The sequence below is a fragment of the Papio anubis genome, chromosome 9 (assembly GCF_008728515.1).
Source record: "Papio anubis isolate 15944 chromosome 9, Panubis1.0, whole genome shotgun sequence".
Lineage (NCBI taxonomy): Eukaryota > Metazoa > Chordata > Mammalia > Primates > Cercopithecidae > Papio > Papio anubis.
The window spans coordinates 7,845,800-7,916,873 of NC_044984.1; the positions used below are offsets into that span (position 1 = coordinate 7,845,800).

The 71,074-nt window shown below is 45.9% G+C and overlaps 2 protein-coding genes and 1 long non-coding RNA gene across 4 annotated transcripts; 2 read left to right on the plus strand and 1 right to left on the minus strand.

Moving 5' to 3' along the window:
• Nucleotides 1–4,969: 4,969 nt before the first annotated feature.
• Nucleotides 4,970–13,197, plus strand: LOC110740638. Its single transcript, XR_002515514.2, has 2 exons — nt 4,970–5,309; nt 12,984–13,197. It is a non-coding gene; the product is annotated as an uncharacterized LOC110740638 (long non-coding RNA).
• On the minus strand, nt 10,347–29,673 carry CLEC4C (C-type lectin domain family 4 member C). 2 transcript variants are annotated; one of them, XM_017945625.3, is made up of 7 exons: nt 29,416–29,673; nt 27,615–27,773; nt 26,925–27,017; nt 21,981–22,091; nt 17,951–18,096; nt 11,946–12,061; nt 10,347–10,686 (listed from the first exon to the last, which is right to left on the minus strand). In XM_017945625.3, the coding sequence occupies exons 2-7, from the start codon at nt 27,643–27,645 to the stop codon at nt 10,545–10,547; spliced, it is 639 nt and encodes a 212-aa protein (XP_017801114.1). In that variant the 5' UTR covers nt 27,646–27,773; nt 29,416–29,673; the 3' UTR covers nt 10,347–10,544. The 2 variants fall into 2 exon arrangements, with proteins under 2 accessions (XP_017801114.1, XP_021777684.1); XM_021921992.2 differs by lacking the exon at nt 29,416–29,673 and having other exon boundaries at nt 27,615–27,993.
• Nucleotides 29,674–56,784: 27,111 nt separating this feature from the next.
• On the plus strand, nt 56,785–57,735 carry NANOGNB (NANOG neighbor homeobox). The gene has a single exon (XM_031650236.1). It carries the CDS (start codon nt 57,041–57,043, stop codon nt 57,368–57,370), a length of 330 nt encoding a protein of 109 aa, XP_031506096.1. The 5' UTR covers nt 56,785–57,040; the 3' UTR covers nt 57,371–57,735.
• Nucleotides 57,736–71,074: the final 13,339 nt, after the last annotated feature.

Here is a 71,074-nt window from a genome sequence, read left to right on the forward strand (position 1 = left end):
GACTCCCAAGTAGCTGGGACTACAGGTGTGTGCCACCATGCCCCGCTAATTTTTGTATTTTTCGTAGAGACAGGGTTTCACCATGTTAGCCAGACTGGTCTCGAACTCCTGACCTCAGGCAATCTGCCTGCCTTGGCTCCCACAGTACTGGGATTATAGGTGTGAGACACCGCGCCCAGCTAGTATTCTTTAGGTATATTTTTAAACCTTTCTATAGTAATACCTTCCTTTCATGTATTTGCTACCCAGAGCATCAATTCACGTTGCCCTGAATCTTTATGCTCCCAGTGTACATTTATTGAGTGCTAGGCATTATTCTAAGGACTTTACGTGCGTTCGCTTATTTAAACCTCAAAACTTCTGAGGTATGTCACTTTTGGTGTCTTCACTTTACAGAAAAAAAAAACAACACAGAAGTAATGAACTCTCTCAAAGTGACATAAGAAGTGGCTTATCTGAGATGGAAGTCAGCTAAGCCAAGTCGGTACTTTCTTCTTTTTTTGAGACGGACTTTTCCTCTTGTAGCCCAGGCTGTAATGCAATGGCATGAACTTGGCTCACTGCAACCTCCACCTCTTGTGTTCAAGCAATTCTCCTGCCTCAGCCTCCCGAGTAGCTGGGATTACAGGTGCCCGCTGCCATCATGCTCAGCTAATTTTTGTATTTTTAGTAGAGACGGGGTTTCACCACATTGGCCAGGCTGGTCTCGAACTCCTGACCTCAGGTAATCCACCCATGTCGGCTTCCTAAAGTGCTGAGATTAGAGGCGTAAGCCACTGCGCCCGGCCCAAGTCAGTACTTTCTTTTTTTTTTTTTTTTTTTTTTTTTTGAGACGGAGTCTCGCTCTGTCGCCCAGGCTGGAGTGCAGTGGCCGGATCTCAGCTCACTGCAAGCTCCGCCTCCCGGGTTCACGCCATTCTCCAGCCTCAGCCTCCCGAGTAGCTGGGACTACAGGCGCCCGCCACCTCGCCCGGCTAGTTTTTTGTATTTCTTAATAGAGACGGGGTTTCACCGTGTTAGCCAGGATGGTCTCGATCTCCTGACCTCGTGATCCGCCCGTCTCGGCCTCCCAAAGTGCTGGGATTACAGGCTTGAGCCACCGCGCCCGGCCCCAAGTCAGTACTTTCTAAAGACATCTTCCTCTTCAGATTCTTTTATGGTGTGTTAAAATATCTCCATTATATTTTTCAGCTGGTTGTAATATATGAAAGTTGTTTTTTTTTCTATATTTATTTATTTGAGCCAGGATCTCGCTCAGTCTCCCAGGCTGAGAGTGTAGTGAGGCCTGGCTGACTGCAAACTCCACCTCCCAGGCTGAAGCAATCCTCCCACCTCAGCCTCCCGAGTAGCTAGAACTACAGGCATGAGCCACAATGCTCGGCTAATTTTTTGTATTGTTTGTAGAGACAGAGTTTCACCATATTACCCAGGCTAACGCGGTTGATTTCTATATTTGCTGTTCACTCAGCAGTGTTCGTTTTACTTTAACCTTTTTAAAAATAATTTCTTTTTTTTTTTTGAGACGGAGTCTCGCTCTGTCGCCCAGGCTGGAGTGCAGTGGCCAGATCTCAGCTCACTGCAAGCTCCGCCTCCCGGGTTCCCGCCATTCTCCTGCCTCAGCCTCCCGAGTAGCTGGGACCACAGGCGCCGCCACCTCGCCCGGCTAATTTTTTGTGTTTTTAGTAGAGACGGGGTTTCGCCGTGTTAGCCAGGATGGTCTCGATCTCCTGACCTTGTGATCCGCCCGTCTCGGCCTCCCAAAGTGCTGGGATTACAGGCTTGAGCCACCACGCCCGGCCTAAAAATAATTTCAAACTACATAAAGTTGCAAGCTTAAGCCCATAAACCTGTGTGTACATTTTACCTAGATACAACAATTGTTAGCATTAGCCACATTTCATTTAACATTCTGTTTTTTCTCTTTTTAAACAGATATTTGAGAGTAAATTTCAGATACTGTAACACTTCCTCCCAAAATACTTGTTTATGTTTTCTTAGAACAAGAATATTGACTTACACAACCACAGTAGAAGGATAAAATTCAAGAAATTTATGGCCAGATGTGGTGACTCATGCCTGTAATCTCAGCACTTTTGTTGGCCAAGGCCAGAAGTTTGCTTAAGGCCAGGAGTTCGAGACTAACTTGGGCAACATAGTAAGCTCCTAGTCTCCACAAACAATAAAAAATTAAATAGCCAGGTGTAGTGTCGGGCTGGGGGAAGATGTGGAAGGGATAGGAAGCGGGGAAGGGGTAGGAAGAGATAGGAAGGTAGGAAATGGGCTAGAGGAGCCCAGGGATTCAAAAGCCAACTTATTTATTTATTTATTTATTTATTTTGAGGCAGAGTTTCACTCTTGTTGCCCAGGCTGTAGTGCAACGGTGCAATCTCGGCCCACTGCAACCTCTGCCTCCTGGGTTCAAGCGATTCTCCTGCCTCAACCTCCTGAGGAGCTGGGATTACAGGCGCCCGCCACCACGCCTGGCTAATTTTATATTTTTAGTAGAGATGGTGTTTCACCACATTGGCCAGGCTGGTCTGGAACTCCTGACTTCAGGTAATCCGCCTGCCTTGGCCTCCCAAAGTGCTGGGATTACAGGTGTGTGCCAGCGTGGCCACCGTGCCCAGCCCAGAGTTTTTGTTATTTCTACTGGGCCCACACACGCCAGCCCGAAGGGCCTATGACCCAAGGCCTTGGAATCAGGCCCCAGCAGTCACTAGCTCTGGTCTTGGGCCAGCCCTTGGTGCCTACCTGTACCCCCACCTCACCCATTTGGTCACGTGCAGTGGTCGTCACTTAGCTGCAGCTCATTCCTTTCCAATAAAAGTTTCTGTGACTTAAAAAATATACATTTTTTTATATGATTTTAGATAGGGGTCCTACTTAATTCTTTTGCATATGGTTATCTAGTCGTCCAAGCAACATGTGTTGAAAAGACCATTCTTTCCCTATTGAGTTGTTAATAATCAATTGACTATTAATGTGAATGTTTATTTTTGAATTCGCTTATTACATTGATCTATACGTTTATTTGATTGTTTGTTTATTTATTTATTTATTGAGGTGAAGTCTTGCTCTGTCGCCCAGGCTGGATTGCAGTGGTGTGATCTTGGCTCACTGCAACCTCTGTCTCCTGAGTTCAAGCGATCTCCTGCCTCAGCCTCCCGAGTAGCTGGGACTACAGGTGTGTGCCACCACACCCGGCTAATTTTTGTATTTTTAGTAGAGACTGGGTTTCACCATGCTGGCCAGGCTGGTCTTGAGCTCCTGATCTCAGGCCATCCGCTCACCTTGACATCCCAAAGTGCTGGGATTACAGGCGTGATCCACCTCGCCCGGCCTGATCTATATGTTTATTTTTATGCCAATATCACACTGTCTTGGTTACTCTTTCTCTGTGGTACATTTTGAAATCAGGAAGTGTGAGTCCTCCAACTTTGTTCTTCTTTTTCAAGTTTTTGAGACTTTATTAATTTAAAATATTATTAGGCCAGGCAAGGTGACATAAACCTGTAGTCCCAGCTACTCCTGAACTGAGGAGGGAGGATCATTTGAGGCCAGGAGTTCGAGGCTGTAGTGTCCTATGATCACACTGTGAATAGCTGCTGCACTGCAGCCTGGGCAACATAGTGAGGCCCCTTCTCTAGAAATAAATTAAAAATAGGCTGGGCACAGTGTCTTACGTCTGCAGTCCCAGCACTTTGGGAGGCTGAGGCGAGAGGATCACTTGAGCCCAGGAGTTTAAGGCCAGCCTGGGCAACATGGCTAGACCTCATCTTTACAAATAGTAAAAAAATTATCTGGGTGTGGAGGTGTGCACCTGTGGTCCCAGGTACTTGAGAGGCTGAGTTTGGAGGATCACTTGAGCCTGGGAAGTTGAGGCTGCAGTGAGCTGAGATCACGGCCCTGTACTTCAGCTTGGGCAACAGAGTGAGACCTTGTCTCAAAAAAAAAAAATTGTGATAAGGATACTTTGGTTTGATGTATCACTTATCAAATTTGTACTGTGCTATGAGATTTCTCATATGCTTGTGGGCTTTTCTCTATTCTTTTGAATTCCTGATGAGATGGAGGCCAGGCACGGTGGCTCACGCCTGTAACTCCAGCACTTTGGGAGACCAAGGCGGGTGGATTACCTGAGGTCAGGAGTTCAAGACCAGCCTAGCCAACATGGTGAAATCGCATCTCTACTAAAAATACAAAAATTAGCTGGGCGTGGTGGCAGATGCCTGTAATCCCAGCTACTCAGGAGGCTGAGGCAGGAGAATCGCTTGAACATGGGAGGTGGAGATTGTAGTGAGCTGAGATCGCGCCACTGCACTGCAGCCTGGGCGACAGAGCAAGACTCTGTCTCAGAAAAAAAAAAAAAAAAAGAGATTGAAAATTAAGTTTATCTTAAGATCCATTGTTTTTCAAAATAGTGAGAGTCTTGGCCAGGTGCAGTGGCTCACACCTGTTAGCCCAGCACTTTGGGAGGCAGAGGCAAGGCAGGTGGATCACCTGAGGTCAGGAGTTCGAGAACAGCCCGGTCAACATGGTGAAACTCCGTCTCTACTAATAATACAAAAATTAGCTGGGCGTGGTGGTGCGTGCCTGTAATCCCAGCTACTCGGGAGTGGGAGGCAGGAGAATCACTTGAACCCGGGAGACGGAGGTTGCAGTGAGGCGAGATCACGCCATTGCATTCCAGCCTGGGTAATAAGAGTGAAACTCCATCTCAAAAAAAAAAAAAATTTTGTGAGAATCTAGTAATAAATAACAGGAAGAAATGGTGTGTATAACTTGCTAAATGAGAGGTGGTAGATGAGATCTTTTGCATTTCCTGGTTACCAGGACCCACAGTCACATTTTAGTTTCAGAGTAACTCCAGCTCAGTTTCCTTCCTGCAGGGTTTGCTAAGGGACACGGTTTTATAAGATCAGACACAAGAACATCTTCCACTATCAAAAGTAGGCTAGTGATAGGACAAGAGAGTACATTTGGGAGAATGCCGACCTTATGTTACTGATTCCTATCTGCTTTATCTTTTTTTGGGAAAAGAGCAGGGCATTTTATATATACTCCCTTCTTCTTGCAGGATCAGATGTGACCAAAGTATCTTTGCCCGCAAGTAAAACTGGAGCTGGTGATTACATCTAATCTAATTGCTGAGCCATTGAACCAGCAGAGAGCCTGACAGCCAGGCCTTATGCTGCTGGTTGGTGAGAAAGGAGTGCAGGGTGATGCTAGAGTGTCTGCAGACAGCTGGCATTCCCACCATTTGGTGAAGCAAGTACAGTTCAGAAAGTGGCTGGAACCCAAACCATCTTGTAAGTAACCACCCATGACCTTCCCCCAGTAAGGGACTCCTGGATGAGAATTCCCCAAAAGCAAGAGGTTGTGGGGATGGAGTAAAAGTTTGAGCCTCAGCTCTATCTTTATGACAAAGGACTGGGCAGAGACCAACACCCATAGAGCTCTCTTAAATCCAATAAATGCAACCCCATGAAACAGCCAAGTTTTAGGCTATTGCCACAGAGAGGAAACTGATGGCTGGTCAGTGTTGAAACCTGAATCTGTCAGAATTGAAAACCACCCCTGACTATCACTGGAATGGGAGAGCTTTGAATCAAACGTTTAAAGTGGACATTTACATGTTGAGTATATATTTTATTATAAACTACTTTTTCATTATAGAGTATTATATTTCTAAATTCTAAACTTAATAACTGAAAGGTTTAAAAAAAAATTTTTTTCTTTTTATTCATCATATCCAACCCCAAGAAAGTGGGTTTTTTTTGTTTGTTCATTTGTTTTTGAGGCGGAGTCTCGCTCTGTCGCCCAGGCTGGAGGGCAGTGGTGCCATCTCGGCTCACTGCAAGCTCCGCCTCCCGGGTTCACACCATTCTCCTGCCTCAGCCTCCCGCGTAGCTGGGACTACAGGCGCCCGCCACCATGCCTGGCTAATTTTTTGTATTTTTAGTAGAGACGGGGTTTCACTGTGTTAGCCAGGATGGTCTCAATCTCCTGACCTTGTGATCCGCCTGCCTCGATCTCCCAAAGTGCTGGGATTACAGGCATGAGCCACCGCACCCAGCCAGAAAGTGGTTTTTTAAACATTTTTTATTTTTTTGAGGCAAGATCTTGCTCTATTGCACAGGCTAGAGTGCAGTGACATGGTCATATCTCACTGCAGCCTCAACCTCCCAGGCTCAACTGATCCTCCCACTTCAGCCTCCTGCGTAGGTGGAACCAAAGGCACACACCACAACACATAGCTAATTTTTAAATTTTTTGTAGACATGGGGGTCTTGCTATGCTGCCCAGGCTGGTATGAAACTCCTAGGCTCAAGCGATCTTCCTGCCTTGGCCTCCCAAAGTCCTGGGATTACAGACATGAGCCACCATGCCTGGTCAAAAGTGTTTCAGTAACTGAAAATGACACAAATATCGTGGAACTGGACTAATATTTCATTAATGAAGACCCTGCTACCCTGGAGAAAAAGGGTTTCACAGAATTCGACGGTAGCAGGTATTGAAATCAACAAAACCATTTCACATTTATATCTTAGTTGAGGTTCCTCAATCAAACAAGCTTTATGTATATAACTTTGGGTTTCATGCTTCAATATTACATTATAAGTTAGGTATCTTGAAATAAATGAAATAGAATTCAATGAAATTCTGATTAATCTTTCTACTCTTATATACTTTCTGTCAAAAGTTACTATAAGGGCTGGGCATAGTGACTCATGCCTGTAATCCTAGCACTTTGGAAGGCCAAGGAGGGTGGATCACTTGAAGCCAGGAGTTCGAGAACAGCCTGGCTAACATGGTGAAACACCGTCTCTACTAAAAATACAAAAATTAGTTGGGCATGGTGGCATGTGCCTGTAGTCCCAGCTACTCGGGAAGCTGAGGCACGAGAACTGCTTGAACCCGGGAGGCAGAGGTTACAGTGAGCTGAGATGGCGCCACTGTATTCTAGCCTGTGTGACAGAGCGAGACTGTCTCAAAAAAAAAAAAAGTTACTGTAATATGCTGAATAATGGACCTCAGACATGCCCACACTGTAATCCCCGGAGGCTGCAAATGTTACCTTATATGGCAAAAAGGACTTTGCAAATGTGATTATTTTAAAGATCTTGAGTCCAGGAGATTGTCCGGATTGTTCAAGAGGGCCCAGTGTGATTACGCTCAGTGTAATCTTATGATCCTTATGAGAGGGACACAGGAGAAGTCAGAGTTAGAGGAGAAGACAGTGTGATGGCAGAGGCAGAGATTGGAGAGGCGCTCTTTGAAGGCAGAGGAAGTGACCACAAGCCAAGGAATATAGGTGGCCACTAGAAGCTGGAAAAATCAAGCAAGCAGATTTTTCTCACTGCCTGCAGAAGGAACTAGCCCTGCTGCCTCCCCGACTTCAGAGCACTGGGTCTCATTTTGGACTTCTGACCTCCAGAACTATAAACAAATTAACTTGTGGCCAGGCACAGTGGCTCACACTGTAATCCCAGCACTTTGGGGGGTGGAGGCAGGTAGATGGCTTGAGCCCAGGAGTTCAAACCAGCTTGGGCAACATGGCGAAACCCCATCTCTGCAAAAAATACAAAAAAGTTATCTGGGCATGTTAGTGCATGCCAGTCCCAGCTACTTGGGAGGCTGAGGTTGCAGTGAGCCAAGATCGTGCCACTACACTCCAGCCTGGGTGACAGAGTGAGTTCCTGTCTCAAAGAAAAAAAATAAATAATTTGTGTTGTTCTAAGCCATTTTGCGTTGATTTGTTACAGCAGGAACAGGAAACTAATGTGGCTATCAAATGTAATTTTCCCATCTGCTCGGGAGGTGTCCACCTCATAGTGCTGAGTTTGTGTATGAAATGATATTGCACAACAGCAAATGTAGATCAGAGGTTCTCAATTCCAGAAACTTAAATATGGGGATGTCTGGGGTGAGGCATTTTTTAAAAAGCTCTCTAGGATTGTGATTATATTCCGCAAGCAAGGCTTAAAACTACTCATATGGATGGGCAAATGAGAGGAACTGGTTAAGTTGATCTCTAAGAGTTAAACTGATAAATTCTACATACAGTGGTTAAGGTGAGGTCAGATCTTTCTGGTTTTGTTTTTGTTTTTTTTTTTTTTTTGAGATGGAGTTTCGCTCTGTTGCCTGGACTGGAGAGCAGTGGCGTGATCTCGGCTCACTGCAACCTCTGCCTCCCAGGTTCAAGTGATTCTCCCGCTTCAGCCTCCTGAGTAGCTGGGATTACAGGTGCCCGTCACCATGCCTGGCTAATTTTTTTGTATTTTTAGTAGAGAGGGGGTTTCACTGTGTTGACCAGGCTGGTTCTGAACTCCTGACCTCAAGTGGTCTGCCCGCCTCAGCCTCCCAAAATGCTGGGATTACAAGCATGAGCCACCGTACCCGGCCAAGGTCAGATCTTTTAAAATAGCCCATCCTAAAGAGTGAAGAAATCAGTGGCTGAAAAAATGAAATGATTCTGTTGCATCAGGATGATCAGGGCACAATCTCAGGAAGTTGGAAGTCACACTGGGAAAATCTACAAAAGTAGTCATGGATGGAACCAGCTTTATTGTCATTCTAATCACTATACCAGGGCAGTGAATTACTCTGATGTAAATATGATGTATTTTTACTACACTAGAAATAAAGTGACCTGTAGGAACCTTAGTAAAAAGAAGAATAAGAACAAATTAGGGAACATTTGAGGTGGCAATCCATACACAGAAACTCTGAACCAAAGAAAAACTTATTGGGATATCTGAGGACAAGGAAGATAGTTCTGTATGCCAGCTAACCAGGAGAATAATCATCTCTAATCCCCCTCTCTGTGCACCTTGAGATGAGATGCCAGCCCAAGACTGAACAAATATTAAGAAGCCCAAGTAATTTACCGGACCTAAGCAAGAACACTGCCTTCTTTGGATATCTTGTTTTCTTGTGTACCTTGCTGCATAGTCTGCTTTCAGCTAAAATTAATAAATCAGAGCGAAATGGAAAACCTTTTGACCAAACACAGAAAGTACATCAAATACTGACATCAGTACTGCATGATTGGCTTGCTAGGGCTGTAATAAAATAGCACAGACTGGGTTACTTAAACAGCAAATACTTATTTCCTCTCAATTGTGGAGGCTGGAAGTCCAATATCGAGGTGCCGGCAGGGTTGGTATCCTCTGAGGACTCTCTCCTTGGCTTGCAGATGGCTACACTCTTGCTGTGTCTTCACATGGTCGGCCCACTGTGTACGTACACTCCTGGTGTCTTTGGGTGTGTTCAAATATCCTCTTCTTTTACTTATTTCTTTAATTTTTTTTGAGACAAGGTCTTATTCTGTCACCCAGGCTGGAGCACAGTGGCATGATCATAGCTCACTGCAACCTCAAACTCCTAGGTTCAAGCGATCCTCCCACCTCAGCCTCCCAAGTAGCTGGGACTATAAGCACGTGCCACCACACCTGGCTAATTTTTTTTTTCTTTTTTGAGATGGAGTTTTGCTTTTGTTGCCCAGGCTGGAGCGCAATGGCGTGATCTCCGCTCACTGCAACCCCCACCTCCCAGGTTCAAGCGATTCTCCTGCCTCAGCCTCCCAAGTAGCTGGGATTACAGGCGCCTGCTACCATGCCTGGCTAATTTTTGTATTTTTTAGTAGAGATGGAGTTCCACCATGTTGGCCAGGCTGGTCTTGAGCTCCTGACCTCGTGATCCACCCAACCTCAGCCTCCCAAAGTGCTGGGATTACAGGCATGAGCCACATTACCTGCCTGAATTTCCTCACAGGACATCAGTCAGATTGAATTAAGGCTCCTAATGTCCTCATTTCAACTTAATTTCCTCTGATAAGGTTCTGTCTCTAAATAGACTCCCATTCTGAAGTACTGTAGGTTACGGCTTCAACATGAATTTGAGGCAACACAATTCAGCCCATAACAGGCACCTCATCCCTCAGCTGTCAGAAAATAAGAGCAGATGCTCATGCTCCCTCTGTTTTTCTGCAAAAGCATTCTCCAGTAGTCTCTGGCATATAGAAAAATGTTCACTAAACACTAACTGTATGAATGAATAAATGAGTAAATGAATGTGTGAATGGATTATATCATAAGTGTAATAGGTAGCCGGGCGCAGTGGCTCACGCCTGTAATCCCAGCACTTTGGGAGGCGGAGGCGGGTGGATCACCTGAGGTTGGGAGTTCGAGACCAGCCTGACCAACATGGAGAAACCCCGTCTCCACTAAAAATACAAAATTGGCCGGGCGTGGTGGCACATGCCTATAATCCCAGCTACTAGGGAGGCTGAGGCAGGAGAATCGCTTGAACCTGGGAGGTGGAGGTTGCGGTGAGCCGTGATCGTGCCATTGCACTCCAGCCTGGACAAATAAGAGTGAAACTCCGCCTAAAAAAAAAAAAAAAAGGTGTCATAGGTGACAGCCTACTAAAAAATTTTAGGGTCATTCCTTGTACAAAACTTACACAGAAATTAAAAAATCAAGTTAGCTTTCTACAATGGTGGATGCCAACAAAACACATTTCCATGGAGAATATTTCATTTATATGTAGATCTTCTTCATCTTGCAAATTGACTTCTGAGGTACATGACAGTGAACGTCGTTCCAGCCCCATTCTTCTGAACGGAAATTTATTATCGCACAACGCTCATCAGGGCTATTGGGTTCACCTGAGTGCCAGAATCTGAAAGGCAGATAAAGGACAGTGGTGTTTTGAAGCAGTGTTTTGGGGCTGGGAACGGTGGCTCATGCCTGTAATCCCAGCACTTTGGGAGGCCGAGGCGGGCGGATCACCTGAGGTCAGGAGTTCGAGACCAGTCTGACCAATATAGAGAAACCCCATCTCTACTAAAAGTACAAAAAAAATTAACTAGGTGTGGTGGCACGTGCCTGTAATCTCAGCTACTAGGGAGGCTGAGGCAAGAGAATCGCTTGAACCCGGGAGGCAGAGGTTGCGGTGAGCCGAGATCGTGCCATTGCACTCCAGCCTGGGTGACAAGAGTGAAACTCCGTCTCAAAAAACAAGAAACAGTGTTTTGGAAAAAGTGAGAGACTGGGAGAGAGCTAGCGTTAAACAGTGTGAAAGTCAAAGTCACGCATACCCAAACCACCTTCCCACTTCTGCTGCCACGTTTTGTAAAACCTCATGTTCAGGCAGTTTCCTCTCCACCTATGTCTCTGGTATTTCCCTTGAAAACTGTTACCACATGACCTAGCGGCCTGTCATCTTAATCAACTCGGCATACATTGAACACTCCCCAGCAGATATCCCAGAGGATTCCTTCATTTTGGCCATCCCTATGTCCAATTGCCATAGAACTTCCAACTCACAGAGTTAAATGATTCCAAGATTTTTTTTCCCCTGGTCCCAAGTATTAATCAGGTTCTATGCACTGCTTTTGGAGTCTGAAGAACTAGGGAAATTCCCTGGATCTGCTATTTAGTCTCTGTTATTTAGTGCAAGTAATTTAATTTCCCTGATTCTCAGTTCTTCTATCTGAAAAAATGGGAACTAGAACAATGTCCCTACGTATTTGACATAATTGATATGTCAACAGTGGTAATCTGTACTAAAGTGCTTTAAAATTTGTAAAGAAATCATAAATGGCTGGGCATGGTGGCTCACACCTATAATCTGAGCACTCTGGGAGGCCAAGGCAGGCAAATCACTTGAGGTCAGGAGTTCGAGACCAGCCTGGTCAACATGGTGAAATTCATCTCTGCCAAAATTACAAAAATTAGCCGGGCGTGGTGCCACGTGCCTGTAATCCCAGCTACTCAGGAGGCTGAGGCAGGAGAATCACTTGAACCTGGGAGGCAGAGGTTGCAGTGAACCAATCACACCACTGCACTCCAGCCTGGGTGATGGAGTGAGAGTCTTGTCTTAAAAAAAAAAAAAAAAGCACAACCCTTGATGTCAAAGAGACCTAGTTCTATACTCACGTGACATTTTTATTGTATGGTGTCTGATCAACCCATTGCCAATGTCGCCAACCCTTTGGATCTGACAGCCCCAGAAAATAAGCAGAATTTATTTTCAGATTCTGAGTGATGAAATCCTGAGGGAAGAAAACGGAAGAGTCATAGTTGATAGAGCAGGAGCACCCTCATCTGGGACAAACACCGCCATTTTAAGTTCCAGCTCCCTTTCTTGCCTCATGCATTTCAAGGAAATCACTTCCCTTCTGACCACAAGCAGACAGAAAGAGCAGACAGTAAAACACAGATAAGACAGCTCAGGCACAGAGGGAGGTGGGGGGAAAGTCTCTTGGGTAACTGCCAAGCTTCACCCTCATACAATGGGTCCCAATAAAACAGTGGGCCTTAATAAGAACATTTCTTTCCCTTCAGGTGCACTAAGATAGGAAAGCTAAAAGCAGACTCGGCGGGGGGGCTATGCCTGCAGCTGCAGAAAGATGTATGGGAGCAGACACACGACTCTGCCTCCCCGATAAGCGCAACAAAGAGACACAGAAGCAGTCCCCCAAGCCTCTGATAAACTCTCCCACTCCGAATCCTTAAAAACTCTTTGTCTGGGCCGGCACAGTGGCTCATGCGTGTAATTCCAGCACTTTGGGAGGCCTAGGCGGGCGGCCTACATCAGGAGGTCAGGAGATGTAGACCATCTTGGCTAACACTGCGAAACACTGTCTCTACTTAAAAAAAAAAAAAAAATTGCGCGGTGGCGAGCGCCTGTAGTCCCAGCTCCCCCGGAGGCTGAGGCAGGAGAATGGCGTGAACCCGGGAGGCGGAGCTTGCAGTGAGCGGAGATCTCGTCACTGCACTCCAGCCTGGGCGACAGAGTGAGACTCTGCCTCAGAAAAAAAAAACAAAAAACAAAACTCTTAGTCTGTAAGAGAGTGTGCCCCTGACCTAACTCAGCCAGAAGCTCCTCTCAGGTTTATTTTCTCTAAAAAAACCTGTCTTGACCGGCAAGCCGCCTTTCATATTTCTTTCCTCTTTCTTTAATTCTTACAATAGCCTTTAGCGGGGACTCAAGTTGAACAGAGTTCTTATGGCCATAGGAAGAAAAGAAGAAAAGGAGATGACCCAGGAGTCGCCACAAAGGGCCCCTGCCCAGGAGCAGAGGCCTCTGGCTGAGCAGGGCTGGATCAAAGACATCACTTGTGAGCATGATGTTTGGCGTGTACAGGAGCATGCTCTACCCATGGTCATCATAAATCCTCATGTCACACTTGCTTTCCTATTTCTTTGCTAAGTGACAGCATTCTTCAAGGCTCTGCGTATTGTGAGGAAATTTCTCCCTCGCTCCTAATACAGTCTTCTTGTAAAGGGAGTTGAATTAGTATATCTTTAGGTTTCTCTCTGCGCCCCACCCCACTAGTTATTTATTTATTTATTTTTTGAGACAAGGTCTTACTGTCACCCAGGCTGGAGTGAAGTGGCGTGATCTCAGCTCACTGCAGCCTCAACCTTTCAGGCTCAAGCAATCCTCCTACCTCAGCCTCCCGTAGCTGGGATTACAGGCATCCACCACCATGCCCTGCTAAGTTTTGTATTTTTAGTAGAGACGGGGTTTCGGCCATGTTGCCCAGGCTGGTCTCGAACTCCTGGGCTAAAGCCACCCTCCTGCCTTGGCCTCTCAAACTGCTGGGATTACAGGCTTGATCCACCACACCCAGCCAGGAAAGCGTATTTTTATTTTTATTTTTGAGACAGAGTCTCATTCTGTTGCCCACATTGAAGTGCAGTGATGCAATCTCAGCTCACTACAACCTCCACCTCCTAGGTTCAAGTTATTCTCATGCCTCAGCCCCCCGAGTGGCTGGGATTACAGGTGCCCACAACCACACCTGGCTGATCTTTGTATTTTTAGTAGAGGCAGGGTTTTGTCATGTTGGCCAGGCTTGTCTTGGCCTCATGTGATCCACCAGGCTCGGCCTCCCAAAGTACTGGGATTACAGGCGTGAGGCACCGAACCTAGCCCCATATCAGTTCTTGATTGTCAGTTCTTGCAATTTAATTTTTTTTCGCAAGTCCTCATAATATTTCTTCTCTGTGAGGCAATTAATTGTTTCTAAGTATTTCTATATAACTGCATGTTATATAAATGATTGATAACAATGCTAGTATCAACACTGAATGTAGTGGGACTTCTACTTTACTTTCAATAATGGTGGACTAAGTAATTTGGACCAAACTTCTTGGCAAAATCAACTACATAAGCTGGATGAAACATGAAAAACTTTAATGTCTCAAAAGGTCACAAAATAGTAAAAATTACCAGGTCAAGAAGCCAGAGAGAATGAAAAGCAAGGAAGATGTGCCTGGAAATCATGGCCCCTTTCTCTCTAGGGAAAGTTTGCTGATCCAGAAAAGGCAGTAGAAGGGCTGAACAGCACATTCCTCCCCCGCCCCCGCAACCTCAGGATGCTAAAGTTTAAAAATTTAAAAGTTTTGTGTTGTGGTGGTTTATGCCTGTAATCCCAGCACTTTGGAAGGCTAAGGTGGGAAGATTGCTGAGGCCAGAAGTTTGAGACCAGCCTGGGAAATATAGTGAGACCTCATCTCTACCAAAAAATAATTAGGCCAGGCACGGTGGCTCACACCTGTAATCCCAGCACTTTGGGAGGCTGAGGCAGGTGGATCACCTAAAGTCAAGAGTTTGAGACCATGGGGAAATCCAGTGTCTACTAAAAATACAAAAATTAGCCAGACGAGGTGGTGGGCGCCTATAATCCCAGCTACTTGGGAGGCTGTCGCAGGAGAATCGCTTGAATCCAGGAGGCGGGGGTTGCAGAGAGCCAAGATTGCGCCACTGCACTCCAGCCTGGGCGATAAAGACTCCGTCTCAAAAGAAAAAGAATAATAATAATAATAATAATAACTCTGGGCTGGGCACGGTGGCTCACACCTATAATCCCAGCACTTTGGGAGGCTGAGGCAGGTGGATCACTTAAGGCCAGGAGTTCGAGACCAGCCTGGACAACATGGTGAAACCCTGTCACTACTAAAAATACAAAAGTTAGCCAGGCATAGTGGTGCATGTCTATAATCCCAACTACTCGAGTGGCTGAGACATGAGAATCACCCGAACCTGGGAAGTAGAAGCTGCAGTGAGCCGAGCTCATGCCATTGCACTCCAGCATGGGCGACAGAATGAGACTGTGTCCAAAAAATGCAAACCCACCCCCTGCCCAAAAATAAAAAACAACTTCGCACGCACACTCCAAATGCTTCAGGTCACTTTTTTTTTTCTTTTTTTGACAGAGTCTTACTCGATCTCGTGTCACTGCAACCTCTGCCTTCCAGATTCAAGCAATTCTCCTGCCTCAATCACCTGAGTATCTGGGACTACAGACATGAGCCACCTTGCCAGGCCTCAAATAATGTTGTACAAATAAGAAAATATATTTTGACATAGGTTTGCAGATTATTTTGAATGTACATGAACGTATATGAGACATTGTTAGTGGTTTGTGTAATTCCTTCCCTCTCCACCATATCAATTTATCTATTCATTCTTTCACTGAACATTTAAGCAGTCTATTGTCTGCTCAGACTCTGTGCTAAGTGTGGCATAGGAAGTCAAAACAAATAAAAGTTTACAACATGGCTGGGGAGACAGGATGAACAGCACTTTTGAAAACTTTGTAGGGTTAGGCAAAAATTAGAGTCCAGAGCCAAGAAAGAGGTAAGGGTAAATAGGCAGTAAATCAGACCTCATATAGATTATGATCTGGCTCTGAATCATTTGGATATTGTAGAAATTTCAGGCCCTGAAATTGCCATAATGTACTGTAGGACTTGTGCCAAGGCATGTGGCAAAAGCAAATGAAAATACTCTTTGGGGCCAGGCGCGGTGGCTCAAGCCTGTAATCCCAGCACTTTGGGAGGCCGAGACGGGCGGATCACGAGGTCAGGAGATCAAGACCATCCTGGCTAACACGGTGAAACCCCGTCTCTCCTAAAAAATACAAAAAACTAGCTGGGCGAGGTGGCGGGCGCCTGTAGTCCCAGCTACTCGGGAGGCTGAGGCAGGAGAATGGTGTGAACCTGGGAGGCAGAGCTTGCAGTGAGCTGAGATCTGACCACTGCACTCCAGCCTGGGTGACAGAGCAAGACTCCATCTCAAAAAAAAAAAAAAAAAAAAAATACTCTTTGGAAGTGAATAATATCTTAGGCTTCCAATTTTTTTTTGTTGTTGTTGTTGTTGTTTTTGAGACAGAGTTTTGCTTTTTCGCGGAGGCTGAACTGGCATGATCTTAGCTCACCGCAACCTCCACACCCTGCGTTCAAGCGATTCTCTTGCCTCAGCCTCCTGAGTAGCTGGGATTACAGGCATGCGCCACCATGGCCAGCTAATCTTTGTATTTTTAGTAGAGAGGGGCTTTCACCATGTTGGCCAGGCTGGTCTCGAACTCCTGACCTCAGGTGATCCACCCGCCTCAGCCTCCCAAAGTGCTAGAATTACAAGCATGAGCCACCGTGCCTGGCCTCCAATTATTTTTATAAATAATTTTTCAAGTACAACATCTATCACACAAGGATAATTTGAAACATACTATAGGCCAGACATGGTGTCTCGGGCCTATAATCCCAGCACTTTGGGAGACCAAGGCAGGTGGATCACTTGAGGCCAGGAGTTCGAGACTAGCCTGGACAACATGGTGTAACCCCATCTTTACTAAAAATACAAAAATTAGCCAGGAGTGGTGGCATGCACCTGTAATCCCAGCAGCTCAGGAGGCTGAGTCAAAGAATCACTTGAACCCAGAAGACAGAGGTGGCAGTGAGTCGAGACTGCGCCACTGCACTCCACCCTGGGGTGACAGAGAGAGACTTTGTCTGAAAAAAATAAAAAAAGAAGATCTGGGCACGGTGGCTCATGCCTGTAATCCCAGCACTTTGGGAGGCCAAGGCAGGTGGATCACCTGAGGTGAGGAGTTCGAGAACAGCCTGGCCAACATGGCGAAATCTCATCTCTACTAAAAATACAAAAATTAGTTGGGCGTGGTTGCGGGCACCTGTAATCCCAGCAATTCGGGAGGCTGAGACAGGAGAATCGCTTGAACCCAGGAAGCGGAGATTGCAGTGAGCAGAGATCTCGCCACTGCACTCCAGCCTGTGCGATAGAACAAGACTCTGTCTCAAAGGGAAAAAAAAAAACAAAAACTGGCCGGGCACCATGGCTCACACCTGTAATCCCAGCACTTTGGGAGGCCAAGGCGGGTGGATCACGAGGTCAGGAGTTCGAGAACAGCTTGGCCAATATGGTGAAACCCCGCCTCTACTAAAAATACAAAAATTAGCTGGGCATGGTGGTGGTCGCCTGTAATCCCAGCTACTCGGGAGGCTGAGGCAGGGGAATCACTTGAACCCTGGAGGTGGAGGTTGCAGTGAGCCGAGATTGAGCCACTGCACTCCAGCCTGGCGACAGAGCAAGAGTCCATCTCAAAAAAAAAAAAAAAAACCAGCAACAACAAAATAAGCTTAAGCGTTGAACATTATAAAGTTTGACAGCATATTTGAAAGAGAAGCAAGATAAATTCTAGATTTGAAAAATATAATAACTGAATTTAGATGTTAAGATATGGTTTTAATAGCAGGATTAGACATAGTTGAAAAAGATTAGTGAAGTGGGAGGGCCAGGCGCTGTGGCTCACGCCTGTAATCCCAGCACTTTGGGAGGCCGAGGCGGGCGGATCACGAGGTCAGGAGATTGAGACCACCCTGGCTAACACGGTGAAACCCCGTCTCTACTAAAAATACAAAAAATTAGCCGGGCATGGTGGCAGGTGCCTGTAGTCCCAATTACTTGGGAGGCTGAGGCAGGAGAGTTGGTTGAACCCCGGAGATGGAGGTTGTAGAGAGCCGCAATCGTGCTGCACTCCAGCCTGGGCAACAGAGCGAGACTCCGTATCAAAAAAAAAAAAAAAGACTATCAGTTAAGAAAGGAAACAGATTAGCTGCCTGTTAGAACATACCTGCTCTTCCTTGGTGTTGATCACCACCAGATCAGCCCCCATCACAGAACAGTTATTTTGACTCTCAGTCCAAGACTGCATCACGGTAGAAATAAAGTAGCAACTAGACTGAAATGACGTCCAAGGGGTTGGGCAGCAGCTCCAATCTTCCCAAAGGAGTATAGAAGAAGAAAAAATGTTAACAGAGAATTCTCCTCACATAAAGTTACAAGCTTAGATCGCTAAGGTTTAATTAGTTTTCATCTATGGATCTCCATGGATTTTCCAAAGCTGAACTCATTTACTGCTGTATTTACTAATCTCTTTTTTTTTTTTTTTTTTTTGAGACGGAGTCTCGCTCTGTCACCCAGGCTGGAGTGCAGTGGCCAGATCTTAGCTCACTGCAAGCTCCACCTCCCAGGTTTACGCCATTCTCCTGCCTCAGCCTCCCGAGTAGCTGGGATTACAGGCGCCCGCCACCCCGCCCGGCTAGTTTTTTGTATTTTTTAGTAGAGACGGGGTTTTACCGTGTTAGCCAGGATGGTCTTGATCTCCTGACCTCGTGATCCGCCCGTCTCAGCCTCCCAAAGTGCTGGGATTACAGGCTTGAGCCACCGCGCCCGGCTGTATTTACTAATCTCTAGATCATTTCACTCTATATTGGGACCAGCAAACTTCCTGCAAAGGGCCAGATAGTAAATATCTTAGGATTTGGGGGCCATACGGTCTCTGTTGCAACTACTCAACTCTGCTACTGCAGTATGAAAGCAACCACTGGCAATATGTTACCAAAAACAAACAAAAAAAAGAATATGGCAATAAAATGTCATTTATAAAAGTAGGCAGCTGGTTGAGTTTGGCCCATGCCTTAGTTTTCCAGGCCCTGCTTTAAACCCACAAAAATTATTTTAATGACAAATACTTGCCGGGCACAGTGGCTCACACCTGTAATCCCAGCACTTTGGGAGGCCGGCAGATCACGAGAGAGGTCAGGAGAGAGGAGACCACGTGTTAACACGGGTGAAACCCTCGCCTCTACTAAAATGCAAAAATTAGCCGGTGTGGTGGCAGGCTCGTAGTCCCAGCAACTGAAGCAAGGAGGCAGGGAATGCCGCTAACCCGGGGGCGGAGCTTGCAGTGAGCCGAGAGCTGCCACTGCTCTCCAGCCTTGGGCGACGGGTTTTGTTGTTGTTTTTTGAGACGTGCCCGCTCAGGCTGCTGGAGTGCAGTGGCACCCATCTCGCTCTCACTGCAGCCCGCCCGGCCCGCCACAGCCACCGGAGTTGCTGGGACTATAGGCGCCTGCCACCACGCCCAGCTAATTTTTTTGCATTTTTTAGTAGAGACGGGGTTTCACCGTGTTAGCCAGGATGGTCTCAATCTCCTGACCTCGTGATCCGCCCACCTCGGCCACCCAAAGTGCTGGGATTACAAGCGTGAGCCACTGCGCCCAGCTAAGACAAATACTTTAACTTAAGGTTCTCATCATTTATTGGTGGTCATACATGAACCATGTCTACATCTTTAGCAAAAATAACTTTGACAGTGTTATATTTGCCACTAATAATTGTAGATAAAAATATCATTTAGAGTTTAGCATCTAATTTTAAAGAATGAGTCTAGAATAAGACAAATCTGGGTTGCAACCTCATTTTCTGTGCTGTAATTTTGGGAAAATTATGTAACCACTCTATGCCTTAAATATTTTTCTTTTCATTTGTAAATGGGAATGTTTCTTACTCAGAATATTGAGAGGTTGAGGTGACATAATACATGCAAAACACTTAAGAGCGTTAAGTGCTGAAAAAGATCCGTCTCTCCTTCGAAGCACGTTTCCACTGTCAGCACAAAACAGATTATACAAATTCCCTCTGACAAACAATGTAGAGCATGTCAAAATGTTTTTCTTTATATTTTGGCATACATTATACCAAAATAAATATTTAAAACTTTTTTTTAGAGACAGGATCGTGCTTTGTCATCTAGGCTGGAGTGCATAATCATGGCTCACTGCAGCCTTGACCTGGGTTCAAGTGATCCTCCCACCTCAGCCTCCCAAGTAGCTGGGACCACAGGGGCGCGCCACCTAATTTTTTTTGTATTAATCCAGCTAATTTTTTTTGTATTATTTGTAGAGACAGTGTCTTGCTTTGTTGCCCAGGCTGGTCCAGAACTCCTGGGATCAAGTGATCCACTGGCCTCAGCTGCCCTGAAGTGCTGAAATTACAGGCATGAGCCGCTGGACCTGGCCGCCTATGGTAGTTTTGAGGAACAAGCTCTTGTCATCTTTTTACCCCACACAGTTTTTCCCTATAAGCAGAGAATGATTTCATTCTTGAAATAACAGTTTGATGCCCTTTGGGTCCATGTTTTCTTCCTGGAAAGGATTAAGGCCATTGAAACATTTCTGATGTAGAACTTGTCTCTCTCTGGCTCTGCACACGAGGCTGTAGGCAGTCCCTGATTCTGGACACAGCTAACCAATTATCCCTCAGGAGGTGAGTAGGCCTGGACTAGGGAGCAACATTTTGGCCTCACTCTAAGCCATATTTCATGATTCGGTTTTACCATCAATAAAGCTGATAATTTTATTTTTTATTTATTGTTATCTTTTTTTAGACAGGGTCTCACTTTGTCACCCAGGCTGGAGTGCAGCAGTGTAGTCGCTTATTACTGCAGCCTCAACCTCCTGAGCTCAACTGATGCTCTCACTTCAGCCTCCAAAGTAGCTAGGACTACAGGCACATGTCAACACAGCTGGGTAATTTTTTTTTTTTTTTGAGATGGAGTTTCAATTTTGTTGCCCAGGCTGAAGCACATGGCCCGCTCACCTCCACCTCCGGGTTCAAGCACCTCCTGCCTCAGCCTTCCCGAGTAGCTGGGATTACAAGCATGTGCGCCACGGTATCTTCAGCTAATTTTGTATTTTTGATAGAGACGGGTTTCCGATGTTGGCCAGGCTGGTCTGGAACTCCCAACCTCAGGTGATCTGCCTGCCTTGGCCTCCCAAAGTGCTTAGATTACAGATGTGAGCCACCATGCCAGGTATAATTTTATTCTTATATTTATTTTTCAGTTAATTCAGAACTGTATATATTTATATCCTGTGTATATTTATTTTTTCAGTTAATTCAGAACTGTATAGGGAGAGGGATATATTTACCGTTGAACTTAGTGATTAATTGGATGGGGTGAAGATGATAGCAGAAACTGCTAAGAATGATTCTCGAGTTTTGCTTTAGTAATGATGGAGCAGGAGAAAGTGTGAGACAGTTCCTGAGGACCCTTTGTTTGGTTTCTAATTTTGAGAAAGTGAGACTATCTCACTTTGTCACCTGGGCTGGAATGCAGTGGCAGATCTCGCCTCACTGCAAGCTCCACTCCGGGTTCAGAAGCTATTCTCCTGCCTCGCAGCCTCCGGAGTACTCTTGGAACTACAGATCCTCCCACCGACCCTCTGCCACCCCTGCCATCATGCCCCAGATGGTCTCAATCTCTCCTGACCTCGCGGATCCACCTGCCTCAGCCCTCTCCCAAAGTGATTACAGACGTGAGCTTCACTGTGCACCTAGCTTCCCTCTCTTTTTTTGAGACAGAGTTTCACTCTTGCTGCCCCTGGAAGTTGGAGTGCAGATGGCATGATCTCTCAGCCTCACCACAACCTCCACCTCCTGGGTCCAAGAGATTGTCCTGCCTCAGCCCTAGGGAGTACCTGGAATTACAGGCATGTGCACCACGCCCCAGCTTAATTTTTTTAGATTTTTAGTAGAGACAGGGTTTCTCCATGCTGGTCAGGCTAGTCTCTTCGAACTCCTAATTGCCAGGTGATTCCACCCACCACCCCTCCCAAAGTGCTGGGATTGCATGAGCCACCGCTACCTCGCCTGAGGGGGTGGGCAGTGTCTATTTAAGATACCAAGTAGATAAAGAGGCAGTAGGGAAAACTAGAAAGCCTTGGGGTTTAGGCCTTTAGTGCTGATGATGATAAACCATCAGACTAGGAATTTGATTAATAGCAAGGGAAGTCTTGTTGCTCATTGCAGAGTTGTACCTTCCATGTGCTTTCCTTCCATGACGCAGGTCAGGCTTGGATAATACTGTTGATACTCTTGTAACTTGGACAGCCGCTTGACAGTTTTGCTATACATAAAATTGTGACTTGCTGGGAAAGAGAAAGCAGAGTTAGTTCTCATTCTTTTTTTTTTTTTTTGGAGACAGAGTCTCGTTCTGTTGCTCAGGCTGGAGTGTAGTGGCCGGATCTCGGCTCACTGCAAGCTCCGCCTCCTGGGTTCACGCCATTCTCCTGCCTCAGCCTCCCGAGTAGCTGGGACTACAGGCGCCCGCCACCACGCCCCGCTAATTTTTTTTTGTATTTTTCTTAGAGATGGGGTTTCACCGTGTTAGCCAGGATGGTCTCGATCTCCTGACCTCGCGATCTGCCCGCCTCGGCCTCCCAAAGTGCTGGGATTACAGGCGTGAGCCACTGCGCCCGGCAGTTCTCATTCTTTTAAGTGGAGCTATGTTGTGCTATACAACCTTATGCTGTGGCCGGGCACAGTGACTCACGCCCGTAATCCTAGCACTTTGGGAGGCCAAGGTGGGAGAATCACTTGAGGTCAGGAGTTCAAGACCAGCCTGGCCAACATGGTGAAACCCCATCTCCACCAAAAATATAAAAATATAAATATATTTTTATTTATATTTAAATATAAAAAATAAAATTAGCCAGCTGGCCAGGCACAGTGGCTCATGCCTATAATCCCAGTGCTTTGGGAGGCTGAGGCTGGTGGATCACTTGAGGTCAGGAGTTCAAGACCAGCCTGACCAACATGGTCTACTAAAACTACAAAAATTAGCTGGATATGGTGGCGGGCACCTGTAATCTGAGTTACTTGGGAGGCTGAAGCAGGAGAATTGCTTGAACCCAGGAGGCAGAAGTTGCAGAGAGCCGAGATCGTACCATTGCACTCCAGCCTGGGTAACAGAGCAAGACTCTATCTTGAAAAAAACCACTAGCCAGGCGTGGTGGCAGGCGCCTGTAATCCCAGCTGTTCAAGAGGCTGAGGCAGGAGAATCACTTGAACTAGGAAGGCACAGGTTTCAGTGAGCCAAGATCGTGCCATTGCACTCCAGCTTGGGTGACAAGAGTGAAACTCCATCTCAAAAAAACAAAACAAAACAAAAAAATAACCTTATGGCCGGACATGGTGGTTCACACCTGTAATCCCAGTACTTTGGGAGACCAAGGCAGGCAGATCACCTGAAGTCAGGAGTTCAAGACCAGCCAGGTCAACATGGTGAAACCCTGTCTCTACTAAAAATACAAAAATTAGGTGGGCGTGGTGGCACATGCCTGTAATCCCAGCTACAGCTACAGGAGTCTGAGGCAGGAGAATCACTTGAACCTGGGAGGTGGAGGTTGCAGTAAGCAGAGACTGTGCCATTGCACTCCAGCCTGGGCAACAGAGCGAGACTTTGTCTCAAAAAAAAAAAAAAAAAAGGCCGGGTGCAGTGAATCCAACCAATTTCAGAGGCCAAGGCGGGCAGATCACAAGGTCAGGAGTTCAAGACCAGCCTGACTGACATGGTGAAACCTCGTCTCTACTAAAAATACAAAAATTAGCCAGGCATGGTGGTGCATGCCTGTAATCCCAGCTACTCAGAAGGCTGAGGCAGGAGAATTGCCTGAACCTGGGAGGCGAAGGTTGCAGTGAGCCAAGATCACGCCACTGCACTCCAGCCTAGCAACAGAACGAGACTCCATCTCAAAAATAGTAATAATAGGCCAGGCATGGTGGCTCATGCCTGCAATCCCAGCACTTTGGGAGACTGAGGCGGGCGGATCACGAGGTCAGGAGATCGAGACTATCCTGGCTAACACGGTGAAACCCCATCTCTTCTAAAAATACAAAAAATTAGCCGGGCGTGGTGGCGGGCGCCTGTAGTCCCAGCTACTCGGGAGGCTGAGGCAGGAGAATAGTATGAACCCGGGAGGTGGAGCTTGCAGTAAGCCCAGATCGAGCCACTGCACTCCAGCCTGGGTGACAGAGCGAGACTCAATCTCAAAAAAAAAATAGTAATAATAATAAATAATGGGCCAGGCGTGGTGGCTCACGCCTGTAATCCCAGCACTTTGGAAGGCCGAGGCGGGCGGATCACAAGGTCAGGGGATCGAGACCATCCTGGCTAACATGGTGAAACCCCATCTCTACTAAAAATACAAAACAGTAGCTGGGCGTGGTGGCGGGTGCCTGTAGTCCCAGCTACTCAGGTGGCTGAGGCGGGAGAATGGCGTGAACCCGGGAGGCTGAGCTTGCAGTGAGCCGAGATTGAGCCACTGCACTCCAGCCTGGGCGACAGAGTGAGACTCCATCTCAAAAAAGAATAATAATAATAATAATAATAATAAATAATAACAAAATAGCCTTATGCTCTTACAAAGTCTGCAGTGCCTCTCTCATCCCATTTCAAGCCATACTGTTCTTTTCTCATGCTTCTTTCTCTGCAGGCCCAGTAAAAAATATGTCGTCAGTGTTTTCTTTTTTTTTTTCTTTTTTTTTTTTTTTTTTGAGACGGAGTCTCGCTCTGCCGCCCAGGCTGGAGTACAGTGGCCGGATCTCAGCTCACTGCAAGCTCCGCCCCCCGGGTTCATGCCATTCTCCTGCCTCAGCCTCCCGAGTAGCTGGGACTACAGGCGCCTGCCATCGCGCCCGGCTAGTTTTTTGTATTTTTTAGTAGAGACGGGGTTTCACCATGTTAGCCAGGATGGTCTCGATCTCCTGACCTCGTGATCCGCCCGTCTCGGCCTCCCAAAGTGCTGGGATTACAGGCTTGAGCCACCGCGCCCGGCCCCAAATTTCAAATTTTCAACATGAGACTTGGAAGGGACAACTATCTCCACCATATCACATCTTTAAGCCCCTTTGTCTCTTGCCCTTTGTTATAAAAAGCAAAGCAAAGTTTAACCTTAGTAATAATTCTGCTTCTTAGGGTTACATTGAAAACTGTGAGATGTATTTACAACTAGAAAGAAACTGAAGACTGTATCATCAACACATTTTTACTTGACATAGGAAGTCATCGTATTCAGTAACTTCCTCACAGACGTTCCATTTCTGTTTCTAATCATATTAGATAATAGAGCACATGTTGATACCCAAATAGTAAATGAGAGAGTTGGGAAATTTCTCAGGTGTCACAAAAATGTAAAACTTGGCAAAGGGAGTAGCAATTAAATAATAGTTTACTTTGTTTATTCTTCTATTGTACCACTGTATAAACTTTTTTTTTTTTTCTTTTGAGACAGAGTCTCTCTGTCACCCAGGTTGGAGTACAGTGGTATGACTGTGGCTCACTGCAGTCTCAACTTCCTAGGCTCAAGCGATCCTCCTGCCTCAACCTCCTGAGTAGCTGGGACCACAGGCATGTGCCATCAAGCCAAGTTATATTTTTTATTTTTTATAGAGACAGGGTCTCACTCTGTTGCCCAGGCTGGTCTTGAACTCCTGTCCTCAAGCAATCCTCCCACCTCAGCCTCCCAAAGTGCTGGGATTACAGGTGTGAGCCACTGCCTGGCCATATGAACAGTTTTTCCTGTCATATTGGGAAGAATCTCATGTGAAGATTAAAACCCCACAGTAATACAATTACAGCATCATAGAAAGAATAATAGTTATGTTCCCAATAGAGACTTTTTTTAAAACAAAGGAGCAGATCAACTAGATGGTACCTACCATCAGCACTCCCATCAAAGTGGAGTTATTGTTATAGAATGAATTGCGTCCTCCCCAAGCTCCTATGTGGAAGCCCTAAGCTCCAATTTGTGGTATTTGAAGATAGAGCCTTTGGGAGGAAATCAGGTTTGGATGAGGTGATGAGGGGGGTTCTCATGATGAGATGAGTACTCTTATAAGAAGAAACCGTGAAGAGCTGGCACTCCCTCCCATCATGTGAGGACACAGCAGGAGGGCATCACCTGTAAGCCAGGAAGAGGGACCTCACCAGATACAACCATCCTGGCATCCTCATGTCAGACTTCCAGCCTCCAGAACCATCAGAAAATAAATTTCTGTTTTTGTTGTTTTTTTTTTTGAGACAGAGTTTCGCTCTTTTTGGCCAGGCTGGCGCTGCCAACTGCTCACTGCAACCTCCTGGCCTCCTGTGTCTGCTGCATTCTCCTGATCCAGCCTCCCGAAAGCAGCTGGGATTACAGGCACAGCCACCACACCCCAAGCACTTTGTATTTTTAGTAGAGACGGAGTTTCTCCATGTTGGTCAGGCTGGTCTTGAACTCCGACCTCAGGTGAGATCCACCCGCCCGGGCCTCCCAAAGTGCTGGGATTACAAGCTGCAGCCACCGCTACCGCCTAAATTCTGTTTTTAACTCACTCCAGTCTATGGGGTTTTTTTGTTTCGTTTGCTTTTGTTTTGTTTTGTTTTGTTTTTGTCAGAGTCTCACTCTGTCACCCAGGCTGGAGTGCAGGCGTGATCTCAGCCTCACTCACCCAGCCTCCTGGGTTCAAGTGGAAATTTTATCTCAGCTCTCCCAAGTAGCTGGGATTACAGGCTGGTTTCACTGCCCAGCTAATTTTTGTATTTTTAGTAGAGACAGGGTTTTACCATATGGTCCAAGCTGGTCTTGAACTCCTGACCTCAGGTGATCTGCCTGCCTCGGCCTCCCGAAGTGCTGGGATTATAGGCGTGAGCTACCATGCCTGGCCCAGTCTATGGTATTTTGTTATGGCAGCCCAAGCTGACCAAGACAGTTATGATCACATTTGGAAAATGCAACTAAAACCAGGCAAAGAAACCTGGAAGTATAGACAATTATCCAAAATAATTAATAATAGTAATAACTTATTTTATGAAAAACATGGCCTTCTCGGTTAGGGTTGCCATTTTATGTCTAGAAAGGGGAACCTGTTTCTTCAGGAAATCTATAGAATGTGACTGGGAAAAGGACCAAGAGATGACTGCACTCCAGCCAAGAACTTACCCACAGAACTCACAGTGAAACAGACACAGAGGAGCAAGATAGATACGACTGCCACAGACCAGACCTTCAACTGGAACCACCAGACTCCTTTCTCTGTCAGATCAGCAAGACAAACGCATAGTCATAATCTCCACTGCTGAAGACCCAGGAAGCCAGAGTCCCAAAAATCTTAGAACAACAAAATCAGGCTATGATCAAAACTAATTAAAACACAAAAAATGTGAAAGCAAAAAGAGATTACAGAAATTACAGAGATTACAGAACAAATGACCAGTTAGTACCCTGGAACCCAAGACAAATCCAGGCAAAACTCATTCAGAGTAAACTGTACTTTCCAGTTCCCTACTCTCGTTACCTTTGAATCGCACAGCCTTGGCCTCACACTTTCAGGCTTAAGTGGTCCTCCTGCCTCAGTCTCTGAGTAGCTGGGACTTTAGGCATGTGCTTGCACGCCTGACCAAATTCATTTTCCTTTAAGACCTTCTAGGCCCGAGTTGTTTTTCTTTTTTTCTTTCATCTTTCCCTGATCCAAGTATCTTGGGTCCATACCTATTTCCATACTGAAATTATTATTATGTGTGAAAAGCTGTCTATTTCTTCTTCCAAAGTCACCCCTATCACCTCAATGCCTGTTTCCCACTGTATCCTGCTGTTACTACCTTCCTTAGAACTGAGAAGATGAATGCTCACCTCGGTCTTGAGGCTCTTCTTCAGGCACCATTGTGTGTGTACACCCTTTGGACTTCCTCTATCAGGAGGTGCAGAAGCTCTTGTATCACTTTCCCTAAAGATGTGACTTTAGGGGGTCTGCTTCTTTCAAACAAGCCAAGCCCTTAGATCCTTCTTCGCCTACTCTTGCAAAGGAAGAGATGTGACTTAGGAGACTTTCTGCAGTGAGCTAAAGCTTTCAATTTAAAACATACATCATGTTCAGAAATAAGGAAACACAAACAAGGAAATTGAGAAATACATCAAAAACAGTTCATGGCTGCAGGTCTAATTTTTTTTTTTAGATAGGGTCTCACTCTGCCACCCAGGCTGGAGTGCAGTGGTGCAATCTCGGCTTACTGCAACCTCTGCTTCATGGGTTCAAGCAATTCTCCTGCCTCAGCCTCCCGAGCAGCTGGGACTACAGGCATGCGCCACCATGCCCAGCTAATTTTTGTATTTTTAGTAGAAAAGGGATTTCACCATATTGGCCAGGTTGGTCTCGAACTCCTGACCTCCTGCCATTGCACTCCAGCCTGGGCAACAAGAGCAAGACTCCATCTCAAAAAAACAAATTAAAAAAAAAAAGCCTCTTCCTTTTGTAAATTGCCCAGTCTCAGATGTCTTTATCAGCAGTGTGAAAATGGACTAATACAGCCTCCCAAAGTCCTGGGTTACCATTGTGAGCCCACCACCTGCCCGGCCACTGCTGAGTAATCTTAATTAGAGAAAATCCATTATAGCCTGTGCTACTCAAATGGAGATGTTTGGTTGAAGGATGGTTACAACTACTGGTGAAATAGACACTGAGAAATAAATAACCTAGGTATTCCAGAATCTTTCCAGAGTTCAACTGAGATTTAATTGTAGAGTAGTGAGAAAAAAGTTTTGAGTTAGCAGCCGTCCATTGAGCTATTTTAGGACCCAGACCAATGAGATCCTTTCTAAGCTGTATACTTGCTGAAACAACTTAAAGTCCAGTTTGGTCTCTTGTCTACCTCCCATTTACAGTTCCCCAAACATCCCTCTGCCCCTGCCTCAGGGGTTCTGCCTGTTGCATTCCTCTGTCTTGGATTAAAATGTAGAGTAGGAGGGTATTCTTTTGAATATACAATGTTAAGAAGAGAGGAGCAAAGGCAAAAATGAGAAAAATAATTTAAAATAGAACAAATTATAAAAGCAGAAAGGCCGGGCATGGTGGCTCAAGCCTGTAATCCCAGCACCTTGGGAGGCCGAGACGGGCGGATCACGAGGTCAGGAGATCAAGACCATCCTGGCTAACACGGTGAAACCCCATCTCTACCAAAAAATACAAAAAACTAGCTGGGCGAGGTGGCGGGCGCCTGTAGTCCCAGCTACTCGGGAGGCTGAGGCAGGAGAATGGCGTAAACCCGGGAGGCGGAGCTTGCAGTGAGCCGAGATCGCGCCACTGCACTCCAGCCTGGGTGACAGAGCGAGACTCCATCTCAAAATAAATAAATAAATAAATAAAATAAAAGCAGAAAGAATGATAAATCATTTTCTCAAAATAAAAGCAGAATTGCATGTAGGCCCAGGTCAGGTGCAGACATTCCAGCAGAATGCTATGAGTATGACCAGAGTATTGCAAAAGCTGCAGCTAAAGAGGACAAATCTAGATAAGAATTGGTAGACGGTTTGCTGACTTCCTCTTCTCCTGGTTGGTGAGGGAGGGAGTCCCACGCTAGGGTTATGGGATGGCTGAACACACAACACTCGACACTGGACAGTTAAGACTGACAGCAGTTTAGCTGCATGTACTCACGGCCTGAGGCAGGAGGGCACCACGCACCATGCAGGGTCAGATGGAGATTGCTCTTGGGAGAAGGGTGACTGTGGGAGGCAGGATCTGCTGTAACAAGAGGGTGAGGTGGCTTCTTTGTTCCTGAGGGAGGATGGGATTGGCTTCTTTAAAGAATTTTGTGACTGGGCGTAGTGGCTCGCGCCTGTAATCTCAGCACTTTGGGAGGCTGAGGTGAGCAGATTGCTTCAGGCCAGGAGCTCAGGACCAGCCTGGCCAATATAGTGAAACCCCATCTCTACTTAAAATACAAAAAATTATCCAAGCATGGTGGCGCACGTCTGTAATTTCAGCTACTCAGGAGGCTAAGGCATGAGAATCGCTGGAATCTGGGAGGCAGAGATTGCAGTGAGCCGTGATCACACCACTGCACTCCAGCCTGGGTGACAGAGTGAGACTCTGTCTCAACAAAAAAAAAAAAAGAAAGAAAGAAAGAAAAAAAAGATTTTGTGGGCCTTCAAGGAAGTGAAATCTATTAGCTTGAGGACCAGGTGGAGTGCAGCTGGCTCAGCTGAGATGGAAACTGACTGAGTGGGAAACAAACACTGTTTTGTTCTTTTGAGATGGAATCTTGCTCTGGTCACCCAGGCTGGAGTGCAGTGGCAAAATCTTGGCTCACTGCAAGCTCCGCCTGCCGGGTTTAAGTGATTCTCCTGCCTCAGCCTCCCAAGTAACTGGGATTACAGGCATGCGCCACCATGACTGGCTAATTTTGTATTTTTAATAAAGACGGGGTTTCACCATGTTGGTCAGACTGGTCTTGAACTCCCAACCTCAGGTGATCCGCCTGCCTCAGCCTCCCAAAGTGCTGGGATTACAGGCGTGAGCCACTGCGCCCGGCCATTTTGTTTTGTTTTGTTTTTGTTTTTGAGACAGGGTATCAGTCTGTTGCCCAGGCTGAAGTGCAGTGGCATGACCTTCACTCACTGTAGCCTTGACTTCCTGGGCTCTAGTGATCCTCCCACCTCAGCCTCCCGAGTAACTGGGACTATAGGTACACGTCACTACACTTGGGTATCTTTTAAATTTTTTGTAGAGACAGGGTCTCGCTATGTTATTTCCCAGGCTGATCTCAAACACCTGGGCTCAGGTGAGCCTCCCGCTTTGGTCTCCCAAAGTGCTGGGATTACAGTGTAGACTAGTGTGCCTGGCCAGTGATGCTCTTTTAACATGAGTACCCAGTGTTTGGAATCAGCACATGACATCAGTTAGGTTTTGCTGTATAATCAATTAACTTAAAACTTAAAATACACAGCTATTCAATTAGTTCATAGTTCCGAGAGTCAGCAATTTGGGCGAAACTCCACTGGATGATTCTGGTTTGGATAAGATCGGTTCCATCTCAGCTGAGCGTACTCTGCAATAAGCTGGTGGGCTGGCTGGGGCTGGCTGATTCACATCTCTCTTTGGTCTGTCATCCTCTAGTGGATTAGCCTGGATTTACGTACATTGTGGCAGGAGGATTCCAAGAGTATTAAAAAAACATGCCCTATTGCGTACATGCTTTTAAAAACCTGTGTGCCAGGAAATTACCAAATCTTTCCAATTATAACATTAAAAGACAACCAGTCTCTTCCGCTTAAAACTTATTATTGGCTGGCCACAGTAGCTTACGCCTGTAATCCCAGCACTTTGTGGGGCAAAGGCGGGAGAATTACTTGAGGCCTGGGCAACATAGTAAGATCTTCTCTCTACAAAAAAAAAAACAAAAATTAGCCAGGCATGGTAGCATGCACCTGTAGTCCCAACTACTCGAAGGGCTGAGGTGGGAGGATCACCTGAGCCTGGGAGGTCAGGGCTGCAGTGAGCTATGAACAAGCCACTGTGCTCCAGCCTGAGTGACAGTGAGACCCTATCTCTAAAATAAAATAAAAACCAGAATGTAAAAGGAAAAGAAACCTCCCAAATATATTAGCATTTATGCCTTCAGAAAAATAGATTCTATGTAAATATTAATATAATTGCAATATATTATCAAGCAAAGAAACCAATGGGAGGCCGAGCACGGTGGTTCACACCTGTAATCCAGCACTTTGGGAGGCTGAGGCAGATGGATCACCTGAGGTCAGGAGTTTAAGACCAGGCTGCCCAACATGGTGAAACCCCATCTCTATTAAAAATACAAAAATTAGCTTAGTGTGGTGGCAGGAGCCTGTAATCCCAGCTACTCAGGAGGCTGAAGCAAGAGAATCACCGGAACCCAGGAGGCAGAGGTGCCATGAGCCGAGATTGCACCCCTGCACTCCAGCCTGTGTGAGAGAGCGAGACTCCATCTCAAAAGAAAGATGGAAAGAAAGAAACCAATGAGAAAAGCAGTCTTTAGGGTTTGAGATTCTATTTTATAGCTAGCCAGGTGGAGGTTTGGAGGGGAGATTGGGCTTGCATAAGAGGAAGTTAGTGGTCAGACTATGCAGGGTGAAGTTAGAGTTCGGAACTTATCCAATAGCAGAAAGAGCCATTAAAGGCCCTAAAGCAATGTGGTGAAAAGATCAGATTATATTTTATTTATTTATTTATTTTTTTGAGACAGAGTCAACAGAGGAAGACTTCATCTCAGAAAAAAAAAAAAAAGTCCAACTTTGAACGTATTGTTTGCAGAGGATGAAGTGGCAAAAGAGACAAATAAGGATATCCAGAGAAATAGGAGGAAAAGTGAGTTCAGGCTATTATTATTATTATTATTATTTTCTGAGATGGAGTCTCACTCTGTCGCCCAGGCTGAAGTGCAGTGGCATGATCTCGGCTCACTGCAACCTCCACCTACCGGGTTCAAGTGATTCTCCCACCTCAGTCTACCCAGTAGCTGGGACTACAGGCACACACCACCACGCCCAGCTCAGTTTTGTATCTTTAGTAGAGATGAGGTTTTGCCATGTTGGCCAGGCTGGTCTCGAACTCCTGACCTCAGGTGATCTGCCCACTTCGGCCTCCCAAAGTGCTGGGATTACAGGCGTGAGCCACCATGCCTGGCCCATTCAGGCTACTATAAGAGAATACTATAAACTGGGTGGCCAATATTAGCTGCAATTCCTTTCTCACAGTTTTGGAGGCTGGAAAGTTCAAGATCAGGGCACCGGCAGATTTGGTGTCTGGCGAAGGCCCACTTTCTGGTTTATGTATGGCTTCTTCTTGCTGTGTCCTCACATGGTGGAAGGGATGAGCTAGCTTTCTGGGGTCTTTTATTATAAGGGCACTAATTTCACTCATTTGGTTGAACCCTCATGACCTAATCACCTCCCAAAGGCCCCACCTGCAATGCTATCACCTTGAAGGTTAGGATTTCAACAGACGGATTTTGGGGAGACACAAACATTCAGACCATAACACCAAGTGTCAAGAAAGCCAAGAGCAAAACTGAAGTCTTACACTGATAAAAATATCAAATATGGTAATATTTTTCAGCACGTAAATTTTGCTTTTCACTTCTATGGTTGCATTAAATAAATCAGCATGTTGTTGTGTTCATAAACAGCACCAGAATATACACAGCTTTGTACTCAAAAACATTCATGTAGGTAGAAGTACACTATTCAAGAGGTTTTTCTGGGAGACCAGCCTGGCCAACATGACAAAACCTTGTCTCTACTAAATATACAAAAATTAACCAGGTGTGGTCGTGGGCACCTGTAATCCCAGCTACTCGAAAGGCTGAAGCATGAGAATTGAACCCAGGAGGTGGAAGTTGCAGTGAGCCAAGATTGTGCCTGGGCGACAGAGTGAGACTGTCTGAAAAAATAAAATAAAATTTTAAAAAAAGGTTTTTCTGGGAGATAATTGGAACCACACAAAAGATAAACAAAGATCAACTTCACCTGTTTCAGTCTTCCTGAAGAATTCTCTCTCTCTCTTTTTTTTTTTTAGACAAAGTCTCGGTCTGTCACCCAGCCTGGAGTGCAATGGCACGATCTCAACTCACTGCAACCTCTGTCTCCCGGGTTCAAGCGATTCTTCTGCCTCAGGCTCCCGAGTAGCTGGGATTACAGGCACCTGCCACATGCCCCCTGAAGAATTCTCTCTCTGGGAGACACAGGCATATCCTAAATACTGGGTACATTAGACTGCCTACATGTTCACTGTTTCCATTGTATGTGCATGGTTAACGTTGACTGAGATATGACTAAATAGGATGCTGTAATCTGACTTTAAAAAAAAAGACAAAATTAATGTCCCAAGAGCTCCTTGGAAAAGTTAATCAACTCCTGCCTCCCTGCATCTAAGAGTTAAGTGGTTTGTTTGTGTGTTTGTCAGAGATAGGTTCCCAGCCTAGAGTGCAGTGGTGTGATCACAGCTCACCGCAGCCTTGAATTCCTGGGCTCAAGGGATCCTCCCACCTCAGCTTCCCAAGTAGCTGGGACTACAGGTATGGACACCATGCCCAGCTAATTTTTTTTTTTTTTTTTTTTTTTTTTTAGATAGAGTCTCGCTTTTGTTGCCCAGGCTGGAGTGCAGTGGCATGATCTCGGCTCACTGCAACCTCCACCTCCCAGGTTCAAGTGATTCTCCAGCCTCAGCCTACCCAGTAGCTGGGATTACAGTCTCTCACCACCACGCCCAGCTAAATTTTGTATTTTTAGTAGAGATAGGGTTTCGCCATGTTGGCCAGGCAGCTCTCAAACTCCTGACCTCAGGTGATCCGCCCACCTCGGCCTCCTAAAGTGCTGGGATTACGGAAATGAGCCACTGTGCCCCACCCTGGCTAATATTTTAAAAGTTTTTGGTAGATCCGCTGGGTGCAGTGGCTCACGCCTGTAATCCCAACACTTTGGGAGGCCAAGGGAGTCAGATTGCTTGAGGCTTGGAGTTCAAGAACAGCCTGGGCAACAAGGCAAAATCCTAACTCTACAAAAAGTACAAAAATTAACCGGATGTGGTGGTGTGCGCGCCTATAGTTTCAGCTACTCAGGAGGCGTAGGTGGGAGGATTGCTTAAGGCCAGTAGGCAGAGCTCACAGTGAGCCGAGAGCCTGCCACTGCATTCCAGCCTAGAGGACAGAGACAGACACTGTCTCAAAAAAAAAAAAAAAAAAATTAGTTTTTTGCAGAGACAGGGCTCTCACTATGTTGTCCATGCAGGTATCAAACTCTTGGTCTCAAGTGATCCTCCTGCTTCCCAAACCACTGGGATTACAGGTGTGACCCGTCACTCCCAGCCTGGGTTAAGTGTTTTAATTACTCTATTATTTCTCACCTCCAGTGGAATTCCCCATTAAGTTCATTGTTGCTCTCACAAGGAGTGTATTTAGGCCGGGCATGGTGGCTCACGCCTATAATACCAGCACTTTGGGAAGCCGAGGTGGGCAGATCACAAGGTCAGGAGATCGAGACCATCCTGGCTAACACAGTGAAACCCCGTCTCTACTAAAAATACGAAAAAAAATTAGCCGGGCCTGGTGGCGGGCGCCTGTAGTCCCAGCTACTCGGGAGGCTGAGCCAGGATAATGGCGTGAACCCAGGAGGTGGAGCTTGCAGTGAGCCGAGATCGCACCACTGCACTCCAGCCTGGGCGACATACTTTGTCTCAAAAAAAAGAGAAAGAGAGAGAGAAAGAGAGAGAGAGAGAGAGAGAGAATGCGTCAGGAAGACTGAAACACGTGAAGTTGATCTTTGTTTTTCTTTCGTGTGGTTCCAATTATCTCGGGAAAAAAAAAAAAAAGGAGTGTATTTAATTGAAAGACAATTAACCCTGGAGTGTTGCTATTTGAACATAATGCTATTCTTTTTCTTCTTCTTCTTTTTTTTTTTTTTTTTGAGATGGAGTCTCACTCTTGTTGCCCAGGCTGGAGTGCAATGGCATGATCCTGGCTCACCACAACCTTTGCCTCCCAGGTTCAAGCGATTCTCCTGCCTCAGCCTGCCGAGTAGCTGGGATTATAGGGATGCGCCACCACATATATATTTTTTAATTTTAGTAGAGACGGCTAATTTTTTTGTGTTTTAGTAGAGACGGGGTTTCTCTACGTTGGTCAGGCTGGTCTCGAACTTCTGACCTCGGGTGATCCACCCGCCTCAGCCTCCCAAAGTGCTGGGATTACAGTCGTGAGCCACTGCGCCCGGCCTCTTCTTCTTCTTTTTATTTTTTATTTTTTAGTAGTTGCTGCTGCATCTTCCTACTCAGAATTACTTAAAATGGCATCAGTGACTTAACCATCAATCTTGAAATGATTCTTTTTTTTTTTTTTTTTTGAGATGTGAGTCTTGCTCTGTTGCCTAGGGCTGAGTGTGGCCGGATCTCAGCTCACTGCAAGCTCCACCTCCCGGTTTGCGCCATTCTCCTGCCTCAGCCTCCTCCCGAAGCTGGGATCTTTCAGGCGCCTACCACCTGACCTCGTGCTAGTTTTTTGTATTTTTTTTTAGTAGAGACGGGTTTCACCGTGAAAGAAGCCAGGATGGTCTTGATCTCCTGGACTGATCCGCCTCCGCCTCGGCCTCCCAAATGCTGGGAGTAGGCTTGGAGCCACCACGCCTGGCCAAAATGCCTTTGTTCTTTCAATCTGAATGACTGATGCAAGAAGGGAAAGATCATTGCAGAAGAGACAAAAGATAAGATTACTATAGAAGTCTCAGAAAAAGATATTTTTATCTGGGAGGAAACATGACTGACAGACTGGATTCTGAGCTTTCTCTACCTGGGCCAAAAAACTTAGATTTGATCCCTCTCTTTGGGTGTACTTTTTTTTTTTTTTTTTTGAGACTGAATCTCACTGCCACCCATGCTGGAGTGTGCAGTGGCTGATCTCAGCTCAAATAATAATACACACACATTAGATTAATAATAATTGGATGCTGGTGCTTTTCACCTGCCCGTAATATGATTTGAGCCATGTCAGCTATCTTTTTCCTATTGGACTAATTTTACTCCCTTACTGGTTCTTTCTTTCTTTTTATTATTTTTTTTGAGACGGAGTCTTGCTCTGTCCAGGCTAGAGGAGGTGGCACAATCTCGCTCACTGCACCCTACAGGTTCAAGCGACCTCCTGGCCTCTACAGTCTCCTGGGTGAAGCTGGGACTACAGGCGCAGCCACCACGCCCAGCTAATTTTTGTATTTTAGTAGAGACGGGTTTCACCATGTTGGCCTGGATGGTCTCGACCTCTGACCTTGTGATCCTACTGCCTTGGCCTCCCCAGCAAGTTTCTTAGACTACAGGCTTGAGCCACCATGCTGGTGCCTTTGAGACGGATTCATTTGTCGCTTGAGGTACGGCCCACTGTAGTCACGCCACCTTCCGGAGAGCACGGCGCCACGCCGCCTTCGTTTTTTGTATTTTTTGAGATGTAGCCATCAGAAATCTGATCTCCTGACCTCGCGGATCCGCCTCGCCTCGGCCTCCCAAAGTGCCATGGATTACAGGCTTGAGCTACCGCTTCCCGGCACCCGCAGTTCTTATCACTTTTAGCATCTGTTTCATTTTTAAAATCTGGTTGATTTTAAAATGCTACTACTAAATTTCATTTCTTCCTAACAAAAGCACCAGGGTTCATGGACTGCACGTATTTTCAGAATTTTTAAATCAATGAGGAAATGAAACCAACCTCAAAATGAGAAGTGAAACTTCCAGTTTGTGTTGTGGCTTAAATAGCTTGTATAATCAATTGGTTGCTGAGACTAACCAGAAAGCTTCGGATCACGCAAAAAGATGTCGGGCGCTGGGTGGCTCAAGCGCGTAAATCCCAGCATCCTAGGGAGGCCGAGATCATGGATCAAGAGGTCAGGAGTCTCGAGACCATCCTGCTAACATAGTGAAAACCCCGCCTCTACTAAAAATACAAAAAGCTAGCATGAGGTGGCGGGCGCCCAGTCCCAGCTACCGGAGGCTGAGGCAGGAGAATGAAGGTAAACCCAGGAGGCTGAGCTTGCAGTGAGCTGAGATCCGGCCACTGCACTCCAGTTCAAGCACAGACAGACTGCCTCAAAAAAAAAAAAAAAAAAAAAAAAAAAAAAATACAAAGACTATTAGAAAGCATCAGAGAGGCTTCCACAGAACAAGGAATTTCAGGAGCCAAGACTCTAGAGAGAGAGAGAGAAAGCTGGATGTGGCATCTGCTGGCTCTTCAGCAGTGACTGAAGGACTGAGTGTACAGATGATGACAACTGGGAGGCTGGTAACTAAATAATAAAACTTTAGACAAGCACTCCTCTATGAATAATGAAGAGCTGAGAATGGACTTTTTTTTTTTTGGAGGCAGGGTCTCATTCTATTGCCCAGTCTGCAGTGCAGTGGCCCAAGCTTGGCTCACTGCAACATCTGCCTCCTGGGCTCAAGCTGTCCTCCCACCTCATCCTCCCAAGTAGCTGGGACTACAGGCACATACCACCATGCCCAGTTAAGTTTTGCATTTTTAGTAGAGATGGTGTTTCACCAGGTTGCCCAAGGTGGTTTCAACCCTGGGTCTGGTGATCCACTCCACTTGCCTCCCAGTGCTGCTGAGATTACAGACATGCATCACTGTGCCTGGCCCAACAACAGACTATTAATTCATAAAGAATGAAATCCAGTTTGTTTTATTTTTATTTATTTATTTATTTTTTAGGACAGAGTCTCCCTCCGTTGCCCAGGTTAGAGTGTGTGCAGTGACCTGGGCCGGGCCATGTGGCTCAAGCCTGTAATCCCAGCACTTTGGGGCCGAGGCGGGTGGTCACAGGTCAGAGATCGGTGACCATCCCGGGCTGGTGGTGAAACCCTGTGCATCTCTGCCGGGTGCACCAGCCGGGCGGCGCGGGCGCCGTGTCCCAGCTACCGGTGCTGAGAATGGCGGAAACTGGGAGGCGGAGGCCAGTGAGCCGTGAGATCGCGCGCCACCTCCGCACTCCCAGCGCCCTGGGTGATTACAGCGCCGAGACTCCGCCTCCCAAGAGTGCAGTGACCTGATTTCAGGTCACTGAAACCTCTGCCTCCCGGGTTCAGTTTTACCTCTCCATCAGGCCTTACGGTAGCTGGGACTATATAGGTGCCCACCACCAGTCCTGGCCAATTTTGTGTTTTAGTAGAGACGGTTTTTACCGCGATTGGCCAACTGTCTCAAACTCCTGACCTCAGGCTTATCTAGAAAGTTGGTTTTGCTCAGTGCTGGGATTACAGGTACGGAAACACCACGCCGATGGAGATGAAGTTCGTCAGCCAGCCACCTGGGTACAAGGAGCAGTGGTGCATTTCAACTGATTGTAGCCTCCACTCTCCTGCGTTCAGATTTTAATCACTGCTGATGATTCATCTCAACTGATGATATTTTAGCTGATTTGAAGAACCTCAATGCCCATTGGAATCAAAGTAAAATCTACTCTAATCTCGTTCGCCAAAGCAAATTGTCGGCTGGCAGGTTCGCACCTGTAATTTCAGCACTTTGGGAGGCAGCAGAGGCAGTGGATCACCTGCGTCAGGGAGTTTTGAACGGCCTGGCCAGTATGTTAAAACCTCGCCTCTGCCTGGGGTGTCACAAAATTAGCCAGGTGGTGGTGCATGCCTATAAACTGAGCTGCTCAGGAGGCTAAGGCAGGAGAACGCTGAACTGGAGGCAGAGGTTGCAGTGAGCCGAGATCGCTCACTGCACTCCAGCCTGGGTGACAGCCAGACTATATATCCAAAAAAAAAAAGTAAATTGTCTCGAAAAAAGAGATTGGCTGGCACGTGGCTCATGCCTGTAATCCCAGCACTTTGGGAGGCTGGAGGCGGGTGGACAACAGGGTGAAACCCCATCTCTACTAAAAATATACAAAATTAGCTGGGCGCAGTGGTAGGCACCTGTAATCCTAGCCACTGGAGAGGCTGAGGCAGGAGAACTACTTGAACCGTGGGAGGCAGAGGTTGCAGGAGCCAAGATCACACGCATTGCACCCCAGCCCAAAGTGACAGGAAACTCATCTCAAAAAAAAAAAAAAAAAAAAAAAAAACCTGAAGATTTCATCCAGCACCTCATTTTTACAACTGTAGACACTGCATCTATGATTTTTAAAAATAATGTTGGCCGGGCGCGGTGGCTCAAGCCTGTAATCCCAGCACTTTGGGAGGCCGACTGCGGATCACGAGGGTCAGGAGATCGAGACCATCCTGGCTAACACGGTGAAACCCCGTCTCTACTAAAAAAATACGAAAAAAAAACTAGCCGGACGAGGTGGCGGGCGCCTGTAGTCCCAGCTACTCGGGAGGCTGAGGCAGGAGAATGGCGTGGACCTGGGAGGCGGAGCTTGCAGTGAGCTGAGATCCGGCCACTGCACTCCAGCCTGGGCGACAGAGCAAGACTCCGTCTCAAAAAATGAATAAATAAATAAATAAATAAAAATAATGTTAAGGCTGGGTCTGGTGGCTCATGCCTGTAATACCAGCACTTTGGGAGGCCGTGGCGGCCAAATCATGAGGTCAAGAGATCGAGAGCAGCCTGGCCAACATGGTAAAACCCCTTTCCTACTAAAAAAAAATACAAAAATTAGCCAGGCGTGGTGGCGCACACCTGTAGTCCCAGCTACTCGTGAGGCCGAGGCAGAAGAATTGCTTGAACTTTGGAAGCGGAGGCTTCAGTGAGCCAAGATTGTACCACTGCACTCCAGCCTGGGCAACAGAGCGAGACTCCATCTCAAAAAAATAAAATAAAATAAACAAATATAAGCTTATTATTATTTTTTTTTTGAGACGGAGTCTCGCTCTGTTGCCAAGGCTGGAGTGTAGTGGTGTAATCTCAGCTCACTGCAACCTCCACCTACCAGGTTCAAGCAATTCTCCTGCCTCAGCCTCCTGAGTAGCTGTTATTACAGACATCTGCCACCGTATCCAGCTAATTTTTGTATTTTTAGTAGACACAGGGTTTCACCATGTTGGCCAGGCCTGTGTCGAACTCCTGACCTCATCATCCACCCACCTCGGCCTCCCAAAGTGCTGGGATTACAGGCGTGAGCCACCGCACCCGGCCAGCTTAATTTTTTTAGAATGTTTTTAGATTTAAAAATTGACAGGACCGGGCGTGGTGGCTCTCACCTGCAATCCCAACACTTTGGGAGGCTGAGGCAGGTGGATCACCTGAGGTCAGGAGTTTGAGCTGGAGTATGAGCTTTCAAATTAAAAGAAAGTCTGAGTGTGGCAGCTCATCCCTATAAACTCAGCACTTTAGGAGGCTGAGATAGGAGGGTCACTTGAGGCCAGGAGTTCAAGATCAGCCTGGGCACCAAAGTGAGAGCCCCATCTTTACCAAAAATCTTTTAAAAACAGCAAGGCGAGGCCAGGCGTGGTGGCTCATGCCTATAATCCCAGCACTTTGGGAGGCCAAGGCGGGCGGATCACCTGAGGTCACGAACTCAAGGCCAACCTGACCAACATGGTGAAACCCCATCTCTACTAAAAATACAAAAATTAGCCAGGTGTGATGGTGCATGTCTGTAATCCCAGTTACTCAGGAGACTGAGGCAGGAGAATCACTTGAACCTGGGAGGCAGAGGTTGTGGTGAGCCGAGATTGCACCATTGCACTCAGCCTGGGCAACAAGAGTGAAACTACACCTCAAAAAACAAAAACAAAACGAAACAAAAAAAGGCTGGGCACAGTGGCTCACGCCTGTAATCCCAGCACTTTGGGAGGCCGAGGCAGGCAGATCACGAGGTCAGGAGATCAAGGCCATCCTGGCTAACACAGTGAAACCCTGTCTCTACTAAAAATACAAAAAATTAGCCGGGTGTGGTGGTGGGTGCCTGTAGTCCCAGCTACTTGGGAGGTTGAGGCAGGAGAATGGTGTGAACCCGGGAGGCAGAGCTTGCAGTGAGTCAAGATCATGCCACTGCACTCTAGCCTGGGTGACAGAGCGAGACTCCGTCTCAAAAAAAACAAACAAACAAACAAAAAAAACAGGCAAGATGGCATGCACTCGCAGTCCCAGCTACTGGAGAGTCTGGGACGAGAGAATTGCTTGAGCCCAGGAGTTTGAGGCTATAGTGAGCTATGATGGTGTCACTGCACTCCAGCCTGGGCAACAGAGCAAGACTCCACCTCTAAAATAAATAAAATGAAACGATATTTTCTCTTAACTTTAGAAACATTACATTTTCACCCTGGAGAATGTAAATAATACAAAAAGTGAAAAGAAAAGCCGGGCGCGGTGGCTCAAGCCTGTAATCCCAGCACTTTCGGAGGCCGAGATGGGCGGATCACGAGGTCAGGAGATCGAGACCATCCTGGCTAACACAGTGAAACCCCGTCTCTACTAAAAAATACAAAAAAACTAGCCGGGCGAGATGGCGGGCACCTGTAGTCCCAGCTACTCGGGAGGCTGAGGCAGGAGAATGGTGGGAACCTGGGAGGCGGAGCTTGCAGTGAGCTGAGATCCGGCCACTGCACTCCAGCCTGGGCGACAGAGTGAGACTCCGTCTCAAAAAAAAAAAAAAAAAAGTGAAAAGAAAAAATGAAAAACCACCTGCAATTCAATGACTTAGAAAGAACCATCCTGAACATCTTGTTTTTCCTTTTAGTCTTCTTAGCAATAAACATGTGATATAAGGTTTATATTACCATATACCTTTTTACAGGCATCAAGACAGGCATGGAATTAAAAATGAGACTGCCCCAGGCACATCTGTAGGAGTGGAGTCTTGACCTGAGCATTCCATTTGTGGCTGGGACAGAAATGAAAGATTCAGTGCTGCCCCAGCAGGTGAGTCTCAGGGTCTAAAGGAGCGCCTTTCAACCGAGGACTTTTATCAAGGAACAATTCGCAATTCCAGCACAGGAGTATTTTTTGAAAACCTATCTCTCTCTCTTCCTTCTTTCCTTTCTTTCTTTCTTCTACTTCTTCTTTTTTTTTTGGTTAGTTTCAGATATTAGGTTACTCTCTATGTGAAAGTTTACATCTTTAGTAAAAACAATATTTTAAAATTCTTTGATATAAAAATACTGGGAGACTGGGCGCGGTGGCTCACACCTGTAATCCCAGCGCTTTGGGAAGCCAAGGCCGGCGGATTGCCTGAGGTCAGGAGTTTGAGACCAGCCTGACCAACATGGTGAAACCCATCTCTACTAAAAATACAAAAATTAGCCGGCATGCTGGTGGGCGCCTGTAATTCCAGCTACCTGGGAGGCTGAGACAAGGGAATCACTTGAACCCAGGAGGCGGAGGTTGCAGTGGGCCAAGACCACGCCACTGCACTCCAGCCTGGGCAACAAGAGCAAAACTCTGTCACAAAAAAAAAAAAAAACAAAAAAACCCCCAAAAAACTGAGAATGCCTCTCTGCAAAATGGATCTCTGGAAATGTATATTTCATATTTAGAAACTGCCAGCATTTGGAACACCAGGACATTTTCTCAAGCACATGTGAAAATACATTGTCAGCTGGGCGCAGTGGCTCATGCCTGTAACAGCCCTTTGGGAGGGCAAGGCGGGCAGATCACAAGGTCTGGAGTTTGAGACCAGCTTGGCCAACATGGTGAAACCCCGTCTCTACTAAAAACACAAAAATAAGCCGGGCATGGTGGCATGTGCCTGTAATCCCAGCTACTCAGGAGGCTGAGGCAGGAGAATGGCTTGAACCAGGAGGCAGAGGTTGCAGTGAGCCAAGATCGCCCCACTGCACTCTAGCCTGGGCGACAAGAGCAAGACTCTGTCTCAAAAAAAAAAAAAAAAAAATGCTTTGCTGGGTTTCCCCACTCAGTCTATTACCATTAGGTCATTCGCTTTTTGTCCAGTCACATTTCTACACAGCTGTCCATTCTTCAGAGAAGCTAAGCATAAAAATAGACACTTTTTACCTGAGTCTTTCGATCTTCAACTCTGAAGCCTCCTTTGTCAAATAAAACTTTGACTAGATAAATTTGTTATGCTTTTCTCTTGTTAATCTGCCTTTTGTTATTGGAGTGTCCACCTGACTCTTACTATCAGGAGGAAAGGGATCACACCCTCTCCGCCCCTACACAGACATGCAAATTTTTGAGCCCCGCGTGTGAATTACTGAATCAGAAATTCTGGGGTGGGACCCAGGAACCTGATTTCAACAAACCTTCCTGGGGATTATTATGCATGCTAAAGTCTGAGAGCCCCTGGCAGGGAGGGGGAAGGGGAAAGGCGGATAGAATGCTTTCCAGAGGATGTAGGGTTTTGCCATTTCAATAATTCTTTATGGTTGTTCCTCTCCAATAGAATAGCTATAAGGAGCATTCCTAAGAAGAAAAATGTACTAGAAAATCACTGTGCCACCTCCTTTTTGTGTCTACCCCTTAATCAGGTCATTGTTAAGCAGATTTGTCAAATTATTCAAAGCAGGTTTGAATAAATGTGTTGTACAGAGACTGCAGGGCGTTTATTTGTCTGCATTTTGGCAGGATTTGCCCTGTGGCTGGAAAGATTCAGATGCGCCTTCTTTCTTTCTTTCTTTTTTTAGAAGGAGTCTGGCTCTGTCGCCCAGGCTGGAATGCAGTGGCGTGATTTTGGCTGACTGCAAACTCCGCCTCCCGTGTTCAAGCGTTTCTCCAGGCCCAGCCTCCCTAGTACCTGAGATTACAGGTGCACGCCACAACACACAATGCTCGGCTAATTTTTGTATTTTTCGTAGAGACAGGGTTTCACCATGTTGGCCAGGCTGGTCTTGAACTCCTGACCTCAGGTGATCCGCCCACCTCAGCCTCCCAAAGTGCTGTGATTACAGGCGTGAGCCACTGCGCCCGGCCCCCACATGCACCTTCTTTCATCACTTGTACTGTTGTTCTTTTTCACTTTGGAAATGTAAAGCCTTCTATTAAGTATAGATGGTTATTATTCTCAAACAGCTAGGTAGATCAGAACAGAAATACCATACATGATTCTCAAATCCTCCAGGACAATCCTTCTCATTTCCCTGGATGAAATCTTTCTTACTTTTGAGATTTGTAATCAGACAGCCTTTCTTCCTCTCCAGGCTCTGCAGCTTAACTAAGCTGTGATCTACAAGTTACTGCCCTGCTCTGAACTTCAGCTTCACAGTTGGTTCCATAGCTCAGGGGTTAGGGCACTGGTCTTGTAAACCTCAGCTTCCTCATTTATAAAATGAGGACTTGAATAATTTCTGTCTCATAGGATTAGTTTAAGCGTTAGATAATATTTGTTTCTTTCTTTTTTTTTGTTTTTTGAGACAGAGTTTCGCTCTTGTTGCCCAGGCTGGAGTGCAATGGTGCAATCTCGGCTCACTGCAACCCCCACCTCCCGGGTTCAAGTGATTCTCCTGCCTCCCACTCCCGAGTAGCTGGGATTACAAGCATTCGCCACCATGCCCAGTATTTTTAGTAGAGAAGGGCTTTTGCCATGTTGGTCAGGCTGGTCTCGAACTCCTGACCTGATGATCCGCCTGCCTCGGCCTCCCAAAGTGCTGGGGTTACAGGCGTGAGCCACCGCACGTGGCCTAATTTTCGTATTTTTCAGTAAAGACGGGTTTCACCATATTGGCCAGGCTGATCTTGAACTCCTGACCTCGTGATCCACCCGCCTCGGCCTCTCAAAGTGCTGGAATTACAGGCGTGAGCCACCGCGCCCGGCCTTCTCAGTTGCTTTTTAAGATCTCTCCCCTATGAATGCCTAGTCCCCGAATTTGCTTTCTGAGAACTTATCTCTTACAGCTGTCCTGTGGAGCTCCCTCCTCAGCCCCCAGCTTCTGATAGTCCGCCTTTCTTTTTTTTTTTTTTTTTTTTTGAGACGGAATCTCTCATTTGTCAGCCCAGGCTGGAGCTTAGTGGTGGGATTTCAGCTGACTGCAAGCTCCGCCTCTGGGTTCACGCTTATATTCTCCTGCCTCAGCCTCTCTCTCCGGGAAAGCAGCTGGGATTACAGGTGCCCATCACCACTCGGGCTGTTTTTTTTTGTTTTTTTTTTGTATTTTTAGTAGAGCATTGTTTCACCATGTTAGCCAGGACGGTCTTGATCTCTGACCTTCGCGTGGATCCACTGGCCTCCCAAAGTGCTGCTGGGATTACAGGCTGGGGCTCGGCCCGCCATCCGCGGTTCCTTTCAAGAGGAGCTGCTAGGATGCAAGACCTGTAAGGCCATAGGCAGCAATTCTAATGTGCCCAGGACAGCTCAAAAGCAACCCCTATCAAATGTTTACTCCCCCTAGCTACTCAGGACATCTGAGTGACTACTAAACGGACCAATAGAGACCTCCTGTCCACATTCAGCCACCGTGGACAGCTCCTGACAGCCTCTCACCTTTGGACACTGTCATGCTTGAGTCAGGTGTCAGATCCTAGGTATCCCTAAACACAAAAGTCAAACTTTGAGTGATTTTTATTTTATTTTTTATTTATTTGTTTATTTATTTATTTATTTATTTTGAGACAGAGTCTTGCTCTGTCACCCAGGCTGGAGTGCTGTGGGGTGATCCCGGCTCACTGCAACCTTTGCCTCCCAGATTCAAGCAATTCTCCTGCCTCAGCCCCCTGAGTAGCTGGGATTACAGGGGTGTGCCACCACACCCGGCTAATTTTTGTATTTTTAGTAGAGATGGGGTTCCACCATGTTGGCCAGGCTGGTCTCAAACTCCAGGCCTCAAGTGATCCACCCGCCTCAGCCTCCCAAAGTGCTGGGATTATAGGTGTGAGCCACTGCACTCAGTCTTCAGTGATTCTTTAAAATTCTCTTCTCTTAGCTGAGATTAACAAAATGGCAACCCCTTCTTCTACCAGAGTGTGAGGCTGGTTGTGTGACCACGTAAGAGCATAGTCGGAGGCCGGGCATGATGGTTCATGCCTATAATCCCAATACTTTGGGAGACCAAGGCAGGCAGATCGCTTGAGGTCAGGAGTTCCAAACCAGTCTGGCCAACATGGAGAAACCCCATCTCTCCTAAAAATACAAAAATTAGCTGGGTGTAGTGGCACTTGCTTGTAATGCCAGCTACTTGGAGGCTGAGGTAGGAGAATCACTTGAAACTGGGAGGCGGAGGTTGCAGTGAGCCAAGATCATGCCACTGCACTCCAGCCTGGGCGACAGAGGGAGACTCCATCTCAAAAAACAAACCGAAAAACAAAAACAAAAGAAAAAAGAGGTCGAGGTGTGCAGATCACAATGTCAGGAGTTCGAGACCAGCCTGACCAAAATGGTGAAAACCCCATCTCTACTAAAAACACAAAAATTAGCCAGGCATAGTGGCACATACCTGTAATCCCAGCTACTCAGGAGGCTGAGGCAGGAGAATCGCTTGAACCTGGGAGGCAGAGGCTGCAGTGACCCGAGATCATGCCACTGCACTCCAGCCTGGGCAACAGAGTGAGACTGTCTCAAAAAAAAAAAAAAAGATTTAAAATAATTTAATGTAAATAATGGAGTCAGCTGGGCCTGGTGGCTCATGCCTGTAATCCCACCACTTTGGGAGGCCGAGGCGGGTGGATCACCTGAGGTCAGGAGTTCAAGACCAGCCTGGGCAATATGGAGAAACCCTGTCTCTACTAAAAATACAAAAATTAGCTGGGCGTGTTTGCGCGTACCAGTAGTCCCAGCTACTCGGAAGAGTAAGGCAGGAGAATCACTTGAACCCAGAAGGTGAAGGTTGCAGTGAGCCAAGATCACACAACTGCACTTCAGCCTGGGTGACAGAGTGAGACTCTGTCTCATAAATAAATAAATAAAAATAAAATAATGGGCTGGGCAGCTGTGGCTCACGCCTGTAACCCCAGCACTTTGGGAGGCCAAGGCAGGCAGATCACCTGATGTCAGGAATTCGAGACCAGCCTGGCCAACATGGTGAAACCCTGTCTCTACTAAAAATACAAAAATTACCCAGTTGTGGTAGCAGGTGTCTATAGTCCCAGCTACTCGGGAGGGTGAGGCAGGAAAATCGCTTCAACCTGGGAGGTGGAGGTTGCAGTGAGCAAAGATCGCGCCATTGCACTCCAGCCTGGGGGACAAGAAAGGAGACTTCGTCTCAAAATAATAATAATAATAATAATAATGGAGTCAGGAGTTTCACTGTGATGCCCAGGCTGTTCTTGAACTCCTGAGTTCAAATAATTCTTATGCCTTGGCCTCCCAAAATGCTAGGATTATAGGTGTGAGACACCTCACCCGACTAAGTAGCATTTTCATAAAATATTTATTTATGTATTTATTTGTTTTTACGACGGAGTCTCACTCTCTGGTGGCTCTATCTCGGCTCACTGCAACCTCCACCTCTCAGGTTCAAGCGATTGTCCTGCCTCAGCCTCCAAGTAGCTGGGATTATAAGCATGTACCACCACACAAGCTAAGTTTTGTATTTTTAGTAGAAATGGAGTTTTACCATGTTGGCCAGGCTGGTCTTGAACTTCTGACCGTAAATGATCTGCCCACCTTGACCTCTCAAAGTGCTAGGATTACAGGCATAAACCACCATGCCCAGTCCTACATTTTTTTTTTTCCTGTCTCTCCACTGTATTTTGGAAAGCATTTTCTTATCAGTATATCTCACTATTTCAGACACTCTGCGACACGTAAATTGAACATTTTTCATATGGCTATTTGAATTTTTTTTTTTTCATGGCTCCAAAAATAGATGTCAGGAAATATGGTCTTTTTGTGGATTTCCTTTTGTGGATTACCACTGGGTGCTCCTATTTGTGGGCCACATCCAAGAGATGGATGACATCTACCTTATCTGGTCAGTCATCTCTGTAACCTCCCTACCAAGAACTAATTGGTCTTTAAATCTCTTCAATGCAATGCATTCTCCACTCTAAAGTTTGTTTCATCACTTACAATCCTTCAATGGTGTTCAATGGTCTTAAATTTTTTGTTTGTTTTGAAACGGAGTTTTTGCTCTTGTCGCCCAGGCTGGAGTGCAATGGTGCAATCTCAGCTCACCACAATCTCCGCCTAATGGGTTCAAGTGATTCTCCTGCCTCAGCCTCCCTAGTAGCTGGAATTATAGGTGCGTGCCACCACACCTGGCTAATTTTTGTATTTTTAATAGAGACGAATTTCACCATGTTGGCCAGGCTGGTCTCAAACTCCTGACCTTACATGATCCACCTGCCTCAGCCTCCCAAAGTGCTGGGATTACAGATGTGAGCCACCGTGCCCGGGGTCTTAAGTATTTAGTACAAAATCTTTAGCCTGATTTGGAAAATCCTTCAGCCTCCTGTATGGTCTCCAGTATCGAACAGCTTTAGTTAAGTCTCCAATTTAAGGTTTACCTGATCACAACACAGATTAACACAACTCCCTGGTAGCTCCTATTTTACCCTTGGCCTTAAATTCAGAAGCCATAAATGTCTCATTAAATACTGACTCAAGCCTCATCTCTGGCCATGGCTCACATATATACTGAATAACAACATTGAAATGTAAAATGTAAAAGTAAAGTTGTCCTTACCGGGCGAGGTGGCTCATGCCTGTAATCCCAGCATTTTGGGAGGTTAAGGCAGGCAGATCACCTGAGGTCAGGAGTTCGAGACCAGCCTGGCTAACACGATGAAACCCCATTTCTACTAAAAATACAAAAAATTAGCCAGGGCATTGTGGCACAGGCCTGTAATCCCAGCTATTTGAGAGGCTGAGGCAGGAGAATCCCTTGAACCTGGGAGGCGGAGGTTGCAGGGAGCCGAGATCGCGACATTGCACTTCAGCTTGCGCAACAAGAGCAAAACTCTGTCTTAAAAAAAAAAAAAGGGTTGTCCTTTACTCCTATTATGTTCCCTTCCCAGAAATAATTGCTGTTGTCATCTCCTCGCAATATCTTTTCAGTATTCTACTTGCTCATTCAACAAATGTTGAGCACCTACTATGTGTTCTTGTTACTGAGCATGGAGAACCAAATAAAACTAAAAGCTCTGCATTCAACAAGCTCATCTTTCTTCTTGTTCTTTTTTTTTTTTTTTTTTTGAGATGGAGTCTTGCTGTGTCACCAGGCTGGAGTTCAGTGACGCGATCTCTGCTCACTGCAACCTCCGCCTCCAGGGTTCAAGCAATTCTCCTGCCTCAGCCTCCCGAGTAGCTGAGACTACCAGTGCATGCCACTACACCCGGCTCATTTTTTGTATTTTTTAGTAGAGACGGGGTTTCACCATGTTTGCCAGGATGATCTCGAACTCCAGACCTTGTGATCCACCCACCTTGACCTCCCAAAGTGCTAGAATTACAGGCATGAGCTACCATGCCCAGCCAACAAGTTCATCTGCTCATCTTTGTAGAGAGGCAAACAGAAGAAAAAACAAGTAACATATGGTATGGAAGATGGTGTGAGTAATATAGAAAAAAACTAATCAGAGAATGGGAACAAGGAGTGTGGGAGAAAGGGTGCTTGCTTTCTGAATGCAGAATTCTACGAAGGCCTTGAGGATGAGTAGCTTTCAAGAGTAACCTGAAGAAGGGAAGGGATAAAATTATTTTATTTGGAGGAAGAGTTTTTTTGGCAGAGCAAATAGCAAATGCAAAGGCTTAAGCTGGGACCAGGCTTGGCTTGTTTACTGAAAAGCTAGGGGATGCGGCACTGTTGAATGAAGGGAAGCACTGGTAGAAGTCAGAAAGGTGGCAAGGGTGCCGGGCACAGTGGCTCACACCTGTAATCCCAACATTTTGGGAGGCTGAGGCAGGCAATCATCTGAGGTCGGGAGTTCGAGACCAGCCTGGCCAACATGGAGAGACCCCCACTCCATCTCTAGTAAAAATACAAAATTAGACAGGTGTGGTGGCCCATGCCTGTAATCCCAGCTACTATGGAGGATGAGGCAGGAGAATTGCTTGAACCCGTGAAGTGGAGGCTATGGTGGGCTGGGATGGCGCCTTTGCACTCCAGCCCGGCAACATGAGTGAAACTTATTCAAAAAAAAAAATGCAGGCAGGACCAACCTGGTGACATTTTTTTGACGGAGTCTCACTAGGTCTGGTGCTGAGTGCAGTGCTGATCTCGCTCTGCCTGCAAGCCCGGCCCCAGGTTCAGGCCATTCTCCCGCCTCAGCCTCCGGAAGTAGCTGGGACTACAGGCTCGCCACCACGCACCGGGTTAGTTTTTGCATTTTATAGACGGGTTTCACCATGTTAGCCAGGGATGTCTCTCATCTCCTGACCTGATCTCACTCGGGCCGCCTCCCAAAGTGCTGGATTACAGGCTTGAGCCACTGCACACGCCTATTTTTTAATTTATTTATTATTATTATACTGTAACTTGTGGGCACAGCATACCGCAGGTTTGTTACATATGTATACTTGTGCCTTGTTGGTGTGCTGCACCCATCAACTCATCATTTACATCAGGTATAACTCCCAATGCAATCCCTCCCTCCCCCTCCCCCATGATAGTCCGTGTGTGATGTTCCCCTTCCCTGAGTCCAAGTGATCTTACTTGTTCAAGGTTCCCACCTAAGGGAGTGAGAACATGTGTTTGGTTTTCTGTTCTTGTGATAGTTTGCTAAGAATGATGGATTCCAGCTGCATCCATGTCCCTACAAAGGACACAAACTCATCCTTTTTTATGGCTGCATAGTATTCCATGGTGTATATGTGCCACATTTTCTTAATCCAATCTCCTACAGGACATTTTAAACCCTTATGAGGTCCTCAGCTTTTACGTTGAGGGAGGAAGCCATTCAGATTTCCAGCCAGAGAATGCTATGATCTGATGATCTGATTTGCGCTTTTTCCTTTTTTTTTCTTTTTTTTTTTTTTACATAGAGTCTCTCTCTGTCGCCAGGCTGCAGTGCAGTGGCGGTGGCGTGATCTCAACTCACTGCAACTTCTGCCTGGGGGTTTAAACGATTCTCTTGCCTCAGCCTCCCTAGTAGCTGGGACCACAGGCGCATGCCACCATGCTCAGCTAATTTTTGTATTTTTAGTACAGACGGGGTTTCACCATGTTGGCCTGAATGGTCTCAATCTCCTGACCTCGTGATCTGCCCACCTCGGCCTCCCAAAGTGCTGGGATTACAGGCATGAGCCACCGGACCCAGCCTACATATTTTTCTTTTTTCTTTGGAGACAGAGTCTCACTATTGCCCAAGCTGGTGTGCAGTGACATAATGTCAGCTCACAGCTCACTGCAACCTCTGCCACCGGGTTGAAGTGATTCTCATGCCTCAGCCTCCCAAGGAGCTGGGACTACAGGCTCACACCACCACGCCCAGCTAATTTCTGTATTTTTAGTATAGATGGGGTTTCACCATGTTGGTCAGGCTGGTCTCGAACTTCTGACCTCAGGTGATCTGCCCGCCTCAGACTCCCAAAGTGGTCAGATTTCAGATTACAGGCATGAGTCACCGCTCCAGGCACCTTTTCTTTTTTTTTTCAAGACGGAGTTTTGCTCTTGTCACCCAGGGTGGAGTGCAGTGACGTGATCTCAGCTCACCGCAACCTCCGCCTCCCAAGTTCAAGCGATTCTCCTGCCTCAGCCTCCTGAGTAGCTGGGATTACAGGCATGCGTCACCACGTCCAGCTAATTTTTGTATTTATGGTGGAGACAGAGTTTCACCATGTTGGCCAGGCTGTTCTCAAACTCCTGACTTCAGGTGATCAGCCTGCGTCAGCCTCCCAAAGTACTGGGATTATAGGCATGAGCCACCACATCTGGCTTTTTTTTTTTTTTTTTGAGATGCAGTGTCATTCTATCACCCAGGCTGGAGTACAGTGGCATGATCTCGGTTCACTGCAGCCTCCACCGCCCGGTTTCAAGGGATTATCCTACCTTAGCCTCCCAGGTAGCTGGGATTATAAGCGTTCGCCACCACGCCCAGCTCATTTTTGTATTTACAGTAAAGACGAGGTTTCACCATGTTGGCCAGGGTGGTCTCAAACTTCTGACCCTAATGCGATCTCACCCTCACTGCCTCCCAAAATTTGGGGGGATTACAGGTGTAAGCCACCACACCCGCGATCGGCATCAGCCTCTTTTCTGCTATGTTGGAAATAAATTTTGGGGTGGGATGGACGAAAACAGAAGCAGATTGAGTTATGAGATAAACATATCAGTTGAGAGATGATGACGGTAAGAAGTGGCAGTTGTCTGGATATATTTTAAAGGAAGAAAAGCAAGATTTTCTTGATGACAGATTCAGTTGAGCTATGAGAAAGGGAACAAAGATAGCACCCTGCTGTTTTTGACCTTCAAAAACACCAAGCAGATGGGATATTTACTAAGGCACCAGAGGCCTGAGAGTAATAGCGCCGAAGGAGCCATAAACTGAGTTTGGGAATTTTAAGTTCAATTCACATAACTTATTAGACATCCAAGCAGAAATACTGAATCAGGAGTTTGACATACAAGCCTGGAAATAAACATTTGAGTAATTCCGGGGTCGTGGCTGTGGCTCAAACCTGTAATCCCAGCACTTTGGGAGCCTGGTGGTGACCCGCCATATGTCAGAGATCGAAGACCATCCTACAATGGCGTGGTGAAACCCCGCCTCTACTAAAATACAAAATAGCCAGGCGAGGGTGGCGGCGCGAGTCCTGCGTTGGCTACCGAGGCCGGAGGCGGAGAATGCGAAACTCGAGGCGGAGTTTTGCAGTGAGCCGAGACGCCGCACGTACCCAGCCTGGCGACAGCGACCCCGCCCAAAAAAAAAAAAAAAAAGAAAGTAATCTCCCTTTAGGCAGCATTAAAACTGTGAGAGCAAGCGCCAAAATTCAAGCCTGTAATCCCAGCACCTCGGGGAGGTCATGAGCGGATCACGAATGCAGATCAGACCATTCCGGGCCATCAACACGGTGAAACCCCGGCCTCTCTACCAAAATAACAATACAAAAACTAGCCGGGCTGGGCGGTGCTCTGCGGTCCCCAGCTACTCGGAGGTTGAGGCGGAGACAGGCGAACCCGGAGCTAGCTTGCAGCTGAGATCCGCCACCGCACTCCAGCCTGCGCCACAGAGCCAGACTCAGTCTCAAAAACAAAAAAAAAAAAAACTGTGAGACTAGGATGGTCTGGGATTAGAGCCATGCAAGAGATAAGAGGTGAAGAGATTTAACCTTGAATGCCGGGTGCCAGTCAGAAAGCAGTAGCGGAAAGAGGAGCAACAAAGAAAACCTTGAAAGAGCAGCCGATGACTTTGAGGAAGCCCCAGGAAAGGTGATGTTCGCGGCAAGTGGAGAAGGTAAACTTTTTCTGTAGAGAGATCCTGATACTCAGTTCCCCTGATCCTTCACGTAAGTAAGATGGGGACAGGCCGGGCACAGTGGCTCACACCTGAAATCTCAGCACTTTGGGAGGCCAAGGGGGGCAGATTGCTTGAGGTCAGGAGTTGACCATCCTGGCCAAGATGATGAAACCCCGTCTCCACCAAAAATATAACAATTAGCCGGGCTTGGTGAGGCACGCCTGTAGTCCCAGCTATTCAGGAAGCTGAGGCAAGAGAATCCTTTGAGCCCAGAAGGCGGAGGTTGTGGTGAGCTGAGATTGAGCCACTGCACTCCAGTCTGGACTTCAGAGTGAGACTGTGTCTCAAAGAAACAAAACAAAACAAACAAACAAAACAAAACAAAACAAACCCACTATCCCACCACCATGATACCCTTAGAAGAAAATGGGGATTGGAAATTGGCCATTTGATTTCTTTTCTCTCTTTTTTTGTTTTTTTTTGTTTGTTTGTTTGTTTTGTTTTGTTTTGTTTTGTTTTCTTGAGTCACAGTCTTGTTCTGTTGCCCAGGCTGGAGTGCAGTAGCACAATCTCGACTAACTGTGACCTCCCCCTCCTGGGGTTCAAAAGAGCACGTCCGACTAATTTTTTGTATTTTTGTATTTTTAGTAGAGACAGGGTTTTACCATGTTGGCCAGGCTGGTCCTGAACTCCTGACCTCAAGTGGTCCTCCCACTTCGGCCTCCCAAAGTGCTGCGATTACAGGAGTGACCCTCCATGCCTGGCCTTTGTTTTGTTGTTGTTTGTTTGTTTGTTTTGAGACTGAGTCTTGCTCTGTTGCCCAGGCTAGAGCACAGTGGGGCGATCTCGGCTCACTGCAACTTTCACCACCCGGGTTCAAGCAATTCTCCTGCCTCAACCTCTCCATTATCCTGCCTCAACCTCTCACGTAGCTGGGACTACAGGCGTGCGCCACCAAGCCTAGTTAATTTTTGTATTTTTAGTAGAGACAGGATTTCGCCATGTTGGCCAAGCTGGTCTCAAACTCCCGGCCTCAGGTGATTCACCTGCCTTGGCCTACCAAAATGCTGGGATTACAGGCAGGAACCACTGTGCCTGGTGGCCATTTTAATTTTTTGCAATGTCAAGGTCATTAATGTCTGACTCTGAAGAGGAATGTGTGGAAGTGGATGTGAAAGCCTGATTGGAGAATATTCAAGAGAGAATGAGGGGAGAAAAATCACCAACAGGCAAAGAACACAGACAGAGAACTCTAAAATTTTCTTACACTTGATCACATTCTGTAAAAGAAATTGAGAAGAGGAGTGGTAGCAATAGAAGGGTGTGGGTTACAAGAGGGAATTTTTTTTTCCCCTAACAAAAGAAAACTTGTGGCCTGGTGTGGTGGCTCACGCCTGTAATCCCAGCACTTTGGAATGCCAAGGCGGACAGATCACTCAAGCTGACGATTTCGAGACCAACAACAGCACAGTTTACTGCCACACCACCTCACCCACCGCCGTCTCTTAAAAATACATAAATTATTTTTTTAAAAGAAAATTTATAACAATTAGCAGACACTCCGAATTTTATCCCACCCTAATCTCTGATAATCACTAATTTACTTTCTGTCTCTATAGATTTGCCTAGGCTGGACATTTTATATAAGCAGAATCATACAATATATGACTTTTTGCATTTTGACTTCTTTCATTTAATTTGTTTTCCTTTTTCTTTTTTTTTTTTTTCCGGTGTGGCAGGGTCTTGCTCTGTCACCCAGGTGGGAGTGCAGTGTCGTGATCAGGACTCACTGCAGCCTCAACCTCCTGGGCTCAAGTGATCCTCTCACCTCATTTTTTTATTTTTTGAGGGGAAGAGATCTCACTATGTTGCCCAGGCTGGTTTCGAACTCCTGGGCTCAAGCAATCCACCCACCTCGGCCTCCCAAAGTGCTGGGATTACAGGCATGAGTCCCCACACCCGGGCCCCACTTAGCTTGTTTTTGATATTCATCTATGTTGAGCATGAATCAGTATTTTATTTCTTTTTTGTGGCTGACAGTGTACTGTATGGATATAATACATTTTGTTTAAAGGGTGCAATTGCTGTGTCATATGGTACCTGTTTAAATTTTAGAGAAACAGTCTTTTCTGCCTCTATTGAGATGATTGCATTTTTTTTCCTTTATTCTATTCATATGATGTATTACATTGATTTTCCTATTTTGAACTAATCACACATTTCTAGAATAAATCCTACTTGGTTATGGTGCATAATGCTTTTACTATGTTGCTGGATTTTGGATTGCTAGCATTTCGTTGAAGTTTTTGCCTCCATATTCATAAGGGACATTAATCTATAGTTTTTTTCGGGGGATATCTGTCTGGTTTGAGTATCAGTGGTCTTTAATGTGGCAACTTGGGTAGGCTATAGACCCCAGTTATTCAATCAAACACTAGGTGCTACTGGCATATTTATTTATTTTCTTTTGAGACAGTGTCTTGCTGTGTTACCCAGGCTGGAGTGCAGTGGCGGGGCTGGGATTACAGGCATGAGCCATCACCACGCCAGGCCTTGCTACTGGCATTTTTAGATGTGATTAAAATCCGTATTAATTGTCTTTGAGTAAAAGGGATTATAATTTGAGAAAGCCTAATGCAATCAGTTAAGGCTTTAAGAGGAATTCTGCCTAGGGAGAGCAGCTTCATCTCACACTGAAGGGTTCCAGCCATCTTTTCCGACTTGCCAAGACAGTTCCAAGATTGCATAAGCCAATTCCCTACAATGAATTTCTTCTTCTTCTTTTTTTTTTTTTTTTTTTTTTTTGCCTGTTTGTTGCCCAGGCTGGGAGAGCAATGCACAATCTCGCTCACTGCAACTCCACCCACCGGTTCAAGTAATTCTCCTGCCTCAGCTTCCAAGTGAAGTGGGATTACAGGTGCCTCTCCACCATGCCTGGCTACTTTGAGATGGGGTCTTGCTCTGTCACCAGGCTGGAGTGCAGTGGCACAATCTCAGCTCACTGCAACCTCTGCCTCCTTGGTTCAAACAATTCTCTTGCCTCAGCCTCCCAAGTAACTGGGACTACAGGTACACGCCATCACGCCCAGCTAATTTTTATATTTTTAGTAGAGACAGGGTTTCACCATGTTGGCCAGGCTGGTCTTGAATTCCTGACCTCAGGTGATCCACCTGCCTCAGCCTCCCAAAGTGCTGGGATTACAGGCATGAGCCACCGCCTCCCGGGTTAAAGCGATTCTGCTGCCTCAGCACCCCGAGTAGCTGGGACTACAGGCGCATGCCACCATGCCCAGCTAATTTTTGTATTTTTAGTAGAGATGGGTTTTCACCATTTTGGCCAAGATGGTCTCAATCTCCCGATATCGTGATCCGCCCGCCTCAGCCTCCCAAAGTGCTGGGATTACAGGCATGAGCCACCGCACCTGGCCTCAAATTCACTTTTTCTTTGCTCTGTGTTTTTCACCAATGTACAACACTGCTAACTTAGGAAAATCAAACATAGTCTCACATGGAAGATTGTTGACTATGCTCTGAAAGTCAAATTTGGCTGCAGCTTTATTTTATTCCACAGGTTTTTTTATACAGAAACGACCAGCTATGTCTTATGATCAAAATCCAGAACAATCAACTGGAAATTACAGTGAAGATGAACAAAACGGAAAGCAGAAATGGAGAGAAGGAGGAAGAGAAGCAGGCAGAAAGAGAGAGCGAGAAAAAGAAGAAGAAAATGAGAAGGAGCTGGAAGATGAACCGGAAAATAAAAGGAAAAGGGAAAATGAGAAACACAAACAGTATCCCGAGAAAAGATTAGTCAGCAAATCCCTCATGGACACTCTCTGGGCAAAGTTTAAGTTAAACAGGTGCCCCACAATACAAGAGAGTCTCTCACTCTCGTTTGAATTTGACATGACACATAAACAGGTATGACGACGTTAATAGACACTTCTTCATTGATAGACAGAGTCACTTGTATGGTGCTATTACTCACATAGATCAATATTTTTATTACTGTATTAATCACCTCCCACACCTCATTTTTTGCAGATAAGTCAATGGTTTTGTAAAAAGAGAAAGAAATATAATAAAGAAATGTCCAAGAGAAAGCATAAGAAAAAACATACGAGGTAAGAAAGTGTTTCTTGTAAAATAAAAGGAAGTAGAAGGAATATATTGACTTCCGGAGATGGTTTGTGTTTCCATCATTATTGGGTATGCCCATAAACTTTTTTTTCTTTTCTTCTTTTCTTTTTTTAGAGATGGAGTTTCGCTCCTGTTACGCAGGCTGGAGTGCAATGGCGCCATCTCGGCTCACCACACCCTCTGCCTCCCAGGTTCAAGTCATTCTCCTGCCTCAGCCTTGCAAGTAGCTGGGATTACAGGCACGCGCCACCACGCCCAGCTAATTTTGTATTTTTAGTAGAGATAGGGTTTCACCATGTTGGTCAGGCTGGTCTTGAACTACTGACCTCATGATCCGCCCGCCTCGGCCTCCCTAAGTGCTGGGATTACAGGCATGAGCCACCGTGCCCGGCCAACTTTTTTCTTTTCTTTTCTTTTCTTTTTTTAGAGATGGAGTTTCGCTCCTGTTACCCAGGCTGGAGTGCAATGGCGCCATCTCAGCTCACCACACCCTCTGCCTCCCAGGTTCAAGCCATTGTCCTGCCTCAGCCTCACAAGTAGCTGGGATTACAGGCATGTGCCACCACGCCTGGCTACTTTTGTATTTTTAGTAGAGACAGGGTTTATCCATGTTGGCCAGGCTGGTCTCGAACTCCCGACCTCAGGTGATGCACCTGCCTCGGCCTCCCAAAGTGCTGGGATTGCGGGCGTGAGCCACCGCGCCCGGCCCATTTAGAGTCTTTCAAGAGCATTTTGATAAATGGGACAAAGAGGGAAGTGAAGACAAGAAGATGACACCAATGGACATGAGAATGACAGATATAATAAGTTAGAGGTCAAATAAGAGTATGGAAAATGATTGATAAAGGAACTTCAGATCATAATTATCTGCCACTACCCTGGTCACCCCCCAGATTTCATCAAAGATTTTGATATTGAAATGGCTTTCATAATTCATATGAGAAACCATCTGACACCCACCCAAGTCTTAGAGTTCTTTTTTTTTTTTTTTTTTTTTTTTGAGACGGAGTCTCGCTCTGTCGCCCAGGCTGGAGTGCAGTGGCCGGATCTCAGCTCACTGCAAGCTCCGCCGCCCAAGTTTAGGCCATTCTCCTGCCTCAGCCTCCCGAGTAGCTGGGACTACAGGCGCCCGCCACCTCGCCCGGCTAGTTTTTTGTATTTTTTAGTAGAGACGGGGTTTCACCATGTTAGCCAGGATGGTCTCGATCTCCTGACCTCGTGATCCGCCCGTCTCGGCCTCCCAAAGTGCTGGGATTACAGGGTTGAGCCACCGCGCCCGGCCGAGTTCTTGAACTTTGTGAGGCTCACTGACCTTCACCCCTTTACAGCCAACATCTAGACCTTGTTATCTGGTATATCTCCCACCAGAAATCTCCAACGCCAAAATTCCCTTCCCTAACTTTTCTCTGTTATTTTGGCTATTTCATACTTCAGTGCCACCTTATAGAGAGTTTAGGCTTTGATGCCACTGTTTGTTCTGATCTAGTAGGACCCTTCTGGCCTCATTCAGTTCTCTAAAGTCTGGACTAGGTGATTAATAACCTGAATCATTATCTCACCAACATCCTCGATTCCCTCCATTCTCTTGCCCATTTGTCCTTTTGCACACCTGTCAACAATGTTAGCCTTTTGTGAGTATCCAAATACTCCTATACCAGTGTGGTTGGTAAACTTCAGTTTTTTAAAAATCAGAGGCCAGGCACAGTGGCTCCTGACTGTAATCCCCGCACTTTGGGAGGCCGAGGCATGAGGCCAGGAGTTCAAGGCCAGCCTGGCCAATATGGTGAAACCCGCCTCTACTGAAAATACAAAAATTAGCCGGGCGTGGTGGCTCAGGTCTGTAATCCCAGCACTTTGGGAGGCCGAGGTGGGCGGATCATGAGGTCAGGAGATCGAGACCATCCTGACTAACACAGGTGAAACCCCGTCTCTACTAAAAATACAAAAAAAAATTAGTCGGGCGTGGTGGTGGGTGCCTGTAGTCCCAGCTACTCAGGGAGGCTGAGGCAGGAGAATGGCGTGAACCCCGGAGGCGGAGCTTGCAGTGAGCCGAGATTGTGCCACTGCACTCCAGCCTGGGCAACAAAGCGAGACTCTTTGTCTCAAAAAAAAAAAAAAAATAGCTGGGTGTGGTGGCGCCTGCCTGTAGCCCCAGCTACTCAAGAGGCTGAGGCAGGAGAATCGCTTGAACCCAGGAGGCAGAGGTTGCAGTGAGCCGAGATTGGGCCACTGCACTCCACCCTGGCAACCAGAGCAAAACTTGGTCTCAAAAAAAAGTAGAAATAAAAATAAAAGGGCCGGGCGCGGTGGCTCAAGCCTGTAATCCCAGCACTTTGGGGGGCCGAAACAGGTGGATCACGAGGTCAGGATATCGAGACCATCCTGGCTAACACGGTGAAACCCCGTCTCTACTAAAAAATACAAAAAACTAGCTGGGCGAGGTGGCGGGCGCCTGTAGTCCCAGCTACTTGGGAGCCTGAAGCAGGAGAACGGCGTGAACCCGGGAGGCGGAGCTTGCAGTGAGCTGAGATCCGGCCACTGCACTCCAGCCTGGGCCACAGAGCGAGACTCCGTCTCAAAAAAAAAAAAAAGAAATAAAAATAAAAAAAAGAGCCGGGTGCGGGTGACTCATGCCTGTAATCCCAGCACTTTGGGAGGCCGAGGCGGGTGGATCACTTGAGGTTAGGGGTTTGAGACCAGCCAGGCCAACATGGTGAAACCCTGTCTCTACTAAAAATACAAAAATTATTCCGGCATGGTGGCGCATGCCTGTAATCCCAGCTATTCTGGAGGCTGATGCAGGAGAATCGCTTGAACCTAGGAGGTGGAGGTTGCAGTGAGCCAAGATTGCGCCACTGTACTCCAGCCTGGGTGATACAGTGAGACTCCATCTCGAAATAAAATAAGATAAATAAAAATCAGAAAAGAAAGACAAAATAAAGCTTATTATTATTATTATTATTATTTTTTCATTTGAGACAGGGTCTCACTCTGTACCCGAGGCTGGAGTGCAGTGACACAATCATGGCTCACTGCAGCCTTGACCTCCCAGGCTCAAACAATCCTCCCACCTCAGCCTCCTGAGTAGCTGGGACCACAGGCACATGCCACCTCATCTGGCTAATTTTTGTATTTTTTGGAGAGATGGGGTTTTGCCATGTAGCCCAGACTGGTCTCAAACTCCTGGATTCAAATTGTCTGCCCGCTTTGGCCTCCCAAAGCGCTAGGATTACATGCATGAGCCACCATGCCCGGCCTCAAATCGGGTTTTCTTGTTGACTATGTTGATGCCTCAGGGATAAGATGGAGTCAAAGATGAGGTCAGGGTTTCCGTTACACATATTTGATAATTCAAAATAGTAGTTTTGTATTAAAGGCTCTTTTAGGCCAGGCACGGTGGCTCATGCCTTTAATCCCAGTATTTTGGGAGGCCAAGGCAGGAAGATCGCTTGAGGCCAGGAGTTTGAGACCAGCCTGGGCAACTAGTGAGACCCAGTCTCTCCAAAAACAAATAATCCAGCCGTGGTGATGCATGTCTGTGGTCCCCAGTACTTGGGAGGCTGAGGTGGGAGGATCGCTTGAGCCTGAGAGGTGGAGGCTACAGTTGGCCCTGATTTCACCACCACTGCACTCTAGCCTGGGTGACAGAGCAAGACCCTGTCTCAAAAATACATACATAAATAGGCCAGGCACGGTGGCTCACACCTGTAATCCCAGCACTTTGGAGGCTGAGGTGGGCGAATCACAAGGTCAGGAGTTCAAGACCAGCCTGGCCAACATGGTGAAACGCCATCTCTACTAAAAATACAAAAAATTGGCTGGGCGTAGTGGCGGGCGCCTGTAATCCTAGCTACTCGAGAGGCTGAGGCAGGAGAATCACTTGAACCTGGGAGGCAGAGGTTGCAGTGAGCTGAGATCACGCCACTGCACTCCAGCCTGGGTGACAGTGCAAGACTCCATCTCAAAAAAAAAAAAAGAAAAATACATACATAAATAAATAAAATCCCTAGATGTGGAATTATAGAGTTAAAGCATATAATTTTTAAAAAATAATTTTCCATGTAGCACTATAAAATGGATTTCACAACTTATTCTCTTACTAATAATATGTGAAATTGTTTTTTACTGTATCATAATTCTAATAATCATTGACCATATCAGCTAAGTTTCTTGAAAGAAGACCTTTTGTCTACCAGATGTCCCCAACAAGTAGACAGTAGGTTTGGCTATATCAAAATCACCTGAGAAGTTTAAGAAAACAAACAACCACAACAAAAAACTTCCTCTCACTGACAGGTGGGAATTGAACAATGAGAACACTTGGACACAGGAAGGGGAACATCACGCACCGGGGCCTGTTGTGGAGGTCGGGGGAGGGTGGAGGGATAGCATTAGGAGATACATTTAATGTAAATGACAAGTTAACGGGTACAGCACATCACATGGCACATGTATACGTGTATAACAAACCTGCACATTGTGCACATGTACCCTAGAACTTAAAGTATAATTAAAAAACAAAAAACAAAAAACTTCCCCAATTGATGATGATGTGTAACCAAGGTAGGAACCACAAATTTACATTCACAATCCCTGCTTTCTCACATCTTGTTTACTTAAATCCATTGAAAGCTAACATTGGGCTGGGCACAGTGGCTCACGCCTGTAATCCCAGCACTTTGGGAGACCCAGGCAGTGGATCATGAGGTCAGGAGTTCAAGACCAGCCTGGCCAACATAGTGAAACCCCGTCTCTACTAAAAATACAAAAATTAGCCGGGCATGGTGGTACGTGCCTGTAGTCCCAGCTGTTCAGGAGGCTGAGGCAGGAGAATCACTTGGACCCGGGAGGCAGAGGTTGCAGTGAGCCAAGATCGCGCCACTGCACTCCAGCCTGGGCAACAGAGTGAGACTTTGTCTCAAAAAAAAAAAAAAAGGGGCCGGGCGCGGTGGCTCAAGCCTGTAATCCCAGCACTTTGGGAGGCCGAGACGGGTGGATCACGAGGTCAGGAGATCGAGACCATCCTGGCTAACACGGTGAAACCCCGTCTCTACTAAAAAAAATACAAAAAAAAAAACTAGCCGGGCGAGGTGGCGGGCGCCTGTAGTCCCAGCTACTTGGGAGGCTGAGGCAGGAGAATGGCGTGAACCCGGGAGGCGGAGCTTGCAGTGAGCTGAGATCCGGCCACTGTACTCCAGCCTGGGCGGCAGAGCGAGACTCCGTCTCAAAAAAAAAAAAAAAAAAAAAAAGGAAAGCTAACATTGACTGCAGCTTTGTACTGAAACGGTTCTGGCAAAGGTAATCAATGAATCAATGACTTTTATATTGCCAAATCCAATTGACACTTTTCCATCCTTAACTTTCCAGCTCACTATCTCTGGTATTCCCGTTCCAGTTTTTCAATCTATCTTTCACCTTCCACTCCCTATGACAGAAGTTTATATTCTGTTATCTAACATGACAATTCCTTCCTTCCTTATATTATTTCTTCAAATTCACCTTGCAAAGCCACAGCCCTTTTTAAACTCTCCACTCATTTCACATTTCACCTGAGCAGTTAAACATGAAACACGACAACGCTGGCTGGTTTCCTGTTAAATGTATGATCACAACCCTCAAGTGAACCCTCACTATTGCCTTACAAACCTAGTACATTTCCCGAAGCCATTCATTCTCCACTTCCACCCCTTTTCTCTCTTCCAATGTTCAACATCTCTTCTCTTTTCACTCTTGGCTGATGACCTCTTTTATATCTTTTATAGAATTGAAGCGAAGCAAGGAAAAACTCTTCATCCTCCCAGCACCAGTTATACCAACTGGCTCGTCTGTACCTGTATATATTCTACTTGCCTTACCTTTTTTTTGAGACAATTTCACTCTAATTGCCCAGGCTGGAGTGCAATGGCATGATCTCAGCTCACTGCAACATCCACCTCCCGGGATCAAGGGACTCTCCTGCCTCAGGCTCCCAAGTGACTGGGATTACAGGCATGCATTATCACACCTGGCTAATTTTGTATTTTTAGTAGAGATAGGGTTTCACCATGTTGGTCAGGCTGGTCTCGAACTCCTGACCTCAGGTGATCCACCCACCTGGGCCTCCCAAAGTGCTGGGATTACAGGTGCGAGCCACCGCGCCCGGCCCTCCCTCCCTCCCTTAAAGCATTCCCCACCATTCCAGCTGTGGCACATTTCTTGGCTTCTCAGTCATCATGTAACTATTCCTCAGCATCATTTGGAACAATGATGTTCCAAATCATTGGAAGGAAAGAAGGAATGGACATTCATTCTTTCTTGATGTTCTCTTTTTTCTTTTTTTTTCCTTCGTTTTTTCTTGAGACAGTCTTTCACTGTCATCACTGCCAAGGGCAGGTACACCACGGCACACTGCAGCCTTGACTTCCTCAGGCTCAGATGATTCTCCCACCTCAGCCTCCCCAAGTAGCTTGGGACTACAGGCAACACGCCACCACACTGGGCAGGGGCCTTTGGAAAACAGTATGCTGAGAAGGATAGGGCTCAAGGATAGCACTCAACTGAACTTTTAATGAACCCCGTGAGGCTGCCAAGAAGGTGTGGGTGATACAGTGAATATAGAAACAAGGCCTCTGAGAAGGTTATGTGTGGAAAAGAGTTTGTCGGCATTGCATTCTTCTGCTGACGCAGGTTTTTGAGACGGAGTTCTGCCGTCAGCTTCAGGCTGGGAGGCAGAAAGTGGCTGGATCTTCTAGCTCACTGCAAGTCTCCGCTTCTCTCCCGGTTCATCACGTCATATCTCCCGCCTCAGCCTCCGGTAGTTGGGACTATAGATGCCTCAGCCACACCGCTACCGGCTAGTTTTTGTATTTTTAGTAGAGACGGGTTTCACCAGGCAGCTTGTGAGGATGGTCCTGACTCTGACTAGATCCTCACCAGGTCTGCCTCCTAAAGTGCTGGGATTACAGGCTTCTTGAGCCACCGCCACCGCCTGACGCGTGCGTGGAGGTTTATGGAGGAGCAGAAGAAGTGAGGCTGGAGGGTTTCAGAGCAGGCCGCCTCATGCTCCCTGTGTCTTTTGTCTTTGTGTGTTCTTCATTCTCCACTGACCCCGGAAGTGCCCCAGCAAGTGGGCGATGCTGGCGAGCAGGGTCAGGTATGGGTGAGTAGGGAGAAGGCAAAGGGGAACCCCAGATGGGTGGCACCAGATATTGTTACAGCACCTTCTAAGCTTACTACAGGGGAATTGTATTCTCTGGTATCTCCCCAGAATATTTATATTGCTCTCTGACCTGTTACACAACGGTGGGAGAGGAAGAAGAAAAAGACTTTGGGCTTTTGCATGCATGCATGGCTCAAGCCTGTAATCCCAGTGACTTTTAGAGGCCAGACGGGCGGATCAACAGGTCAGGAGATCGGTGAGACCAACCTGGCTAACACAATGAAACCCCTGCCTCTAACACATACAAAAATTAGCCGGGTTTACATGGCGCCTGTAGTCCTGAAGTACTGGAGGCTTGGAGGCAGGAGAATGGCTTGAACTGGAGTGGAGCTTGCGCGTGAGTCAGATTGGCCACTGCACTCCAGCCTGGGCGATATGGTTTAAGACCCGTCTCAAAAAGAAAAGACTAGAAGTGATTGTTTGCCCATGTTGAAAATAAACATTGTTATACTGGTTTCAGTATCAGATCAGCGGCATTGAATCGTGAATGGTTAGGTAGAAAAACTCAGTTTAGAGCTCCAGTTAGGGATATTATGCCCCCGCACTGTGGGACTGTAACTCTACTACCAGACATTAGAGTTACTTGAGACTGATTCGAGTGGTTGCAATGAAACACAGGAGGAAAGGTACTGAGGATTTAAAAATAAAATAAATACAGTAAAGGAATCTGAAATGGAGCCCATTGTAGGTAGCAAAAGGGGGAGAAGAGTGCTCAGCCTTTTCCTTCCTTCTATGGTACCATATGCAGGTATATGGAAATGCTTCAAGGCCACATTACAGATATATTCTTCTAATTCAATTCTTGGCGAGCTTTCCTCTCATTTCTTTCTTTTTCTTCTTCTGCCCTGTTAAAAGATGATTTTTCCAGAGCCTCCAATCCCCTCGCCACAGGTTTCCATATCTTTGCCTTTTGTTTTGGCAAAGCTGAAGCCCCTGTTTACATCAGACATTTTTAAATTTATACTAACACCTGTTTAATACATGTTTTTCGAGACGAGTTCCCGCCTGTCGCCTAAGTTGGAGTACACAGGTCGGATCTCAGCCTACTGCAAGCCTGCGCTGAGTTTTCATTTATTCTCCTGCCTCTAGCCTCCCGAGTAGCTGGGACTACAGCTTCACTCCTCACCTGCTAAGGCTTTTTAGATGGTAGAGACGGGCTCAACGCAGCCAGCTGTGGATGACCTCCATCTCCTGGACCTCGCGTGATCCACCCGTCTGCCCGCCTCCCAAAGTGCTGGGATTGGCAGTGGCTTGGAGCCAACGCCCGCCCTGTTTAATATGTTAAACCAGTGTATATGCATATCTTATTGTTTGTTAAAATATTATGAGCATTTAATAGTCATCAAATAAACACATTAATATTAATCATTAATACAATATAGTATTAATAACCCCAGCTAGGAATTATATAGGGGTGCATAGGGTTCCACTAATTTACACTCCAAACAGAAGTTGAGTATTCAGCTGTTTAACAGACACTGGCCTTCTTGATATTTTCTGTGTTTTTAAATTTTTAAATCCATTGTATTGTAGTGTAATGATTTCAATTTGGTACACACATATTATTACTTTTTGGTGACGGAGTCTCGCTGTGTCGTCTAGGCTGAGCGCAGTGGCAATCGGCTCACTGCAAAGCTCCGCCTCACCCGGTTCACGCATTTATTCTCCCCGCCTTTCAGCCTCCGGTGGTTGGATCATAGGCGCCCGCCCCACCACTCGGGTTAGTTTTTGTATTTTTAGTAGAGACGGGGTTTCACCTGTCATTAGCTGTATGCCCTTCGACCGACTCGTGGATCCACCGCCGCCTCGGCCTCCCAAAGTGCTGGGATTACAGGTTGCTTGAGCCACCGCTACCGGGCCATTCTCTTATGATAATATATTTCCAGAGAACATACATGACATATAGGTTTGCTGTCATTTCGTTCTGCTACTTTGTTAGCGGGTTATTTGCTCTTTCTTATTAATATGTTGAGATTCTTTTTATATTTTAGATAGAGACATATATATTATATATATTTTTAGATCTGAGTCTGGTTTGCCGCCTCAGGCTGGAGGCGGTGGCCGGATCTCAGTTTACTGCCTCCTGCCTCTGGTTCATTTATTTCCTGCTCTAGCTTCCCGAAATAGTTGGGATCTACAGGCGTCAACACCACTGCCTGGCTTGTTTGTATTTTTATAGAGACCTGGTTTAATTTTATTAGCTGGTGATGGTCTCGATTCTCCTGACCTTGATCCGCCTCCGCCCGCCTCCTAAAGTGCTGGGATTAAGTAGGTTTGAGCTTACTGCTACCGGTCGAAGTTATATTATATTCTTTAATTAAAAATTTATGATGGATCTGTTTCCCAATTATCGGTGCTTTTTGTTCTAATGCTTAGTTTTCTAAATGGTATACACAACCAATTTAACGCCCATAAATTGTAATTTTAAAAAGAAAATGAAAGCGCGATGCATTTAACTATGGATCTCAATCTCCTTTTATCCTTGGTCTTCTTGATGTTTTTCATCAGAGAATTTGATGATCTCGGTAGACTGAAGATTCTTTAAAGGCTTTTCCTTGATCGCTCTATGGTTGGCACTGGCACAGCCGGTAAAACGAACAAGGCGCGCCAAGGTATAGGCTAGGAAAAATATTATTATGTGTAGTGATCCTGGACCCAATTGAGGAACAACCACAGGCACGCAGCCAATATGCTACTCTGTAATGCTCAGGCCGGTTTAGATGATGTTGCTGGCTTTTAAGCCAAATCAAGACTTTATTTACAACAAAGAAGGTAGAGATAATAGGAAAATCTTCCCTTCCTCTGTGAAGATTTTAAGAGGCACAAATGAAAACAATATCTAGATTTCGAGTCTGCCTCAAAGATGCTTGGTCTTCAAAATTGTGGTGCTGGCCTCTTAAGCTCAAAAATTTGTTATAAACATTGTCTCTTTAAAAATGCTTATGCTGACTGTTAAAAATTATAACTTCATAGTAAAGGCCAATGCAGTTTCAATTTAGATGTAAATGAGTATTAAAACTTAAAGTTAAAAAGTGTTGGAGGGGGCCATTTATGATGCTTAATTATTATTGGAGCTATTCAGCTCAAAGTAGAAATAACAAACAAGGTGTTTGTTGCAGTGGTAAACCCAGACATTTCAAAAAGAATGCTCTGCAAAATCGGAATACTTTTTATCCCCAAGGTGCAGAAAGCTGCCTTCAGAGGTGTACGCTAAAATGTTGTAGTAAAGCACCATTACTGGACAAATAAATGTCATTTCAAACTGATAAAAGTGGAAATTTTACTGTCTCCTCCCCAAGTAGGTCAGGGGAGCCGGGCCCACAGGTTTAAATCAACAATTTATGTCACTAGGTCTGAAAGTGAAGTTATGTCAAATAGTCTTTACAAAAATGAGAAACATAAGAAAGGAAAGTGGAATGTATAAACGAACTAGTTCTTTTTGTAATAAACAGACTCAAACTAGTCAAAGGACCAAAAATACAAGATCAGCATGACTCTGAAGGATGGGAGGATGGTGGTTTGCACTTGTTACATTAAAGAGCCAAAATTACTATCTATTATTTTAATAATAATAATAGGACACATAGTTACAGAGCATACTGAGTACTTACTATGTAAATACACACTAGAAAAATCTTTCACTTGCATTTAGTTCTTCCAACATCTCCTGCTACTTAAATTGTCGTGGGCGCTGTGGCTCAGTTTCCTGTAATCCCAGCACTTTTGGGAGGCCGAGGCGGGTGGATCACGAGGTCAGAGATCGAGGCCCATCCTACAATATTATGGTGAAACCCCCTCACTTAAAAATACAAAACTAGCTTGGCTGCAGGCGGCCAGCCTGCAGTCCCAGCTGTTACTCGGAGTGGGGCTGAGGTGGCAGGAGAATGGCGTGAACCTGAGAGGCGTGAGCTTGGTAGTGAGCCGAGATCGCAAGGCCACTGCACTCCAGCCTGGGTGGGATACAGCTGCCGTAGACTCTGTCTCAAAAAGACTGACAAATTTATAATTATTACTATTTTAGACAGGAAATGAGTTAAGAGACAAGTTTATAAATGGTCCAAGGTCATGAGTTGGTTATATTTTGAAAATATGACTTTCTGTCCCCAGAGCTTACATGCTTAACCCTTTCCCTCAGACTCACTTAGAAGTAAAGTACAAAATGGTAGTCACCTCTTCAGCTAATCGGAGAAAGGTAAACACAACTAAGTAAAAAGTTGTGACCACCAGATCCAATCCCACTTCTGGGCATCCATTTAAATTACAGTATCATAGTGTTTTGAAAACCAAACTACAGAGTATTCAGTCCACCATCTTTGGCAAAAGCAGATATTTATTGAATAGTAAGTCATTTAACTGGACTTCTTGGTACCTGTAATTACCCTTATTTTGTTTCTACAAATATTTGTAATTGACTAAATCTAAGCCATACATCCAGGTGCGTGTGAGCAATGAATGCCTAACATTAAGGGAATGAATCAAGTCCTTAAGGATCCCACACCTTAATTCAGTTTCTCAGTTTTATAGGTGGCAATCAACTACAGAGCTGCTGCCATCCTTAGTTGCTGAGCCTCACAGCCTTTATACACTTTGTTCCCAATAGATGAGTATATAAATTAGCTATTAGAGAGTGTGGCCCTTTTGGGTCAAAGGACATGTTGTTACTGCTAATAAAAGTCTTATTATGTTCAAGTCTCAATAATTAGTATGCCTAGAGGTAGGGGAACGCATTCTCATGGGAGGATTTCAGTAGCAATACAGAAAAACTGTTTGGGGGAAAACTTTAGTTTCTAACTGCTCTTATAAAACCAGTGCATATTAATGGAATAAAGTTTTAAAGGGTTAATTGATATGGGGGTGAATATGTCTATTATCTTTTGTTTTAAACTAGAGGCTCATACAATAGGAAAAAGACAAGTTGCAGTTATAGGCACTCACTGGCTTGGGTGCTGCTTCGTGTGGTTTATCAAGACGAGAACCTTAACCCGTCGGTCCTAAAGGTCAACAAGGTCAATAAGTGTTTTTATTTTATATTTGTCCCCATTGGGTATTAATTTTGGGAAGATCTTTCACAAATAATTTGTTATGCTTTTTAAACATTCTCATATTTCCTCAGTCACAAAAATAAGATGTTCAAATGGCCATAATCCTTTAACCCATAGCCACCACTCCTATTTATGTGAAACAAGGACCATTATTTAAAGAAATATTTAGGACTCTAAAAGAGGTCAAAAACAAATGGCCTAGATAGAATATAAAGCACATATTTCCTGCAGGCATGGAATTCCCGCCTGTCTTGTCTTAAAACTATAAATGTTTACATTAAAACCTAGGGAAAGTTTACAGCCTGGTCTTCTCTCCTCCTAATCCCAAGTTCTTATCCCACAAAGTTAAAAATTAATGGTCATAGGTTCCAAAAATTGTTTTTCTCTATTCAAAGTCACACTGACATTCTTTTTCTATTCTAGCTTAGAGACAGTCACTTGACAGAAGCCCACGTCATTTAACTCTTGGCTTGTACAGGAATCGAAGCTTGTGGAAGAGTATAATCAAAAGGCTCATTTGTATTTTATCCTCCATGTTCCTCCTTCCTTGTTTATTTATACTTTACATTCTCCTCCACACAGGAATGATTCATCAGACCAATCAGCGGCTAAAATGGATCTTGTCCAATAAAAACATATCTAAACACTTGGCTACTTATATCGTGATTGCTTAGCTGAACTGATCATCAAAGGACCTGGGTACGCTGTTCTACAACTTTGGGGAGGAGATCCCGCCTGAATTATTTTCAATTCTACCTATAGCTGATTCATTTATCTTCTTGTAACCTTCTGATTTTGTAAGAAAGTTTCATCAATCTTGAGTTACAGTTTATCTTCCATTCCTGCAGTGCAAATGGGAGAATTGTTTGTTGTTCCATGGATCTACGATTTCCCTTCTACTACTTTTCATATTGAAGATGAAAGTTAGTGACTTTCAATATAATCATGCATGTTACTTTATATTTCTCAGGGCCACTTTTACCTCTTGTGCCATTTCTTCTCTTCTGTCTAGAAATTTTTCTTTGTTATCTTATTTGAGCCAACGCCGAGCTCCCTGCCCATCATCACTCATCTTCGCTTTCATTCTCTCAACTGCTCAATCTTATTAGTTCATGGAAATACCTAGATTGATTCACTTTATCATGACAGTAGGCTGCAGAACAAGAACATGCCTCTACATCACACTATTAGTTCTGCTCACCCACGGCTTCATTTGAACTTGTAAATAAGCTCGTTTCCTCTTCCTCATTC

What these genes read in the sequence shown, in the direction of transcription:
- CLEC4C (XM_017945625.3), bottom strand. Translation starts at nt 27,645, where the DNA reads ATGGTGCCTGAAGAAGAGCCTCAAGACCGAG. An exon ending in TTTCACTGTGAGTTCTGTGG is followed by an intron (nt 22,092 to 26,924) that starts GTAAGTTCTTGG and finishes TCTCTTTCCCAG; the next exon opens with CAAGTCACAATTTTATGTAT. An exon ending in TCAACACCAAGGAAGAGCAG is followed by an intron (nt 12,062 to 17,950) that starts GTATGTTCTAAC and finishes TTCTTCCCTCAG; the next exon opens with GATTTCATCACTCAGAATCT.
- NANOGNB (XM_031650236.1), top strand. Translation starts at nt 57,041, where the DNA reads ATGTCTTATGATCAAAATCCAGAACAATCAACTGGAAATTACAGTGAA.